Source organism: Mustela nigripes, chromosome 14 (assembly GCF_022355385.1).
Source record: "Mustela nigripes isolate SB6536 chromosome 14, MUSNIG.SB6536, whole genome shotgun sequence".
NCBI classification, from domain to species: Eukaryota; Metazoa; Chordata; class Mammalia; order Carnivora; family Mustelidae; genus Mustela; species Mustela nigripes.
Window position 1 is genome coordinate 47475607 of NC_081570.1, and position 63787 is coordinate 47539393.

Below are 63787 nucleotides of genomic sequence, written 5' to 3' on the forward strand. Positions count from 1 at the left end.
CTCTAGAGTGTGTCTGTGATGCTAGGTTCTTCTACTTCCCTGACTTCTGGAGATTATTTCCAAGTAATACAACATCCATTTACATCAGATTCAAAGGCCTCCCGCCCTTAGCTTTTTAGTGAAAAAAGAAGCAGAGCAAGGAGAAAGCTAACCCCTTACTTTTAGAAGTTTCCCGTTGTTAACAGAGTACAAAGTGTTTCTACCTCTGCTGCCTCATTCTCTCACCGGTACGTGACTTGGCAGGCAGGGAGCCCTTGTGGGGAAACCGAGGCTCAGAAAGTTTCAGCGGCTCTGGCAGGGCAACTAGCACCTGAGCAAGAGGGCCAGGACTTAAATCCAAGGCTTTCTGACTCTAAACACAGGCATTTACATCAGGCATTGCCCATCCCCTGCCCGCCGACTCCCATGTCCTCCCACTCTGGGATTGAGCTCCAGGAAGCACAAGAGGGACACTCAGACAGGCTGCCATCTTGAAGCCAAATCCTTGTATTGTTAGTGAGGACCAAGGAGGAAGAGAAATGAACCTTGATGTCTGCCAGGAGCCTGAGCTTCTATAGCTGGTCACCTCGTTTGGGTAAGACCCAGAAGCAAGCAAAGAACACCAACTGACTGGTAATTCTGTGCTAACACAGTGGCCACTAGGGACATGTGGTTCTTAAATGCTTGGGTGAAATTATCTGTTTTATAGCCCCACCCGGGAGCTTGCTTTCGTGGCACGGATGACAAGTCAGATCACCGGGAAATAGAACCCATCTCGTCTGTGCCTAAGCCAGCCCTTCACCGCCACACTAGCCTCTTGTCCTGCTCTCCAAGGAGCGTCTGTGCACCTTCTGAACCCAGACAGGTGATTGGGTCATGTCTGCCTGTGCACAAGGGCCTCCCTTCCTGCCTGCTCCACCTGGGCCCAGCTTTGGAAGCCACCTGTGTTGTTCTACTGATAACAGTGTTTGCCCTTCCAAAGCCAGCGCCATAAAAGGCAGCTTTCAAAGTCACTGCCGCAGAAATGTCAACATGAAGGGGAGGCCAGTCATGCTTTCTGAGGTGGAATGTCACCTCTGGGCTGCCTCAAAGGCTTTGCCAGAACGACCTTCAGAGTCCAGGAGCCTGGGGTCTAGACTTGTCTCTACCGCAAAGAGGCTGTGCTACCTTGGGCATGTTTCCTGATTTCTTGGAGCCTTGTTTTTCATCGTAAGGAGTAAGGAGAGGGCTGGACTTGAAGACCTTAAAGGCCTACTCTATCCCTAAAATGTTTAGCATCCTTCACTCTCCATCTTGGGGGGCAACGCCCAGACACTGCATGTGATGTCTGTGAAATAATCTATGTGGCAATCTTCAAAACAAAAACATCCCAAAAACCTGGATCTGGATTAAAAAAAAAAAAACAACTCCAACAATGTCGCCATTGAAACGGTACAGCTACTCATTAATATATTGTAAAAAAGTGATCTTATGATTTTTTTCTGTGCATGAAAAAAACACTCCCCACCCCTGATACTGGGCCCAGAGCCCCAGAATATAAAACCACAGTCAGACCACTAGGAATCTACAAAGTTCAGGTGTTTGAACAAATTGCCCACACTTGAGAACACAGGACAATTTTCTCAACTTTAAAAATTTTTCTCCCTCTCCCCGTTCCTCTTTTCTGGGGTTTTCGCCCTTGCTTGTAACTTAAACCACAAATAAAGCTTTAAGCCTCTGGCTGTGAGGAGTGGTGTAGTGGTTGCCAAGAACAGCATGGCTCACGTGGGCCCTTTTTCTGCTGCTCTGGAGAACAGCTCTAAGAGAATACCAGAACACTCGTTTTTCTTTCTTCTCTAATCACAGAAAATGCTGCCTTTTGTATGGGCTGGGGAAGGGGCAGATTGGTGCTGATTTTTGGTGGGTAGAGAGAGAGAGAATCTGTTTTAGGCAAATCAGAACCCAGCCATGGTAACCCCAAAGATTCACGTGTCTCTCTCAGAGGAGCCCCCTAGTACTGACTTCCATTTAAGTCCTATGGTCTAGAACCTGGTCCATCTAGGCGTTGGCTACATGTCTGTGGTCAAGTGAATGCACACCTACATTCTTTCTCACTGTCAACACTGGAATGAGTGTTCCTATCCTCATTTCAGAGCTGAGGACACCAAGACTCCAAGAGGCAAGCCAGCTCATTCAGGGTCATTCACTTGGTTACCCGATAGGGCTGGTGTGTTAACCCAGGCTGGCACCAGATGGGACTCCTAAGCCCATGCTCCTTCTGTGGCTGCCTCCTCGACATGGGCCAAAGAAACACTGTGTTCTCAGCTCACAAATGAAGCCAAGGCATGATGGACAAGGCGTGTGGAGCTAGACTTCTCTTCTCTAAGCACTGTCTCCCACGTCTTCCAAAATTATCCCCGTGGGGATGACGCTTACCACAGAAATGCCAACTCAACCCTCTTTCCAGCTGCCTGCTGGACATCACTGCCTAGATTTATGCTCAGTTCTGTGAAATGTGCCTAGTCCACAGGTGGTGCTTACTGTTAGTTGAAGAAATAAATCAATGATGGCCCACAGGTACTATCCAAATCAAAGTCACTGTATGACCTGTTGAATCCCCAGTGCCTTGAGAGGGCTTGGAAAATAGTTGTCCAATAAAAGAATGAATGAATGAATGAATGAATGAATGAATTTACCCTTCCTCACCCCAATAGTTTACCTTCTGGATTGCCTACTTCTGGTAAAGGCACCACCATCCTTCTCCAACCATTCAAGCCAAAGCCCAGGGACCTCTCCCTGGACACCGCTTCTCCTTCATGGCTCCTCAAATGGGTTACCACATTCTTTGGATTCAGCCTCTGATCTGTCTTTCATGCCTATTCCTTTTCTCTCCAAATTTGAACTCATGAATTTCTTGCTTTTATTGTTCAAAACTGTATTGAACTGAATTGGATAAAAGAAACAAAATCCCAACTTAAACTTAGTTGAGCAAAAAGAGGAGATTTAAATGAAGACTATAGGGAGAATCACAGAACTGAAGGCAAAACCAAACTACCAAAACCCAGGGAGGGTGGGGTTGGCTGGAACAGGGGGCTCTGATTCTGACAGCTCTCTCTCTTTCTCTCCTTCACTTCCTTTCTCTGAGTGCCTTGATGTACTGGCTTCATTGTGTCTCATCGGCTCCCTCTATATCAGAGGGACATAGGTATCTGTGGGCTCCTATCTATACAGCTCTAGGATCAGAGAGGAAAAAGTCTCTTTTCCATATACTCCAATAGGATAATTCATAGAGGAGTCCAATTTGCCTAGCATGGCATATTTCCCACCCCCTTGGCCTACCCCGCCACAGAGCAGTAAATGGGACTGGCAGCACCAAGAGTGCTTCTATGGGAATTAGAAGAAGGCATCTCATCCTCTGGGTGCTGTATCTCCATAAGTACAGCATAGCATAGGCTGGATTCTAGCCTCCACTTACCCTGCCTTCCAGACAACCTTATGCAGGGCATAACCTGCACAGGTATACATACATAGTAGACATGGCTGGCAGTGGAGGTGGGGCCAACCACTCTCTTTAGCCAAGTTTGGATCAGAAGTCCATACCTGGCCAGTCACTACTGCTAGAAAACAGTGTCATGCAAGGACTCTCACTTTCCATTTGGATCACATGGTCAAAGTGGAGGGAATGTTAGTGAAGGGACATCTTTTCCAACAAAGGAAGGTAGCACATTCATAAATTCCAGGGGAATGATATGATCTGGAATGTGTTCACAACTTCTAAGCCCAATCTTCCTATTGGTTGCCTTCACTGATACAGGGGACCATCTGCCCAGATGCTCTGGCCAAAAAACTGAGGCGGGGGTGGGGGGGGTTCTTTATTCTTCCCTCTCCCCTGCAAATAATCTGAATATGTTTCAAATATGCTCTAGTCATCTCTCCATTTCTTCTGCCATTTCCCAGGTTAAACAACTATTACTATTACATTAATTTACCCATTACAATGCCTCCTAACAAAAATGTCCCCAAATTCACCCCATACCTGTATCCACAGCACTTTGTTAGGTGATCTTGCTGTTCTTGCCACAAGAAAGTGGTGCCATTGTTCCACCCTTTGAAATCTATGTTGGTCAATGAGACATTAAGAAACCTGACATAAGCAGAGGCTTGAAAAATACTTGTGCATTGGGGCTTGCTTTTTCTTCATGTTCTTGGTCACCTTGTAACCACTGCCTTATAAAGAAGACTAAGATAATGACAAACATGTGGTCCAGTCACCCCCATTGCTCCACCCAATCTCCAGTGACCACCAGATATGTGAGCAGCCCATGAGCTGACTGCAGAACTGCCCACTTGGCTCACGGACTTGAAAGCAATAATGAAATGGTGGTTAGTTTAGGCCACTACATTATGGGACGGTTGATTATACGCAAAAGCTAAATGATCCACCTTCAGGCCTTCTTCTTCTGGAGTGTATCTTTGTACTCATCCTGTTAGCTCCTTGAAATGCAGTTCAGATTATATTACTTCCTTCCTCATAAAACTTTCATAGCTCATCTACTAAACAGTGAACAATTTCATTTAATGTAGTAGCTCAAATGCCCCAGGATCCACAATTCTCCTTTGAATTCCTCTGCCTTCAACCTATACCCTCTGTCCTCTAGACTACTAAGGGATTCGATGTTTATCTAACACTAAGTCTACATCTGTGCCTGAGGAGATGACACATAGGGTGCATGCGGTAGCCTTTTTATAGAGAATCAGTCACCTTTTCACCTTTCCTAGCTTCACAAAACCCAGCTGAAATGCCCTGGCTTCTGGAAACTTTCACTGTATCTCCTTTATTAATTGCATTGACTTCTTATCCATCCACTGTTCTAGATTGGTCACCTCTTGAAGGCAGAAACTTTTTAATTCTTCTTAATTTTAACTTAACTTTCCCCACAACACCTAGCCTAGTGTCTAGAACATAAAGATGCTGATAAAAATGCAAGAAGCCTCTCCAAGTCTCCTATACCTGGAGGAAGTGGGCATGGCCTGTTGAGGCAAAAGAAGAAATGGTTGAGTGTAGACTCTGAGGCCAATCTGCATGAGTTTGAATCTTGAACTTGTCCCTTGCTATCAGTGTAACCTAACAAACATATTTCACAGTGCCTCAGTTTTCTCATCTATAAATTGAGAACAACAATGGGACCTACATCATAAGGTGGTTATGAAGAATGAGTTAATAAATGTAGAGTCCTAGAAAGGTGCCTGGCATAGAGTGAACACTCATTAAAATTTAGCTGCTATAAAAATGATGATGATGTAGTAGGTGGTGATGTGGTGGTGGATGTTGATGTTGGGATGATGATCTGTCTTCTGGAATTAGTTCCCTCTTGCATGGTCTTCTAGGCCAGTGAAGAGAAGCCATATGTGGGTTCCTGACTGGGAGATCCAAGCTCAAGTCTTTGCTCTGCAAGCTGAGTGAGCTTTACCCAGCTGATTTCCCTTTACTGAGATTTGTTTCTTCACAAACGAGTGTGACCCCACTGAGTTGGGAGGAAGTCATGAAATGGGGAATGTTGGAAGAAGCATGGTTGGAACACAATGCTTCCTTCTGGAGGTCTTCTGTGGCCACCATCCCTGAACTGGGTTAGGCACCCTCTGTGCTTTCTCAAGCCATGCATTCATTCCCAGAGACTTCCTAGGTGAGCACCTACTATGTGCTGGGAGGAGAGTCATGAACATGACAAAATCCTTGCCTTCTTGGAACTTATGTTCTTGCGGGAAGACAGAGTAGAAATAATTAAATAATAGCCTAACTCAAGTTGGTAAGTATGGGAGGATTCAGGGGATACCTTCCTAGGCATAACCCCTCCATTCTTGACATACTGTATTATCACTGCCCATTCATGTATGGGTCTTCACCTCTGCTGTGAGCTCTTACAATGTAGCTCCCATACCCAGTATAGTACCCATTATACCGTAGGGGCTCAAAGCTCATGATTGAACTCTTTCTGTAATTAAACCCAATGATCACTATAGCATTTGCACTTTTCTAATTATGATTTTTTCCTCTAATAAATAGTCACTAAAAACCTATTATGTATTAGGCTCTGGCCTCTCAAAGCCAAAGAGAGAAGCCTTTGATATAGTTCTGGAACATTCTAGCCTAGCTGGGTAAGCCCTGTGGCAGAGGCTTGCATAAGAGCAATGGGGAATCCATGAGGATCCACTTGTTGTAGCTCCTGACTCCTTCAGGGGTCCTTTGAGAAGTCAGACCTCACAGGGTGAACAGAGTAGCAGGATTTTTATAAATCCAAACTGTGGATCCAACAGCAATGGCTTATGTCCCTGATGAGGCTCTGTCTTCTCCTCAGGCCTGTTCAGGGGTCATACCAGTTCTGCTGGGCTCTGTCATTTCTCCACCGAAAACATGCATGGGGCCTTAGGACTCAGTTTCCTAACCTGGGGTTCCAAGTGCAATCCAAACAAACCATGCTTTGTCCCACAACTTTTGTATCCATTCAGCTCTGTGATTCACTCTGTACATGGTCACGGGCCTCAAAGTCTCCTACCTCCAGCTCCCTCATCCACAGAATGGAGACTGATTTAATTGACTGGCCTTCACCATGTGCTTGCTTCCATCACCCATTCAACAAATATTGACTTAATGTCCATTATCTCTTAGATGCTCTTTCAGATGCCAGAGATACAGAAATAAGTCTGAAATGAAGGTCCTTGCTTTCACACACCTTATATTCAGATAGGTAATAAATTTAAAAAAATCATCAAAAGATAGTATATCCGATGGTGGTTAAATGTGAAGAAGACAAAGCAGGGAAGAAGGACAGAGCATGCCTGAGGCAGTGGTTCTAGAATCGGAATTTTAAATATGGCACCACGGAGGGCCTCCCTGAGACGATGGCGTGAGAGCGGAGATATAAAGGAGGTGGGCAGCAGGTCTTGGAGAGCTCCGGGACAATCTCCCAGAAGGAGGGAAGAACAGATGCTCAAATTTACCCTCTTCCTTTCCTTCTTTTCTTTTTGTCTTCATTTATTTCTTCATCCCAGATATTTTTAGGATTATGCTAGGTACCATGAGCTGAATCATACCTTGCAGATAGGACGAAGGTTGCATACTTCAGGGTCTCAAGACCTGTTCATAGAGACAGACAAGATAAACCGAGTTTTAGTGGAGGGTGTTAACAGGTTTCTGTCAGAGGAAGAATAACGGATTCATGACGAGAAGACTTTGGGCAGTCAGGTGAAGCCCATGGACCTCTTTTCAGAGTCACATTTTAAAATACATAAAGTAAAACATATAAAACAGCAAATGAAGCTGATTATTTTTAGAAAGAATTAATAACATATACAGAAACATCAAATTGGTAATATTTATGAGTTTTTATTTACATATGAAATGATCAGATCTATAGGTATATTAATGATGGAAGTTTCAAAATATTGATGAGGATAGACAGTTTGTGACATCTGCAGTAACTCCAAAGGGCTATGAAAACTTGTGTGATTCTATTGCTGATAAATCACACGTGTAGTAGCTATCAGTGTGATTTGAGCCTACATCCATAACCAAAGGAATGGTCACCTTTTAGGCAGAGGTTAGTGAATATAAAAATGCATTTTCTCACCCTTGCAAGTTCTCAAAGCTCCCGAATTCCACCTGAGGTTAAGAACCTGGGTGCTAGAGGTATATGTATGGTGGGCTCCAGGGGTCAGAACCTTTCTAGAGGTGGTAACTTCATAGCTGCGGTCCAAGGGAGGAGGAGTCAGAGTTAGTGAGGGAAGTAGGGGTGCAGGGGAATCCAGGTAAAGGGAAGAACACCAGGCAGTTTGAAACAGTCTGTCTCCTTGGGGGAGATGAAGTTTCGTGTTGCAGGAACTCAGGAGTTGTGTAGGACTGGGTGAGAAATGAGGCAGGAGAGGCAGACGATAGGATCAGATCATGGAAGGTCCTAGGTTCTAAGCTACAGAATTGATCTGGAAGGTGGAGGGTGGGGGAGCCCTTGATGGATTTAAGCAAAAGAGGGACATGTCACAATCAGAGCTACGTATGTCAGAAAGATCTTTTTGGCAGCTGTGAGGCTGATGGATTGGAGGGGAGGGGCAGGGAACGGGAGGAAAGCAGAGGTAGGAAGCTGTTTTAATTAGTCTGGCCCAGTGGGACTCTTATGTTCCAGGCAGTGTCCATAGGGCTAGAGAAGAGAGATTGGTACTTGGGACGTGTATAAGCCATGAGAACCTGCAGAACTTGTGATAGGACGGGGTGGGGCAGCAAGGGAGCGATCAAAGCAAGGTGTTAACAGGTGAGCCTCGACAGGCAGAGGAAGAGATGCCACGGACTGCAAACCACCTGCTCACTGGTACCTCTGGGCCTTTGCAGAAGCTTCTTCCTCTTCTGGGGATCCCCTCTCCTCCCATGCCACCCCCTTTCCTGGCTCAGATCACCTCCCCAGGTGCACCTCTTCGTTTTACTAGAAGCCCTTTGTAGAGGTGGCAGGTTATCTGTGAGCTGCTGCCTGAAGGTCAGAAGCCTTGCCTCAACCTGTCTGGACACCGACAAGGCCCCATCCGGGGCAGAGCCCCTTGGGCCCCTCTGGTCCTTGATGTCAGTCACAGAGCTTGCGCCCGTGGGACATCAGCCTGGTGACGAGACACGTCCCAGGGAGCCGCCCATCCGTCCACAAGCCAACAGCAGTTGGGCTGGAAGTCAACCCGAATGTGGAAAGGGAGAGATCTGGTGTCTGTTGGAGCCCCCCCGCCTCCCCCCCAGCCCCCATGCCAGTGTGCATAGCACTTTCCGGAAGAGGATTTCCCCTTGGGGAATGGGAATAGCGGCCCAGGCCAAGGGGAGATAGAGAACAGCCTGTGCTTTCCAAAGGACTTCCTTCCGTGGTCTTATTTATTTAAGCTTCATAACAACCCTTGGTGGGTGTATGTGCGCGTGCGTACGTGCGTCTGTGTGTGTGTGCTGAGACACGCACACACACACTCACACACACACTTTCTCTGATTTAAAGATGAGAAGAATCCAGCCACGGAAGCTAAGGGACTTGTCAAAGGCCACCCAGTGAGTAAGAAACAGGGTGGGTGGGGCAGAGAGTTGGGAATGAGCACCTCCCCACAGGTCTCTGAGGTCAGGGATTAGGGATTGAGGGGGTTCAGTGGGGCAAGAAGCGTGGCCACAGTTTCCCAGGAAGTCTCCCTGCTGCTGTTCTTTCTGTCCCTTTTCCAGCCCGGCCACACCCCGGCTGCAGTCAGGTCCTGACGCACCATGGTGGGGAACAATGGCTCCCAGCAGGGGCCACCGGCATGATTTGTCCCGTATCCATCTGCAGCCTCCTCTCCTGCCATCCACTCTTGCCTAAACCAAGTCCTACACTCAGGCTTTTGTTCAGTGAAACATGCCCTTTCTTTTGTCTAGGGAGCGGGGCATGGGGAGAGAAGGAGGGACGCCTCTTTCCGTAATGACGTTCTCTTTCCATAATGACATTCTCCAAGAGTGTCAGCTTCTCCTTAAGGTTAAGGTAATGCATTGTAGGACAGTAAAACCACACTGGAAAAAGTGTGAATGCAGGATCTTGAGACAGTAGAGAAGGTACATTTTAATATGCAACTTGCCCCAAACCAGGGGTGCTACCTGGCCCCCGGGGTTAGCACCGGCGCCTTGTTGGCACACCAGATGGCTCAGGGCATCTTTGTGGAAGGACTCGGAGAAGGAGAGGTATAAGGCTTCAGAGACAAGTCTGTGCCCCACCTCGTCACTGGTCCTTCCCCTTGGGAATACAGTAGGCTGTCACCTGGGCCAAAAGCACAACTGTGAGGGAGAGCAAGGAGGAGGAGGCTGGGTATGAGGAAGAGGAGGAGAGGAAGGGAAGGGTCTGGAGAGGGGAAGTGGGACACAGGAGGGGGAGCGGAGGAGGCGGGAGGAGGATTCATGGTAGGAACTTAATTGCCTCCAATCCCTGGATCTCTTGCACCTGCTGGAGAAGCCCAGCATGCCCTCAGGAGGAGAGCCTGGAGGCCTGGTAGTCTCCACACCCACCTCTGGGGAAGCCTGGGCAGAGACTGGGCTTCCGGGGTGGAGCTCCCCCTCCCAGCTCTGCTACCTTAGGGGCAGACCCTGAGAAGACACACTTCCTGGGCCAGGCCCAGGGTCTGAAGAGCCAGTGGGGTGAGGGGACAGGTGGGCAGCCTGCCCTGAAAGCCCTAGGATGGTGACTCAGAGAAGGAACTTCTGCTGGAAGACTCTTGAGCCGCAGCAGGTACAGGGGTGCCGGGTTGGGCAAGAGGACTGAAAACTTTAAAAAGGGCAGGGTTGGAGGAGCTGTTCTGTACAGACTTAGACGTGAGAGAACGCAGAGCTATGGGAATAAAAGGAAGCCTCCCTCGGTGGAGAACCGCCTTGTTGCCAGACACCGAGTGAAGTGCTGGAGAGATGGAGATTATTACCGAGGCCGCCGTGGCTCGCATGCCCACTGTGAGCGTGGGCTTTTCCACCATTCCCCTGTTTAACACCTGCCGCCACCTCCACAGGGCAGGCGCAAGGATTGGCGCCTAACAGCAGAGGAGGCTCAGCAGGCAGAGCCCCTCCTCGAGCCCTCCTTGCGCTCCAGCTGCACCGAGGGAGGCCAAGGAGGGTCAGCGACCTGTCACAGCAAAGAGCACCTGGCACACCGTAGTGCTGGCAGCAGGGCTGAACCCATTTATAGGATTTCCAGTCAGGCGCCAGCTGCCCAGGCCTTTTCTCAACCGGTGGCAGCTTCTTGTCTTTCTGCAGTGCCAGGTCACAGCTGGCCCTTCCAGAAGGCTGTCGGTGCCCAGGGCCGTGGCTTTGCTCAGTCATCTCCCGGGGTGGTCGTGACAGGGCACCCGTGTGCTGATGGAGCCCACACGCTGACAGAGATGGTGGGGAAGGAGCCTCCAGGAGGGAGGGAGGAAGGGCCCGGAGGAGCCCGTGGCGGGTGGGGCCTGGAGGGAGAGGGCAGGCTCAGGGGACTGGCTTCCTTGTAAACAGTGCAGCCTGAGCTAAAAATACCCCTGCCCTAGACAGGGCATGCTGAGCTCCTCAGGTCTCCTCCAGAGCCTTTCCAGGGGTCGCGGGCCCTTTCCTGAAAGGTCAAGGGGATGGGACGAAAGTTGACTTGTGAAGAGTAGGATTTCCTTAGCAAGGGAAGTATAACAGTATTTCCTTCCTCGGCCAAACAGGAGGAGGACACTCGGTGGGTTTTCGCAGCAGCAACAACAATAAAAGCAAAAAACTTTTGTAGTTGTTGTTGTTGTTGTTACCCTGGGCCCTTGTTCCCTCTGTCGCAGTCTGAGACCTGGGCCTCACTCAGGTCCATGGTCTGGGCCTGCGTTCCCAGCCTGGGTTCGGGAACCCGGAGAAGGCCCCTGGGCTGGAATTTCCAGCTGTTCCCTTTATTGGGTGTGGGACCTATGACTCAGCCGCTTGATGCCTCAGTTTCTGCAATTGTAAAAGGGGATCATGCTAGTGTTGAGTTCAGTCAGGTGTGAAGAGGATTAAATGAGATGCTATTTATAAGGCTCTTAGCACAGTGCCTGAGACATGAGAAATTTTCAAAAGATGCTTATTATGATGGTATCTGGGAGGATATGACTGTTTCCTGAACTCTACATTAAGACCTAGTTTCAAGGGAAATTTAGTATGTAGGCAAAGAGGGGTGTGGATAAGAAGAGGCAGAATGGGTCAGAATCATAGAAATCTGAACTTTGACAGACAGGGAAACTGAGGCCCAGGGAACAGAAAGGAGTAGCTCTGGGCCAGACACAGTATCAGCAGCTGCCTGTGGGATCAATTTAACATAACCATGTAATGAGACCACTAAAACTCCTGGGTGACTCTAAGGCTGTCCTCCTAGGAGTTAGGAGAACAAGGCCTTTTATTTGTAGAGCAGTTTGAAGTTTGGAAAGCCTTCTGAAAGGGGGAGACAGACCTGAGCAGACCACTGCCAGGGGATTAAGCTCCATGATGGGGATCCTTGAAACGCATGTACAAATAAGTAGCCAAAACAGACCTCATCTTGGTGGGGAGGGGGGTGGTGAAGTTCTGTATCCTTAGGCCAAGCCCTTGAATCTGAGGCCCAAGCAGGAAGAGTTTTGCTTGGCCTAAAAGAAGACTCTTTTAACCCTGTGCCATCCAACACGCTAGACACTAGCTAGACATGGCCTTCGAACCCCTGAAATGGGGCTAGTCTGGATTTCAAAGACTTCTTTTAACAAAGAAAAACATATCCCATTAACCACTTTCTTACTGACACCATGTTGAAATACTATTTTTAGATCCACTGGGTTAATCAATTAGATGTTATTAAAGTGAATTTTGCCTGTTCTTTTTTCACTTTTTTTTTTTCCCCTGTAGGTTCTGGGAAATCTTGAATTATGTACATAGCTTGCAATCTCCTTCTGTCTGTCAGTGCTGTTCGAACCACCGCATGGGTGCAAGAACAGAGCAATCTGTCTTTGCAGGTAGTAAGTCTCTCAAAGCTGGAGATGTTAATAAAAGGTGTTGTTCATGCACTCATTCGAGTAAGGTGGATAATCCCTGTAATCCCTTCCGGTTCTGACTCAGCTGTGATTCTCACACAAGGCTTTGAGGAGCACTTGTTCTGAGGAACTTGAAGAGATGTTTTATAGGAAAAAGATTGGTGATCAATTTAATATGGGAAATTTTTGGTGGGGAAAAAAAAAAAAACTAAGTTCCTTTGCCCTAAGATTTCTCAGAACCTTCTAGACACCAACCTCCACTGTAGGTCTTTATAACAGGGACACTTTCACAGAGCATGATCAGGAAATAATTTATTTAAGTTCATTCCTTGAGAATCGTCATCCTCAAATTCTCAAAAGAACATGGATTCTGTCGTCAGACATCACTGAGTTCAAATCCTGGCTCATGTCCTAGGTGGCCTTGGACCCATGATTTCACCTTCATCAGCTGTAAAATGAGAGGAAGCACCAACCCCCCCCCCCCCCCCCCCCCCCCCCCCGCCGTATGGCTTTGAAGGTTACCCTGTAAAGCATAGAGAAAATTTAATGCCTGACACAGAGAAGATATTCAGCAGAAGGTAGCTCTACTTGATGACAGCCCTGTGGCTTCCCTAAGCCAGGCTAGCTGAGTGGAGTCTCCATCCTGGCAGCCCTAGCAGCTGCCGGCGCCTCTCTTCCCTTAGCAGCAGCGAATAAGAAATTCAGTTCATGATGGCGGTATTGCAGGGGGAGGGGTGACATAGGAAGTGTCTTCAAATCTGGTGTGATTTTATAGGTCAAGTCAGCTTCCAACCTGAGACAACCATTTCCTTCTCTCCCTCCCCACCTCACCCCTCTCTGTCAGTCCTGGCCAAAGGAAGCTGCGGCCAGGCCTGGCAGGCTGCCCCCTGCTCCCCTCCTCTGCTCAGTTCCCGTTTCTTTAGGCCTCGGAACCCCCAGCAGATGGGCTGTCCTTATCTTCAGGCTCCAGGCCAAAGGAGGGACCCTCCGGTCATGGTCACGTGCAGCTCTCTGGAGGGAGGGCGACCTTGTCAATAAACACAGCCTTTGCAGAGGAAGCCAGGAGTGGGAGGGAAAAGAATCCTTGAGATTTTGGTGACTGGGCCAGGCTCAAAGTCCACCAGCCATAACCTTTACTGGCCATTTCTGTGAGGAATTGCCAGTCTGTGCAGCTTCCCCAGAAAGAAATCCACGCAGGCCTTTAAATAGCCCTGGGAGCGGGGGCGTTCCCAGTGTGCGGCTGGCTTGATTCAGGCCTAATCCTGGCCCAGGACTGACCTTTCACAGTTTACAGAGCACTTTATCTCTGGGCTCAGTGGAGTCTCACAGAGCTCTCCCTGGAGTGGAGAGGTTTAGCATCAGCCTGATTTACAAATAAGGAAACTGAGGCTCAGATTATAAGTGACTCGCTCCCGGCTACCCAGCTGGTCAAGTATGGGCATGACTCTAGGCATGAGATCTGTGCGTACTCTGATACCAAGTCCAGAGAGATCTGTCCATCACACCACAGTGTCTCCCACCATGGGTCTTCCTTTGTGCCCAGCATCGAGCTCTAGGCTCTGGCCTGTTTCTCCTCAGAGAAGCCCACATTTCAGAGAGGAGTGGAGATCACATAAATGCACATAAATGCATCTCAACATAATGATGCTCACGGAGTGAAACCACTCCAAAAAGTGTACATACTCTGTCCTTCCATTTGTATAAAACTATGGGACATGCAAACCAATCTACAGAGACAGAAAGCAGCTGGGTGTTGGTTTGGAGAAGGGAGCTGTGAGGAAACCTTTGGGGTGATGGACATGTTCACTATCTTGGTGATGCCAATGGTTCTCAGGTCCCTACCTGTGGAATGGTGCACCTCAAATATGTGCAGGTTATTGCAAGCCAATGGCACCACTTAAAGCTATTTAAAAAGAGGAAAATAAGAGGAAAAAAGAATGAAGGAGGGTGGCGGACATGTCATAAAGAACTGGAAGAAGTGTTAAAATGGAGACCCAAATTTCCTCAGGTGTATGGGGAAGAAGAGAGAGATTCTTTCTCTAATTGGAGAGATCAGGAGAGAGTTTTTGGAGCAGGTGCCTGACTTGGGCTCAAGGTCTGGAGACGTAGGCTTAGGTTAAGAGAGATCAGGGTAGAATATGCAGGTGGAGTGTGCTCAGGGAATAGGGAGTGGACTTGTCTCCTCTGTGACCCCTGTCCCCACTTTCTTCCCAATCCTTAGAGGCTGGAGGTTAAAACAGTTGTAATTCTCTCTTTTCTGCAGAATCGGACCCACACCCTACTTGGCAGGCAGTTGGCTTTGCTAGTAAGATTCCTGCCCTCCCCCACCCCACCGTGTAGCTCATCCCACAAGTCTGCTGAGACCCTATACTTCACGTGGGACTCCTGTCCTCTCCTCTTGCCTCTCTAAACTCAACGGCCAAGTCCTGGCTGACTGGACCACCGACAACCCCAGTTTCCGAGGGCCTGGCCGCCCTCACTCATGTCAGCCTCTTCTAAGTCCCACCAACCGAAGCAGCTTTGGGGCCATTGGTGTGGCCATGCAATGGGATTCTCTTCCACACCCTTTGGCTTAGTAGCAGGCATGTAACCACTGGAGAATTTTGAATAATGAGTTTATTCAAAAATGCTATGATAAAGCAGTAGGAAATTTGAGAATTGTGACAGTGTGGTACACTGCTTGCTCCCCAAACAGAGTGCCAGTCGTTGGTCTTACAGTTTGTCAAACACTAGCTTGGGTTTGGATGATCCCATTATTCCTGTCTTTACATAAGAGACCGTTCCCATGACATTTGAAACCCACATATGAAATTGTGGGCTAGCTCTTGCCTTTTAATTTCCTTGGCATGCTTGTTGATTTTAAATTGCTCCTTTCCCCCCAAGTTTCCTTATTAATTAAATAAATGGGACAGCCACATTCCCTGCATCTCATTCAGTGCTTGAATGTGAGCTTAGTTCTGGAGTCGGCTTTCCAACCTCGGCTTAAGGGACATTAGTCACTCAGAGCAAAATGTGGCATTTGAACAGCTGTCTCGGGCTTTCAGAGTCCAGGGCCTACAGGGTTGGAGAAAGTGGGGGTGGATGGAACCAGTATGTATGTACTGAAAACCTACTCCATGCCAGGCACCAGTGACTTTGTAAAGAATGTCTCCTTTAATTCTCTGAATGGCCCGTAATAACGATGTGTTCTTTTTGGTTTGAGATCTGTCTTCTCTGGTACAGCACAGTTAAAAACGTGTCAGACATCATGCAGCTTATGAGTCGTGGAGCTGGGACTTAAACAATCTGATTCTAGAGCTCATACTCAAATGTTGCCCTGTATGCACCTCGTTTAATCCCCCCAAACCCAAGACACAGGCATTGTTATTATCAGATCTGCTTTCCAGATGAGCAGCCAGAAGCTCAAGAAAGCACTTTTCCCAACAGAACCCCCCAAGTGCAGATTAGAATTCTCTGATCCTGGGCCTGTCCGTCCAGCCCTTGTCCATCCTTCGTTAGTTCAACAGATAGTGGCAAGTTTATTCTATCCCAGGGACCGTCTTGTCCCTAGAGATGAAAAGATGTGGCCTCAGTCAGTTAAGTGTCTGCCTTCTGGTCAGGTCATGATCCCAGGGTCCTGGGATTGGCTCCCTGCTCAGTGGGGAGCCTGCTTCTCCCTCTCCTCTGCCCCTCCCTGCTTGTAATCTCTCTCTTCCTCTCTCTCTCTCTCTGTCTCTCTCATTCTCGCTCTCTCTCAAATAAATAAATACAATCCTTAAGATACAAAATGGAGCCCCTGTTTTTCAAAACCCAGAATCCAGAGAGGAAGGGAAAAGACCTCAATGACAATGAGAAACACAGTTGCAGTGTGAGAGGTTGCTATAAAGAACTATAGGAACCCAAATGAAAAAGCATCACGCTGCCTGCTGAAGGAAGAAAGGAAGGCTCTAGAGAGGAGGGCCGTGGCACCCACAACTATGTGCTCCCCAGACGGAAAAAGGGAGGGGGGTACTTGAGGCAGAGAGACAGACCATCAAAGGCAAAAGGGAGCATAAAATAATAGCCGCTCATTAATCGATGCCCACCTACCACGGCTTTCAGTACCTGCTCTGTAATCCCCAGGACAGCTCTGTGAGCAGGTGTTATTCACAGGCACACAGAGGTCTCATCTCTGTGCCTGTGCTCTCACAGTACCTTGCCCACAATCGCACAGCACTAAGGAATCAAGCTGGGATTCAACCCTAGGCAGCCTGGCTTCAGAGCCCACGCTCTCAGCGACTCTGCTCAGAGTTTGGGGCCACTGGCCAGGAGTTCCTCATGTGTGGGCCAGGCCATGAGACTGGCCACATAAGCAGGAATTAAGTCCAAAGGGTCTTCCTTTCCTCAGAAGAACTTAGCCGTTCTGGAGTCAAGGACCCTGGACCTTTTGGGTTTCATAAAAATAATCATGCCATCTCTTGTGCAGGCGCATATGTGTGCACACAGCCGAGGACCGCCGTCCACCTTTCTCTATAATGACATGTCAACATTATTTGCTATTGATGGAACCACATCTATTTACTGTCGGAATATTGGTGTCTTCTACCCAGTGGGATTCTCCTGGCTTCAATGTCAGTATTTGAATCCATTTTCTGCATTCCCTTGCCAGACTGGGAAGCGCTGGGGATTGGGGGGTTGGGGGGGGGCATTGGAGGGTGCAGGGGGATGGACAGAGGTCTTGTCCACCTTCTCCTTCGTCATCCCCCCAGGACACAGCACTGGGCCTGGGACATGGTAGTTACACACTAAATATTTGTTGAGTGAATGACTATTTGTGGAATGAACTCTGGGCCTTTGGTCCATAACTTATGTAGTGACTAAATGAATTAATTATGACTTAACAAATCTAATTTACCCTCTTTAATTGATAGGATGGGAGGGAATAACATTAGGGTTTTTTTGTTTTGTTTTGTTTTTTAACATTAGGGTCTTTTGAAGGTGAGAAATGTAGACATAATTGGTCCAGATGAGTGGTTTATAAAATGAAACTGTACTTTTGGAAAATCTTGCCTTTGGGGGTTTTGATTCAGTGGGTCGGAGGTGGTGCTTGAGTTTCCCAGGGGATTCTGAAATGACCAGGTCAGTATGTGGGTATGCACACGTGAATCCCTTCCTGTCCTGTTTTTGTCTTTTTCCTCATCTCCCTCCACTTGTGCTGGACTTCCTTGCGCGATGGGAGTTTACGACCTCACAAAGTAGGCTGCCTGACCCACTGGCACAACAACGGCAGTAATAGTAACAGGGACAGCAACCGGGGGACATAAACCAAGCGTTTCTTGTGTGTTAGTTTACTGCACATGGGTTACTGAATCCAAAGGCCAGGCATTATTTACCCCCATTTCACAGCTAAAGAAACTGAAACTGAAGTTCAGTGGTTGACTCAGTGTCTCAGAGGTGGTGAGGGGCAGGCCTGGAATTCCAGCCACCCTGGCTTGTCTGCCCGTGTGCTTCTCTGGGGCCCTGGAGCGGGTCCCGACTGGTGGTGGAGGCGTGGGCGGGGGTTTTAGGGCCTCCTCAGGCCGAAGGCAGCCAGGCCTGCCACATCCGCAGGCGGCCCAGGCTCCAGACTCTGCTCCGCCCAGCCCTCTGATCCTTCCCCATAGAAGGTAAACCCAGGCAGGATCCCATGAGGGCTGGCTGGGCCTGGTGTCCCGCTGGTTTCAGTTTCTGAAGAGCCCAGCCTTGAGCAAACACAGGCGGGAAGGTTTCTGGAAGCCTTCCCAACAGATAGCAGATTAACTCCCTGCTGCCTGGGAGCCACCCACGGCGGGGGGAAGGGCTGGTTTACCAGCAGGCAGCCTCCTTGGCAGTCCTGGCGTCTCCACTGGTGGGCAGGACACCCCTAGCTTCCCAGAACCACCTGAAGCCTGAGAAGGCACACAGTGACCTGCCAAGATGCCAGGACTTCTGGGCGGCTCAAGGTTCCAGCTCAAGCTAGGCTCTCTTCAGGACCTCTGGGCTTGGGGAGAAGGGGTTGAGGCACCCCCCCAACCCCACCCTCCAAATATGATGCATCTCCCTGCCTCAGCGGGCCCCTTCTCTCTCTCACTAGGGCATTCTTGTTCCAACATGTTAGCAAACCTCTTTGAATGTTTGTTTTCTTTCTGAGAAAGAGGCTGAGGGACATTGCCAAGACCAACATGAACTCAAAACACAGGGCATTCTCTGTTTGCCGGGTATTTTTCTGGACAGACAGACCTGGGTCTGAAAACCAGTCCTGCTACTTCCTAGCCAGTGACCTTTGTGTAAATTTCTTAACCTCGCTGAAAAAATGGGGATAATGATACTTATCTTTAAGATAGGTTCGGAGTAGATTAGATAAATATAGATTATACATATTAAGTACTTAATGCCCTCCATCAATGGCAATTAACATTATCATTAATTATATTATTATTATGAATGACTAATAACCCACTCGGGATTATTACTAATGCCACTGTGAGCATAAGTGCAAAAAAATAAGCTCAATTAAAAATTTTTACGGAGGCAAATAGTTTTATAATAGGTAAATAAAGAAAGAGGAACAACACTGGGTTGAGAAGTATATACACATGATCTCATTTAATATTCAAACAGGTACACAAGGCAGGCATTATTATCCCCATTCTACAGAAGAGGAAGTTGAGGTTTCTGTAGGGTAAGTAACTTGTCCTTCTCACACACTGAGTTAATGTCTGGTGTCCTGGCCTCCTGCCTCCCTGGTGCCCCTGAAAACCTGCCGCTTCCCACCTGCCTATCTCAGCAAAGATGCTTCTATCTGTAGGGAATACCCCTACGCTCAGCAGCTTAGAGGAAAACAAGCCACTTTTGGAAACTGGCTAAAGGCCGCCTCCTCCAGGAAGCTTTCCTAGTTTTCTCACTCCTCACCTTGCAGAGTTAAACCCTCCCTCTCTCGCTCTCCTGGGGCCTGAAGCCTGTGACTACACACTCTTGGGGGTTTTGTCTCTCCTCTAGAAAGTAGGTTCCTCTGAAGGAGACACCATACACTTTTTTTTTTCACTTTAGGAAGGTTGGTATATGTGTGTGTGGTTAAGGACCCAGGCTTTCAAGCCCAAGCTCACATCTAGGCTTTACTGCTGGCTGGAAGTGAGGCTTGAGTAAGTAACTTAACTTCTCTCTCACTTCTTTTATCCATAAAATGGAGATTAACAATAAGATCAGCCTTCTGAGGTTGCTGTAAGGATTGAATGAGTTAGTATATGTAAGGAAGATAGGATCATTGAAGGTCCTGAATGTTGCTTCTTAACAGAAAACAGAGACATTAAAAGAACACTACTGAACATGGGAGGAAGCACCAGGAGACCTAAGGTCTCATCAGGAATCTCTCTATAGCTTACTGGACTTAGTGGATTTGGGCCTGTGATTCCTCTCTCTGAATTTACTTTTCCTTGTGCAAAATGGGAAGTTTGGCTCCTGCAGCTAGATGGTCTTTATTGGGTAATATTCATTGGTATTGATGACCAGTTCTTTGCCTATAGGACTTTTCCCATGTCATGTTCCCGGGGGGAGGTCTTATGCAGAAATAGATGACTGGTTCACCATTGGCAGCACAAAGCTCACCCACTGGCGGATGCCCGCGCTAACTGTGATGATTGCCAGCTTTTCCTGATCACATACTAGTACCTGGCATTGGGCCACATGACTTCATGATCTCGTTTTTTGTTTTGGTTTGGTTTTTTGTTTTTTTTCCTAAAAAACCCTCTAAAGAAGGAATTATTATAATCGTTATTTTACAGCTGAGATAACAGAGGCTCAGAGGTTGGAAATAGACGAGGAGGAGAATCCACATCTGTCAGACTCCAATTCCCTACAGCCTGAAAGAAACCGTTCCAGAGCATGGCTGTCCAAATACCTCTGGGGACAAGGAGACTTTTATCTTTCAAGTTGGTCCATTTATTAAGCATCCCAAGTAGCTGAAAAGTATACAGCTGCCATTTTCACGTGAGCTTCATGACTTTGGACTTGGTCTTCAGGCAGATATGATGGGGTGGAGAATGGAGGGAATTAAGAGTATAAATTCCCCCAAAGAAAATCACTGGGAGCAGTTTCCAAGAGGGTGGTCAGAAGACAGAAGCCCCCCACTCTCGCCTCTCTGGGTCTGGCCCAGAGCCTCATCCATAGAGTCCCATTTGGGAGTAGATCTGGGAGATGCTAAAATACTCTAGTCCAGCCTACGTTGTGATTGGGCTGAACTCAAAGCATCAGAAATTTGTGCCCATAATCACTAGTCGATTGAGATACCTTCCTTTGGGGGTGGTGTTTGAGGTACAGGGAGTCAGGGAATACATTAACAAAAAGTTTAAAGCAAATCAGGACTGCAAACCTGAAGAGAGAAATTTGATCCAGGATGGGTGACTTTTCCTGGATTTGTTTGGTTTGCTCTCTTTCCAGAAACAAATAGCCTGCTAGACTAGCTCCAGAGACTTATCAGTTATAGCAGGATGAAGTCTAAGCTCCTTGGGGCGGCATTCAAGGCCCTTCAGCTATCTAGTCTCAACCCACACTTAGTCTCTTCTCCCACCATATTCCCAGGCTCATTCCTAGCCAGAGAATTCTGCCCAGTTCTCTGGATACTCCATGCTTTGTTCCTGTCCCTGTGCCTTTGCATATGCTGTTCCTTTTGCCTCAGGGTACACCAGCAGCTATCACATCTAGTAGACACCGGTCTTGTTTTAAAAAGATTTTGACTTTCCTCTTCCACTCCCAAGACTTTTCCCAATAGTGTGTGCACAGAGAAAATCTTCATTGACTCTTTGGAATTATAACTAAATGCACAAATAAACAAATCAAGGAACATCAAGTGGAAACATTGAGAGTTAGGGCTCTGAGTGGCTCCCCAAAGTGCTGTGGAAAACCCAAACTCCCAAGGCTGAGTATCAATGTGGTTTGGAAAGTCTTACATTGCTTGGGCACTAATTTAAGGATGATACAAGAATGCGCTTTTTCAGTTTGAACAATTTGTTTGCTGTGTTGATGTTATGCTAGATTCTCACAGCAGGACTGAAAGGCATTGTTAGGGGAAGCTCTGCAAGTTGTTCAGGAAGTTGGCCAGGGTGGGGAAGCCTTCCCTGGGGCATTCTGAACATGCCATTTTCATCATAGTTTCAATGTGTAAAGAATGAGATTCAGAGCCCTATTTTTCTTCTATTCTTTTTTTTTTTAAATTTAAATTCAATTTAATTAACAGACAGTGTATTATTAGTTTCTAAGGTAGAATTTAGTGATTCCTCAGTTGCCTATCACACCCATTTCAGAGCCCCATTTTTCACAATAAAATGTTAGCGTGAAGTTGACCATCTGATCTCATTTGCCCAGGAAATTCTGGTTTTCACCCAGTATCCTGACATAACTGTCAGCACTGCCCTTCCATCATCAAGTACCCCAGTGTAGACAAGAAATCCTATGTCATTCTACCTGCCGGCTAACCAAGCTGGAGCTTGCCTATGTGGTTGCTTCTCTAAGGCTTGGCCATCTGTTGGATCTTTCCTTCTTTCAGACTCAGCCTCCCTTCCCTCCTCTGTGACAGAATTAATAGCTCACACGTGCACACTCAGGCCATTGTGTACTTACCTTCCTACACTTCTCCCTCTAGCCACTGGACCTGCTCACCCACGATCACGCGGCATTCTGGGTATCTCCCTGCACAAGTCCTAGACAGGGTAAGTTCTTAACAAGAGGTTGTGGAGTGCATTATTTTGGAAAAAGAAATACCCCCTACAAGGTTTTTGTTTTGTTTTATTTTAGCTAATCATCAAAAGAATAAAAAAGCCTTTATAAGAACTCTTTAAATCTTTGGATGAGAGCACTGAACCGTAGATATGAATACAGAACTCTTCAAAAGGAAAGTCGAGAAGTGTTTGGAAGTGACAAAAAGTATCCAAACGTGACTTTTTATTGCTATTGTTAAATATTAAAGCTGGAGGAAGCCTCTCTGATAGTCCTTTAAATTCAGAATTTGTATAGTGATCCCATTTGTGCTCAAAAGAATTGGAATTACTTTCACTCTTCTGCATCCTTCTGAAACAATTACGTATTACTTTTTTTTTTTTTTTTGAGGAGTATGTTTTTTCCTTAGTAAGCATGTATTATTATGTTTTTTAGAGGGGGGAGAGAGAGTGGGGTGGGGAGGGGCAGAGGGAGGGAGAGAAAGTGAATACCAAGCTGGCTCCTGGCCCAGCACGGAACCCAACCAGGGCCTGATCTCACAACCCTGAGATCACTACCTGAGCCAAAATCAAGAGTCCGATGCTTAACTCACTGAGCCACCCAGGCGAATTACTTTTTGATGTAATAAAGTTTATATTAGGAATGATACAAATATTGAAACAAACAAAAAATATCAGTTTCTCAAACCCTTCGAGAAATTATTTAGACAAACCCTTTTATTTTATATTCCAAAGTCAGGGGAAAGGGTGGGTTGGGTAAGAACTAAGAAACTAACAGAAGCCTAAAGAATTTACGGAATGCAGGGGAAGCCTCACAGTAAGTAAGTGGTAACGTCAGGATCTGGACCCAGTTCTCTGAACCCGTGTCTCTAGATCCTTGCACTGATTCTTTGGGACTGATGAAGGGCCTCTGAGTGGGGACACTCTTGTCTTGTCATACCTGCATTGGGAACGTAGGCTTCATGCTTGATGCTTCAATGAGATTCGCTTGGACAAAGTTAAACTGTACAGCCCCACCGCAAAGGAATCACAGAGAAAAACCGTGTGTCGTTAGGGTTGGGCTTTGGAGTCAGACAAGCTGGGCTTCAGATCCTGTGACCTCACTCGCACCTGACCTTGGTAAGGTTCTTTTACCTTCTCAAGGCTGGGTATCCCCATTTTTCAAATGGGGGTAGCGGCATGTTTCTTGCAGGAACTGATGAAATGAAATACATGAAAATAAATGAAATAGTGTTTGTAAAACACTTACCAGTTTCTGCAAGTAGTAAACATTCGATAAACTATAGGCATTCTTAGTATAATTATGATGACTACTCTACGACGCAACTTGTAGTGAGGGAGAGCATACCGATTCCAAGTAGGAACTTTTGCAGATGGTTCTTTCTGCTCTGCTGCTCAGCTGCGGGTCCCTCCAGTGGCTTCACTTAAGCTTGTGTCAAAGGGGTGGTGATTGAACTTGGAGTCATCCGTGGAGGAGCCTGTGTAACCTCTGGCCGCCCAGGACCCCCCGTCACCAGGCATTTTCCTATGTTCTTAGATTCCTTGATGTTGCTTTTTTTTTTTTGGCTTGGGCTTTGCAAAACTTCCTGGTGGGTAGTTTTAGTCATCCTGCCTAGCAGTTTGCAAGAGTATGTTGTGAAGCTAGAGAGAATAAAAAATGTCCTGATGTGTCAGAGGAAGGGAAAAAGAAGGAAGATGGCGCCCATTTCATTCACGTACAATATTGGTTACTAGGTTTTGATTTTAAATCTTACGGCGACTTTTGTTTCTTTCTTCCATTTTTTATTTTAACCTCCACACAGACATCTACTTATCATTGAAAAGAAAAGCAACCGTGCTCCCCTGGCATTCACCAAAGGCGTCCACTCATTCAAGCATTCACCGACTCATTCGATCTGCATTGTGGGGTCCCTGCGGCATTAGGTACTGTGCTCTGCATAGACGTGCAGGTTACAGAAACTGTTCATGGAATATGAACTCAGTAGACCTGAGTTCACACCTCAGCTTCTTTCTGTCCTATAGCTTTGGTCTTGCACGTGTTGGCCCTCTAACCCTCAGATTCAGCTCCTTCTTTCAAATTCCCTGTCTCAGCCGTGAAAACACCTCATCTTCCTGCCCTGTTCAGAACCTTAGTAATTATTCATTTTCTTCACTTAACCCTCTCCCTAATGTCTGATCAGTTCCCCGCAGTGATGCATGATTTAACTCTTAAATATCTCTTTGTCATTAGTATCACCGTTAATCCATTCGGCAGATATTCACTGAGAGTCTGCTGTGTCCCAGGCTCTCTGCTGGACTGAGGGTACCTGTCCCCAGGGGGCTCTCAGACTGGCCATGTGCACCCAGGAATATACACTTTCCCCTCCGTTGAATGGGTACAATGATTCTAAAACCTGACGCTTAACTTCCCATTTCCTCACTGCCAGACACTGTTTTATGTGGTTTACATGCATTAAATGATTTAAGCACAATAAGCCTAAGAGCTAGGTACTCTTATTATCATCACTTTATAGATAAAGAAACTAAGGCAACAGAGTGAATAAGCAGCTTGTCCAAGGTCACACAGCTAGTTAGCAGTGGAGGTATGGTGCAGTGTCCTAAAAGCTGGCTTCGTAGCCATTGCTATTAACCACCACCAAACTCTGCCTCTGCTCTAGGGGATGGGAGAAAATTTTCAGGGTGCCATAGGAAGAGCTTCTAGCCAGACTGAAGGTCCTTCCCTGAGCTGTTGTCTATGCTGACCCTTCCATGTGAGTAGGGGTGAGCCAGAGCAATTCACCCCATTCCCACTGCCACACCCCTGACCTCAGCCAGCCTCTTCACTGCTCCCTCCCCCGTTAGTCCATTCTTCCCACCTGTACCACAGTGAGCTTTCCAGCCAAAGCTGGTCCTATTACTACACTTCTTACATTTTAGACTGTCTTTCCACCCTCTGTAGGAGATGTCTAAACTCCTCTGCAGGAACAGCGAGTAGCTTTCAGCTTTGCTCCCAGCCTTCCCTGGACTTGGCCACACGGAATCACTTGTGGTCCTCTCAAAGAAACATGCTCACTTGTGCCTCCTTTGGTGGCAAATTCCACTTCTACAGCTCCTATGGATCCTTCCACACTCACCTCCTTTGAGGATGCCTCCTTAGACCCCATTCCCATTGATAGCACTTCCCATTGAAGTGCTTTTGGTGATAAGCCCATCACCCAAATACTCTTAATTTAACTTCTCCCACTGAACTGCAACAGTTGCATTTTGAATCTGTTTCTTTCATCATACAGTAAAACCCTTGAAGAGTTTTCCCCAACTCCTAAAAGAGCTTGGCATCCAGTGAACTTTTAGAATGAATGAATGAATAAATAAATGAGTACTGAGAACAAAGACCATTTTTATGTCTCTTTATCTGTTGCCACTCATAATACAGTGCTAAAGACTAGACAGATCCAGTTAAACTTTGATTCTCCCCTTACACATCTATGGTGCCTAGTCATACCCCCAGCAGAACTGTGAAAAGGTAAATGCTACCCATGAAGTCAAACGCATGTCATGAGAAAAGCACGGGACAAGTGTTGAGGAGATCTGAGATTGTCCTCTAAGCCCTATCACCAATTTAAATATGTGGCCTCGAGCAAAACGTTAACCTCTCTCAGCCTCCATTTCCTTGGCAATAAAACTTCTATGGAAAGTCCAAGAGGGCTTGGATGCTGAAGAACTCGGTCAAGTGCTAGACAAGCCAGCAGTTGTCAATAGCATGATTCCTCCAACTACTCTCCCAACCTCAGTCTAAGTTGGATTTACTCAGTGCTACTACAGGCCATGGGGCAAGCCTTTCCCACCCTTTCTTCTCTTCTTGGTCTGAATCCAGGAAGATTTCCATCTGTACCTTGTCTGCAAGCCAGACTCTGAACCTAGAGTTTGGAAAAACAGGCAAATTATATTCGCCCAGGTGTATCCTGTCTATATACTGAGCTGTGAGGCCAAGTTTGTTCTCAGAATAAAGTGAGTGCACACATGTTCGTGTGAATGTGTGTGCACACACTTTCATTAGCAGGGCAGAGCTCAGGATCATAAAGGTAGCTGTAGAGCAGTGGGGAGAGAAAGAGAGCTCTGGACATGGCATCAGAATTTTGAGTCTTAATTCTGCCACAGTCACTTATGCACTGAGTGGCTTTGGTTTATTCTTAACCTCTTATATAGTCTCCCCCTCATCTCTAATGAGGGCAATGTATTGACCACAGGTTCACTGTCAAGATTAAATGAAATACAGAATGTGAAATAGCTGGTGCAGTACCTGGTGTGTGGTTTGTACTCCATGGATGTTTTCTTATTGATTTTTCTTACCGAGGCTACTATTACTAACCAATATTTTATAGGTGTTTTATATGCCTTGGGTTTATGCAAAGCATCTCACATGTATTCTCTCGTTCTAGTCTCATCACAACCTCAAAAGATAGATATTAGTGTCCCATCTTAACTGGGGGATGGTGGTCTGACAGCTTAAGCAGCTATCTTAAGGTCACCATAGAGCTGGTGATTAGGGAGCCTGGGCACAGATACAAGTCTCTGTATCCTAATCTGATGCTTTGGGGACTTCTGATCCAAATATGTCTGTTCATGTTAACATTTCCTCCCTTATCCTACCAGGAAATTATACTGAAGATGTAAGAATGGGGGGAGGGGGCAAGGAGTTGAAGACTGAAGTAGTAGAAATATAAGCTTAATTGCATAAGTACTCATGCAAACATACACACCAAGAAAGATAATGTTGTGGACGGACACTGGTTTGTTAAGAAGAGGAGTAAGAGGAAGATAAGCACACTGTGTCGTGGCTTAGAGTAATGAACTAATTAATAGATACTGTCCAAAAAGTATAGAGAACAAAAATTATTATATAAAGACATAATTAAACTAGTAACCACTAGAATTGAAATACAAACCATCCTAAATAACAGAAAAGCTACACATAAAAACAATAAATCAAAATAGTTTACAGTAAATGGCATAAATAAATTAATAAAAATAAGCAAGTCAAAGCTCACTAGCCTTACTTCTGAATCCAACCACAGTGGGTAAGAAGGACTGGATTTCTTTTCCCAGCTGAAACAACGAAAAGACCAGACAAAATATATGAAATAATGGTTTTCAAAACACTAGACCTCAAGAAGTGAAGGGCAACGATCCTTGAAAGGCAGAAATAAATAAGAGGAGCCCTACAACTGCCCCAGATCACTGCCTTGAGGGAGTTTCTGGGCTGTGGCAGGAGGGAGGAACTCAGGCAGAGTCTAGAAGACTCCACGTTGAAGAGATGAAGCTGATTTAAGAGCAGCAAAGGCAGATCGAATGCATAGGACCAGCACTGGACAGGAAAGAGACACATGGAAACAGGATGTTGATGATCTGCACAGGATTTTGGTCAGTGCACACATGTGAGGAAGCCATTGGAGACTGGGGAAAGAATCATCCAGAAGAGCTAGAGGGAACAATACCCAACACATGCATTTCTAAGTAATTCATGCGTCAAAGAAGAAACCAAAGGGGAGTTATATAGTATTTTGAACTGAATGAAAATGAAAACGCTATATATTAAAACTTATAGAATGTTGCTAAAGAAGTACTTACAGGAAAATTTATGCTTACATTAGTAAAGAAGGATTTCAAATAAATTACTTCTGCTTCTATCTTAAGAAACTAGAAACAGGTTGCCTGGGTGGCTCAGTCAGTTGAGTGACTGCCTTTGGCTTAGGTCATGATCCTGGAGTCCCAGGACTGAGTCCGTACATTGGGTTCCCTGTTCAGTGAAGAGTCTGCTTCTCCCTTTGACCTTTACCTTCTCATGCTCTCTCTCTCTCTTTCTCAATAAATATTATCTTAAAAAAAAAAAAAAAAGAAACTAGAAACAGAAGAGCAAATCAAAACCAAATGAGAAGAAGAAAGGTATGATAAGGATCAGAGCAGTAATCAGTGGCATAGAAAATGGAAAAACAATGAACAAAATTAAAAAAAAAAAAGCTGGTTCTTTGAGAAAAAAAGAAATCAGTAAACCTTCAGTTGGACAGGGAAAAAGAGGAGAGAAATGTTCACAGTCAGAAACAAGAAAGGTGATCACTACAGTATTAAAAGGAATATTGAGGAATATCATTAAGTAACTCTATGCCCATAAGGTTGACAAGTAAGATGAAATAGATAAATTCCTTGAAAGATGAAAACTACTAAAGCTCACTTGAGAAGACACAGATAACATGAATTGCCCTATATCAAGGAAATTGAATTTATAATTGAAAACCTATCCACAAATATAATTTTAGGTCCAATTTGTTTCACTGGATGCCTTCAACCAAACACATAGATGAAATACCAATTCTACACAAACTATTCCAGAAAATTGAGGAGGAGTGAATACTTTCCAACTCATTTAGGATGCCAGAATTAACCTGATACCAAAATAAACATAGATGGGAATAAAAACAAATAAACAAACAAAAACTACAGACCAATATTGCTCATGAACATAGGTGTAAAAATTCTAATTGGATCCATTCATATAGAAAATTAATGATACCTATGATGAAATGGAGTTTAATCCCAGGAATGAAAAGTTGATTTATCAATGACATTTATCGTATTAACAAAATATGGAAAAAACCCATATGTTCATCTCAATAGTTAAAATATCCATTCCTGATAAAAATTTCCAGCAAACTAGGAATAGCTGAAGGTTTTTCGTATTTATGAAAAACCTTTAGCTAGCATTATACTTGGTGGTGAAAAACATAAACACTTTCCCCCTAATATTGGGAACAATGGTATGGTCTCTCATCATATTTTATCAACATTACAGTGGAGTTTCTCCCAGTGCAGTAAGGCCAGAAAAAGAAATAAAGGGAACCCAGATTGGAGAGGAAGAAATAAAACTCTCTTTATTCTTTGATACTATAACTGTCTATATAGAAAATCTGATGGAATGCAAAAAAAAAAAAAAACTACTAGAACTAATAAGTGATTTTTGCATGACTGCAAGTTTCAAGATCAGCATTAAAAATCCATTGTTTTTCTATGTAGCTCCTGTTGTAAGAGAAAGCATTTACAATACCATCAAATGATGTGAAATACTCAGGGACAAATCTGGCAAAATATGTGCAAAACCTATACACTGCAAACTACAAAACATGGCTGAGAGAAATTAAAGAAGACTTAAGTAAATAGGTATTTAAATTTAAATTAAGTAAAACTAATACAGTTCCTCAGTCTCAATAGCCACATGTCAAGAGTCCAAAAATTCCACATGGCTAGATGTAATCTTAAAAGGTAGTCTCACTAAAGAAGACTCACTATCACCACTACGCTATACTGAAGGTGTTAGTTAATGCAAAAAGATCAACTAATAATTTGAGGAATAAATAATAGAAGATAAAGCTATATTGGTTTGCAGACAATATGGTTGTATGCCTGGTTAAACGAAGAGAGCCAACTAAAAGCTACAATAAACAAATAGATTATTCAGAAGGGAAGTGATATACAAAATTAACAAATAGAAATCAATAGTTTTCATATATACAAGTTACAATTATTTAGAATAGCAGGTATAACACACACAAAAAATTCCACTTAAAACACTGACTAAAATCTAAAATACCTAAGTGTTGACTTTATAAGAAATACACAACTGGATATGAAAAAAACTTTAAAACACTCCTGAACATCATGCAAGAAAACCTAAATGAGAATATATACCATATTTCTGAATAAAAACCTGCAATATAAATACATCAATTTTTCCAATGTTATTTTATAAATTTAAAACAAGCACATAAAAAAAATTTTTAAATAAAAAAATATTCTTTTTTAAAATACTAGACAAGCTGATTCTAAAAGGGCGCCTGGGTGGCTCAGTGGGTTAAGCCTCTGCTTTTGGCTTGGGTCATGATCTCAGGGTCCTGGGATCGAGCCCCACATCGGGCTCTCTGCTTGGCAGGAAGCCTGCCTCCCCCTCTCTGCCTGCCTCTCTGCCTACTTGTGATATCTCTGTCAGATAAATAAATAAAATCGTTAAAAAAATAAAAAATAAATAAAATTCTCATGATATAAGGAGCCATAATATCCAGGCAAATTAGGGAAAAGCAGACCAGTGTTAGAGGGTGGCTACCTTTAACAGCTAGTAACACAGATGATAAAACATCAGTGACTTAAACTATCTGGTATTAGTGCTTGAATTACTCTGGTCCAATGGAACAGAATGAGTCCAATAGGCCCACATGATACAACAATTTCACTTATAATAAAAGTGACATCTTGTATCTGGAAGGAAAAGATAACTATTCAGTAAGTAGTGTTGGGAGAAAAATGAGTAGTGTTCCTGTTATTATGGCTGCATAACAAACCACCCTAAAACTTAGTGCCTTCAAACTATGACATTTATTAGAAACAGTAACAACAACAAGAACAAAACAAAAACCATGACATTTATAGTACTCACAGATTCTGAGTGTCAGGATTTCTGGAAAAGCTCAGATGGACAGGTCTTTTAGATGAGGTGTCTCATGACATTGTAATCTGATGCTAGCTGGGTATGCAGTTATCTGAAGGCTTGATTGGGGCTATTGAATCCACTTCCGAGGTGGCTCATTCACATGATTGGCAAAATGCCGTTGGCTCTTTGCTGAGATCACTCCTCTCCATGTCAGGGTCCTTTCTTTTTCTTTCTTTTTTTCTTTTTTTAAGATTTTATTTATTTATTTCTCAGAGTGAGCACAGACAGAGAGGCAGGCAGAGGCAGAGGGAGAAGCAGGCTCCCTGCTGAGCAAGAAGCCAGATGTGGGACTCCATCCCAGGACGCTGGAATTGTGACCTGAGCCGAAGGCAGCCGCTTAATCAACTGAGCCACCCAGGCGTCCCCATGTCAGGGTCCTTACAGCGTGGTGGCTTGTGACTTTAGGAGTGAGTAATCCTGAGCCTAGGGTGAAAGATACAGTACCTTCTATGACCTAACCTTAGAAGACACATGCTACCTCTGCCATCATCTTTTCTTCGTCAGATACAAAGTTCCACCCAGTTCTATCTCTATGACACTGTCAGTGTCACATTGTAAGAGAATATGGGATGGAATATATATTTCACTGTGGCTGTCTTCGGAAAATACAAAGTGTCAGGGGGACACATTTGGATACACAACTTTCATCTATCAGTAGCTCATATTACAATTATGCCACAGGTATTCTTTTTGTTGTTGTTGTTGTTTTTAAAGATTTTATTTATTTATTTGGCAGACAGAAATCACAAGTAGGCAGAAAGGCAGGCAGAGAGAGAGGGGGAAGCAGGCTCCCTGCTGAGCAGAGAGCCCGATGTGGGCTTGATCCCAGGACCTGGGATTATGACCTGAGCCGAAGGCAGAGGCTTTAACCCACTGAGCCACCCAGGCGCCCCAGCCACGGGTATTCTAATATAGAAAGTGAATCCATAAAGTACGGGAAGAAAATGTGGAAAAGAAAATTCCTTTGCAACGTGAGACGCTAAAGTTATTTTAAACTAATTAAAATGCATAAAATTAAAATTATAATTCTTCAGTTTCAATAGCCACATTTCAAGGATGCAATAGCCACAAGTGGCAGAGATGCAGATATATATGTGGGGGGGATGGGCAGGCAGGGGGAAGAGCCTGTGCAAAGCCACAAGGAACCAAAAGAAAGCTAATGTTGCTGAAGCTCCGGGAACAAGCAGAAGAGCACTGCAAACTGGGGTGCAGAGGTTAGAGCATGCAGGACCAGAGGCCGGGGAGGCATAGGGAATTTGGAGTGACATGCTCAGACTTCCTAATTAGCAGGATTGCTACAGTTGCAGGGCAGGGAAATGGAGGGCAGGGAGTGAAGGAGGCAGAAGACCAGGCAAAAACTATGGAAAAGGAAGTTTGTGACTGGCCTGGAGCCATTAGCAGAAACCCTTCCCCAATGTGCACATGTCAAACCACCCTTTATGGACTAGGTTCCGTTCCAGAGGGCACTTCCAGAAAGCCAACAACAAACTTGAGACTCTTGATGAACAAGATAGTGTAACAGTTCAAGACCAAGTGAAAGGATGACCCAAAACACATGTGCTATTTAGCTTAGAGCCTTAGAAACCAGAAATCAGTGCATCTACCCTCACTCCGTGGGAGGGAGCTGCCAGGTCACAGAGGCCACACTGTCCCTAGAGAAGCCCACATCTCCCAAGGCCAAAGAGCGGAGGCTGAAGTTTTCTGGGCTTTCCCGAGGAGTTAGCAAGACTTACTTATTTTGAAGAAGCATAGACTTCCACCACGGCCCCCTCCCCCATTCTTTTTATAAAGGCATCAATCGTTTGAGTCACTTGGGAATAAAACTGTTTTGGTCGAGAAAATTTCTGTGGGCGCCCGAGGAGGAGTTGGTGCGGCTGCTGTCAGGGAACGGGAGAACATATGGTGGTCTGTTGTGAATGCGATCTGTTTTTTGTGTTGTTGTTAAACTTCCCCTCGTTAGCATTGGGGCTGTTATGTAAGAGCTCGAGGGTCCATATGGTTTGTTGCGTAAGATGCCAAGGAGGAACATGGCTCTCGGTTGCTCGGCTCCTCGTCCAGTTGTAGGTTTAGGGAAACATGTGATCCGCAGCATCACGTTTGCCTGATGGAGACAGTGGTTCTGGATTTGAATATCCGTTCTACCCCTGGTTAGCTGGGCGATCTTGGGCAAGTGACGTAGCCTCTCTGAGATCTGGAAGTCTCTGAGGCTTGATTCCCTTCCATGTAAAATGGAGAAAATAGTTACCAACTTCATGGAGTTGCTAAGCGGATACAGAACAGTTAATGTGAACTACAGTGTATTGTGTTTAGTTTTCAAGATTGCATGCTTTAGAAGTAATAGTTCTTCTTCTTCTTCTTTTTTTTTTAAAAGATTTTATTTATTTATTTGACAGAGAGGGAGATCACAAGTAGGAAGAGAGGAAGGCAGAGAGAGGGGGGAAGTAGGCTCCCCGCTGAGCAGAGAGCCCAATGTAGGTCTTGATCCCAGGACCCCGAGATCATGACCTGAGCTGAAGGCAGAGGCTTAACCCTCTGAGCCACCCAGGCGCCCTGAAATAATAGTTCTTTTAGGGGTGCCTGGGTGCCTCAGTTGGTTAGACATATGACTCTTGATTTTTAGCTTATGTCATGATCTGAGAGTTGTGAAAGCGACCTCCATTTCAGGCTCCATGCTGAGTGTGGATCCTGCTTAAGATTCTCTTTCTCCCTCTCCCTCTCCTGCTCACCCATTGCTTGGTGATAGAAAGAAAGAAAAGGAGGGAGGGAGGAAGAGAAATATTATTTCTTTTAAACCTCATAGAAATCCCTGGAGGTGGCTATTATTATCTTATAAATCTTATATATTATATATCTTACATATTTTTGAATTGTAATCAAACTATAGGAATTCATACTGAAAGGGGCTCAGTAGAAACCAAGTTCATGATCAGCTGGGGATATCTGTGTAAGGGTGAAGGGGGGCTTGTGGGGACTTGAGGGCTATTCTGGACTAAACTGATCTTCCCATGCTTCACAGCTGGGGAAACTGAGGCCCTGGCAAGGAAAAGTGATTTGTTTAAAATCAAATAATGAATATTGGAAGCAGCATCTGATTCCTGGTCAGTCTGATTCAGAGTCCTGGGCTCTTGCCCTGATTTTCTGACCTACAGATTCAAGACCAAGCTTCTGCAAAAGAACAAAAAAGGCAAAGAGAACTAACAATTATAGAGAGCACCTTCCCTGGGCTGGACGCTGTCTGCAAAACACTTTATAAACATTTCCTTTTGTCCTCATTTATAGCCCTATGATGTGGGCCACACTGGCCCCATTTTACAGAAGAGGAAATAGAGTCTCAGAGCCATCATCCAATTACCGAAGATCCCAGACCTGGAGAGGAAGGCTGACCTTTAGCTTCATCCCCGCCCTTGCCTGGTGATGCGAACCCACCCCCCAGGGCTAGCTAGTCATCTGCTCAGATTCTAGAGTTCAGCATCCCTGCTCTTTCACCCATAGAGCAAGCTGAGAAGCTTGAGGCAAGGAGCCTCACCTCTCTGGGCCTTCGTTTTTTCATCCTTAAGCAAGAACAGTCAGCATGCATTCCTCCAAGAACACTGTGGGGATTAAATAAGTCCAAGTATGTAAAATGATGACTAGAGAGTCTGGCCCATAGTAAGTGCTCTTTATACGTTAGTTAAAAACCCACAAATCCAGCACACGCGGCCTTCCCCCAGGCCCCAGAGAAGGAGCGGAGATGGTATGGCCCACGCCGAGCCCTGGGAGGCGGCAGCCAGACCCGGCCTCTCTGAGTCTTCCGCCTTGGCGCCGTGTCTGGCACCCGGCCCAGGACTGAGGAGTCCCCATTCCTCCCTCCTGTCAACTCAGCAGAACAAGCTGTTTCAAGGGAAGGTGGTTCCCCTTGAGAAAATGTTCTCACACGCCCTAGAGGCTCTTGCCCTGCACGTCTCAGCGATCAGCCTGGACAGGGCCTGGGCCCCACCCTGCGCAACCATTCTTTGCAAAGTCTGTGTCCCGCCAAGCCATAAAAGGTAGTGTGTGGTCAAAACAGCTGTTGTCTTGGGACACAGCCCCCTAGGGCTGTGGGATTGCTTTGAACTAGCTTTACTCCCGTGCCTCAGTTTCACCGCCCTTGAATATGGGCTGGTCATTTCTGGTGGTCTATTGGAATGAGGGTTGGGAGAGGCCAGTGGAGACCCTGCCTCTCCTACCTCATCTCTCCTGTCTTCCTCAAGCATCTGCAGTCCAGTCTCTGGCCCCCACCTAACCCCCATCACAACTGTGCCGGTCAAGGTCATTATTGTAACTGTAAATAACCTCCCAGCAGTAGTGGGAACACTCCCTCCCCGCTTAACCCTTGCCACTGTGTTCTCTTGGTTTGCCTTCTCTCTCTCTCTCTCTCTCTCTCTTTCTCTCTCTCTCAGTCCCCCCCATCCATACCCCCCACTTCTTATTCTCCTCTCAGGGGTCCTTTCTCTGCTGCAGTCCTTGAAAGGTGTGATTTCTCCAGGATTCGTTTCCTGACCTCCCTTCCCCTCACTTGGCTCGCTCTCAGAAGCACTGGCCCCTGGCTTCAGGTGCCACGCCCACACTCAGGACGCAGTCTATCTTGGAGTGCTCTCCTGCAGCCAGACCGTCTCTCCAGCTCCCTTTGGACCTCTCCTCCTGGCTGTCTGACAGCACCACCAAGCTCAACATGCCCCGACCTGCCCTTGACGCTCCTCGTCCTGCCCACCTCAGAGAACTGCATTCATTCAGTGATTGTGCAGTGGCATCTTCTGGCTGCCCAGTCCTGTCCTCCATGCGAAGCAGGGGACAGAACAGAGGCCCTGCTCTCCTTGCATTTACAATTCATCTGCCAAGATGTCCAATGACCAGGGACTCATTGTAGCTCCCTTCCTCCTTACCCTACACTTGCAATTGGACCCTGAGTCTTCTCCATTCTACTGTCATCATATCCTTGCCTTGGTCTCCCTCTTTCCAGGCCATTCTTGCTGCCATGGTTCAGGCAACTGCTTCTGGTTGACTTGGTTTACCAACCTTCAGTCTTGCCCCTTCTGATCTACCCTAGACTGCAGCCAGAGCCATGGTTTTTACAAACACGAGTCTGGTTATGCTACTCCTCTGCTTAAAGACTCCTGTGGCTTCTTCTCATGACCTTAAGGATGAGGTCTATTTAGCGGCTGAGTGTCAGTCAGTCAGGGGTCTACCAGAGAAAGAGAACCAGTCTGAGGTTAGGAGTCTATCCCTATCATCCATCTATCTATCTATCAAGAGATTTATTTCAAGGACTTGGTTCCTATGACTGTGGGGTTTTGCCCACATTATGGAAACTCATGGCCAGAAGCAGACACTGTAATTCCCAGGCAGACTTTCTTCCTCCTCAGGGAATCCTCAGTTTTGCTCTTAAGGGACATCAATGGATTAGATGTGACCTACCCAGATTAGTGAAGATAATCTTAAAGTCAACTGACCATGGTTGTTAACCATATCTACAAAACATCTTTAGGGTGTTTGATTAAATAACTGAGAACAATAGCCTAGCCAAGCTGACACAGAAAACTCACCATCACAACATGATACTTTTGGACCTGCTCCACACTTGTCTCCTTCACCTCTTTTCTTCTTTCTCTCCCCACCCTACAATCGAGGCTCAGTCACCCCTTGCACTGTGCCAGCTGGCCCCCTGCCACCTGTCCTTGCACAGGCCTGGAATCTTCCCCACCCCTTTCCTCGATAACTCCTATCTGTCTTTGAAACTACTCAGGTGCTGCCTCCTCAGGCAGCCTCCCCTGCCTTCACCCCTGCCCAGCCCTGGCACTTCAAGGCAGAACGTACTGCCTTCGAGTTTGCAGACCACCACCATTGCCATGAGATGGAGACTTCTCATTGGATGTGTGATCTGCCCCACTAGCTTGTGGACAGCTCCAGGACAAGAACTCAGTGGCTGTCCCTTTTCTTCTCAACCCTCTTCAGCCCCCCAATTCCAATCAACAATTATTTATTTACTACTATGTAAGACCCCGTCCACGCCAGTTAGACTGTAAGCTCCAGGGAAGTGGGAAATCATGACTGTCTTGCTCTGTGTAGGATCCCTAGGACCCACCTGTGCACCTGGCACATAGTAGATGCTTAGTGAATATTTTCTGAGTGGATAAACTGAAATTTATTTGAATGAATTGAAAGATAAATACTTAAGTTCTGGCCATTATTTGGGTGGGGGCTGTAAATCATCCTATCATATAGAACCATTAATAAGGACAAGGGCTTGCCTTCATGGAGCTTACATTCCAAGGAGGTGAGAGAGACAGCAACTAAATAAACATAAGTAATCAGGATAGAGAAAATAAAAATACAAGATGACTGTGTAAATAAATGAGGGGCTACAAATGAATGAACAAATGGCTGGAAAAATACATCTATCTTGCTTCCTCAGGTGGAAGCAACACATGGGGTAGGAGAGTAGTAGAATGAGCACTGGATTCAGAGCATGGATTAGAAAGGTCTGACTCTGTTCTTTGCTGCTGACCTGTGACTGGGTGAATAGGCTAGTCCATTAGCACCTAGGTTGCAGATGTGTGATAATGGGATGACTGCAACTGCTCTGTTTCTCTCACAGGTCTATCACACAGCAAGAGAAAACCAGCATAGAAGAACTTAGCCACTGTGAAACTCCGTACAGATGTTAAGGGTCATCATTGATACTCTAATTGTTGGAAACAGAGGAGGTTAGTTAATTGCATTGTTTAGTTGTTGAGAGGCAGAAAGGAATTTTGGCTGGAGACAGATCTGAGTTTCTGTTCCATTTTGGCCACTTAGTGGTGAGCTGAGTGACCCTGAACATGCCTCAGTTTCCTAATCTATAAAAATGGGGAGAAGATTTGTACCCACTTCATAAAGTTATTGCCAGCTTTAAATAAGAAAGTCCCTTCCAAGTGCTTGGCCTCGAGTTGAGCCCCTACGAAGGGGCTCAGTTAATATTAGCTATTAATAGTCATTCTGTCAGTCATTGGTGGCTGTTCATAAATGGAGCCATTCATGGTTCAGTTTCTCAAGTCTCACATTTCTACCAGGAAACTTCCCGAGTCTTTATGCACCAACACCTGCGATTATGCAAAACTTCATTGAAAACCACCATCAGCGTTCATATCCAGAACATAAACAAATGAAGAATTTGCTGTTCGATACCATCCCTCCCAGCTTTCCAAAAAATCATTTTCTGGAATACAGAGAGAGATGCACTCTTTATTTTTATAGAAAACAAGTGTTCTTGGTTTTATGATCATATAACCCTGGACCTGTTATGTTTTTTCATGTAATGCATTTACATTAGAAACTCCATAAAGGAGTACTTGTCAAGAGAAAACACAGCTGGTGCCCAATTACAGAGGTGACTGGGACTAATCGGCCAGTGGAGCTCTTAATTAAGCTGGACCCCAAACTGCAGGAGAGACAGCTGCTGAGGAACCATCGGGGCGCCACATACTTCCCTAAAGGCAGTGAATGAGAAGGGCAGAAGGTTTTCTTCAAGGGGCAGAGTTGGTGATTTCAGTGACCTCTGAATTTAAGATTTAAAGGCTGGCTTTGTAAAAGCTGATGCCTTATTTTGGCTCAGTCCTTTCCCTAAGAGGAAGCTCGACTCGACTCAGGTTTCAGCTCTTGTGTTATTTGTCATCACTAGACCCTGGAAATTTCCAGAAGGGGAAGGGAGATGGTCAACTTCAGGAAGTCCTTCAGTGATGAACTGTCTGCACTTCTCCCCTGCATGGCCATCTTCAGATAACTGCTTCTTCTTTACCAGCCTGCCATCGACAACACCTCGCTCTCGCCCACTCTGGCCCATCTCTGCTGCCTTCTCTGCTCCTCCTCCCACACTGCCCTCTAGACCCCATTTGCACCAGATACCCTTTACTGAAAGCCTGGATGCTTTGTGTACCTATCTCCAGACCTTAAGTGGAACCTATATCCCTTGCTCTCTCTGTGGAGATGGCCCATTTTTCTATATCCCCCAACCTCAGGGTCAAGAAGCAAGATCAATTTCTTCTTTGTCCCCGAGTTCTACTTAACCTTAATCCTTTGCCCTCTGTGACACACACGCACACACAACCTACCAGGCAATTGTTAGCCACGTTTGGGAGGAGACGTTGTACCTGCTATGCGCTGAGTAGTTGCTGTGTATGTGTATTTGTAAGGTAGGATGAAGTGTGGTCTAGGGGCCTGTGGCCTGAGGATCTCCTGGGGACTTCTCAGAAATGCAAATTCTCAGGCCACCCCAAGCCTCTAGGGGAGGGGGCCCCACAACTTGCTTTAAGAAGCCCCCCAAGGGGTTCTAATGTGCTCATCCATGTTGGAGAACCGCTGGTTAGCATGTAAGAGAATGGGCTCTAAAGCCCATCTACCTGAATTCAAATCCCACTTCCAACACACACTGGCATGTTACCTTGGCCAACTGCTGTGCTAGATGCTTCTTTTCCTCATCTGTATGGTGGGAATAAAAATGGTCCTACTCTGTAGTGTGTCCCAAGAGAAGCGAAGCAGCTGTAGATCTACAATGTTTAGAACAGTGTCTAGCATGTAATAAGCTCTCATGAATGGTGAACTATTTTAGGACTATTGGAAATTTTATCAGACCCCTGGTCCTAGGTTGTTTGCATCTGGTTGTGTTCATCTATGTCTTTTCGGTGGCTCTTCTCCATCGGGTGCTTCTCCAGCTTTCCAGTGCAGAGGAAGTTGGGTTTCCACACACATCTTTCTTAGAGGTCTTATACTTCATGTTTCCATGTTTGACTATTTGAAAATAGCTTCTAAACCTCATCTCCTGGTAAAGTGGACAGCCGAGGAATCCTCCCATAGATCCCCATTCTTCCCCAGGAATGGAAGCTGGCTCCATGTGCCAGAGCCTTTGACCTCAGTCCCAGGGACCCTCATCCTCACTCCACTCCAGCCATCCCCATTCAGAGTCACACCTGGCTCTTATCTGGATTGGCTGCTGCTCCACCCCTGAAATTTCAAATTGCAGGGTCCCATTCTCCAACACTTTCCTCCCTCTCATCACTCCAGAGCTCTCCTCATCCTGGTTCTTGGATCTCCTCCTGAATATCAGGCTCTAGACCTTCCTCCCTCCTTTTATTCCTAGCCTTTCAGACTTTTCTGGCTTCTTATCCTTGCCATGACTCTTCTCCAGCCACACTGGACAGATAGTATGAGCAAGAAATCAACTTTTCTGTTTGTCAACCACTTAAAATGGTTTTTGTTTTTGTTTTAGATTCCTGCAGCATGGCATGTCTCATCCTTACTGCGGCAACTGCACTCCAGGTGGGTGTGAAAATGAAAGGAGTTCATGTGAGCAGAGGGCACCAGGCCCAGTGCCTGCCCTGTGATTATTGCTCTGGGAATATTAGCTATTACTCTGACCACCAGCAACCATATGGCCCATGTCATTACTTTGTGATGTGTCTGCAAATCCCCAATTGAACTGCTATACACTAGTGATTCTAAACTGTATCCTTTATCTTCCCACCAAAACCCTGGCCTTTGTTGGGAAAATAGAAGCAATCAGGTAGAACTTTTCCAATCACTGTTCTCTAAATCTACAAGTTTCAACCTCCTCCTGTTGTAGAGGTAGTTGGTTTCTGGGGTTGTGCTCCTGACCACTGAAATTGGAGGACAGTAGGAGTGGTTTCTAAGACTGGGAAAGGCTGAGCATCCATCCAACCATCCAACCGCCCATCCATCCATCCATCCATCCATCATAAATACCTAGCAGGAAGGGGCCTGGAGCCTGGAGAAATGTGATTTGAAGATGAAGAGAAGATTGAGGTCTCAAGGGATAACCAGTCTGGACTTCTTTTCTTTCTAAATCAGCACTTCCTATGCCATCTCCTGCCCGCCCACCCAGGTACATGGAGTGGTCAAAGGTGGGCAGTGGGAGGACTGGACTGAAGGTCCCACTCTAGGCATCCTGTCACCACCTGGGTATGTGACGAAAGGCAAAAAGGCCAGTGAGGAGGCCGTGAAGAAAGCCTGAGGAAGGTGGTGGAGTGGGGGATACCCCTTCGAGCTTCTGTTACTCTCCTGGGTTATGTGAGCAACTGACAGAACAAGAAAGGCCCGTGCACTTCCCCCATCTCCAGGCAGGCTTCTTTACAACCCCAGGCAGACAGACAAACAGATGGTGATGTTTTCCTTTCCAGACAGCATCCTCAGCAGCTGCCACTGACTCAGCCTCTCCACCTCTGTCTGGGTGCGGTAGGCAGGCAGCTTGATCCCCAGGGTTGACAGTGTACGTGGCACGAGGTGTCAAGTCACAGACATCTGCAGACGTGGAGACCTTTGATTTTTGCCCAAGGCCCAGGACGTTTGCTTCAAGGCCAGGACTCTCCTTCACCTGTCACTCAGCCTCACCAGCCAGCTCTGGACCCCAACAACCATCAGCCCCCTTCGTGGACATGCAGATGGAGAGTCCTTGGAGGCACAGCAGGTCTCAGCTGAAAGGGTGCTAGAGATTGGCCAGCATTCCCCCTTGAGGAGAAAAAAAAACCATGTGTCCCTTCTGGAGAAACCTGGTAGTCCCAGGTGCAGCCCCTGCTGAACTAAGTAGGCAGAAAACCCCAGATGCCCCATATTTCTGGTCAAAGAAAATGCTTTAGTATGTAGTATTAATACATTTGCCTTTATACCCATGCCATTGCAAAGTGTAATTGTGCACATACACACGCACACACACACACACACACACACACGTGTGTGTATGTATACATGTATATGTGTATTTATGTCGATATTTATATATGGGGACAGGGGCCCATGAAGCCACAGGTGCCTAAAAAGCCTACGTAAGTCCCATTGCAGCCCTGCCCTGCACCTCTTGGGGGCTGTTCCCTCATCTGGAAAGCGCAGGTCACGGCAGCATCGACACCGTGGACCATGGCTGTGCCCCGGCTCTCCCTGAGCTAGCTCTCACCTCTGCCCTTCCAGGTTCACCGAGGTGGGAAGGCTCCCACGGAACATAACATCCAGTCCCTTCACGTCGCATCAAGGCCTCTCTCTGCTGATCCCCCCGAACTCCTACTGCTTTCCCCCAACACAGCTCTCCGGCTAGATGCCCCGAGCCTGGCGCTGACTGTTTCTGGACCAAGCTGAGTGTCCAGGGCAGCATGCCTGTGTACACTCAGGGTGCCCTTTCCTTCGAAAGTACCCCCTCTTCTCTGCCTGGTGGTCTCCGACTCATAGCACCACTGCGTGATTTGTGGGATCCCAGGCAAAATGAAAATGTGGGGCCTCTTGTTCAAAAATTTTAAGAACTTCAAGATGGCAATGCAGAGCCTAAAACCAAGTTCTGAGCCCTTCTGAGCATGGGGCTAGGTGTGACTGCACTAGCTGCCTGCCCAGGGAGCTGGGTCTGCCTCCCTCTCTTCTGAGGTCGACTGGCGTATCACCTGCTCTTTGCAGCTGCCCTTGCTCCCCCAGACAAACAATAGGAAGTCAGTAAATGAAGCATTTCTTATATTCCAGGCCCCATGCCAAGCACTTTACAGCGAAGGTCTTGTTGAACCCCCATCACTGCCCCATGAAGTAGGGAGAAATTTGGTCCCCATTTTGCAGATGGGGAAATAGAGTTTCAGTGAGCAGGTGGCTGAAGTGGCCTTTAAATCAAGGGCTGCCCAAGTCCAGAGCTCATGCTTTCACCGGCTGGACTGTACCAGCCCTTCTGACCCCATGGCCTCTTGAGCTTACCTCTGCCTTCTAATTTCTAAAAGCTCCAGGCCCAGGCCCTGCTCCCTCAGTCCCTGGGTACCCATCGTCCCAGCACCTCTGGCCCCGCAAACATCCCAAGAGGCCAATGCCCCTTCTTCCCAGTCCAGAGTAGCTTCCTGTTTCCTAGGAGACAGACACCTGGGAATTATCTGTCAGCTTTCTCACACTGCCTGTGACCCCAAGACTGGGCTGTGTGGTCTCTGTAGGGTTTCATGAGCCCCATGCCTCACCCCCAGTGCCCGTCTTATTTCAAACGCTCCTTCTCCTTTGCCAGGCCTCAAAGTCCTCCTCACTTACCTGTCTTTTTCTCTAATCTGTCTGACCTGAGGCCATCTTGCCTTATATCTTATCTTATTTTATTTGTTTATTTATTCTTAGAGAGAGAGAGAATCTTAAGCAGCCTCCGCACTTAGTGCAAAACTGACACAAGACTTGATTTCAGGACCCTGAGATCATGACCTGAGCTAAAATCAGGAGTCAGATGCCTAGCCAACCGGGCTAAAGACACGTGCCCTACCATCCTGACTCTTTAAAAATGCAAACCTGATCATGTCTTTCCTCTCATAGATCCTTCTGTGGCTCCCTGTGTTCCGCTGGTCCCATAGCCTGCTACGTGAGACCCTGCCTCTCCTTGACTAGACTCCTCCCACATGATCATGGCTGATTACTTATTTGAAATTCTCGGAGCGAGTCATGCTTTCTCATGCTCCCATGACTGTGCTCTGATGCTCTCCACCTGAAATGGTCTTCCCAGAACTCTTAGAAAACTCCTTCCAACAAGCTGAGACTGATTCAGCCTCACCTCCTCCAGGCAGGCTTCCACACAGGTCCTTCCAAAGGCTGCATAAGGGCTTCTCCTCCTGCACCTGCCGTCCTTGCCCGCCCCATGACTCTCAGAGCCCTCCTTTGGCCCAGCACTAATTTTTGTCTATCTCGGGGTTCGACCCTTTGGAAAGGAGGGACCACATCTAATTCATTTTGTCTTGCTGACCTCTGGCACTTGACTTCCTTTGCGATCTAGAAAGGACTCCGCAGTATTTTCTGAATAAAATCTACAGACGAATGACAGGTGGGCCAAAATGTATCTGACCCTGTTCACCTGCATGGATGACACCAGGGACCCCATTAAAGCGCAAGTGGCCACAGCTCAGCTCTTCACCCAGCAGAAGACAGGTATGCAGGTTAGACTAGGAGCACTGATGACTCTGGAAGGAAGACGGACCACTGGATCGATTGTGCTTGTAGCTTCTGAGGGGAGACTTCCATTCTCATGGAGAGGAGACAGGTAAGTGTACTTAGAGAATGAAGCCAATTGGTTTAAAAACTGAGACCCTAATTTCAGCAAAAAGCAAAAAGTTGTATAAAGACTTAATGTGATATGGTTCAGCTGTCATTCACATGGTCACCTGACTATAAACACTACATTCTAACCAGATAATATGCTGGAACTAGACGGGGAAGCTAGGGGAGGAGGGTGGCTTTGTGGGGAAAGGTATTCAATGCTCTTCCTCCATTGTAGCAGGTCAGTAGGACCCATGTCAGACAGAAAACGAAGAAAGAGATGTTTAAACCCATGATTTAGAAATACAAAGTTAAGGGGTGCCCGGGTGGCTCAGTGGGTTAAGTCTCTGCCTTCAGCTCAGGTCATGATCTCAGGGTCCTGGGATTGAGCCCCACATCGGGCTCTCTGCTCAGCAGGGAGCCTGCTTCCCCCTCTCTCTCTGCCTCTCTGCCTACTTGTGATCTCTCTCTTACTCTGTCAAATAAATAAATTTTTAAAAATTAAAAAAAAAAAAAAAAGAAGAAATACAAAGTTAAATACTTGAAGCAGTCTTGGCCGGTGGCTGCCTTTGGGCGGTAAGATTGGAGTGTGTAGGGACTCCGGGTTAGGGAAAGGGCCTTTTAGAACTATCCATCCTTTTGCACTCAGCCCATGCTCTTGGTAAAACACTCATCATTTTGTTAAACATTGTGATTTGAAGGTAGCGATCTGTTGGGAAGCAGGCATCCCTAGCCTATCAGTCTGACTAATCTGAAACAGCACTGTGGGCAGTTCACCCAAGCCCTCCAGCCCTGGAACCGGACTGGGCTGGGTCACCGCGCCTGCCCTTAGTGACCTGACCCCACCCTCCCATGCACCACACCTTGGGCTCTCCCGAGACCGGTCTCCTCCCCTATCTGTAGGCACGACATCTTCCTTGTCTGGGCTTTTGCTCGGGCCCTGCCCTCAGTGTCTGCCAACAGCTCTCCTCCCTTCTGCTCCCTGGCGCCTCCCCCACCACGCTAAGACGACTCGAGACAAGTGCGTTGTTCCCTTCTCCCAGGCCTGCTCTGTAGACATTACGGAGCTTTGATAAGGCTACACCTGCCTTCCCCTGAGCCTTTACTAGATTCAGGTAGGAAGGCTTGAGGAACCAAAGTCCAGATCTACCGGTACTATTCCTAGTCTCACTGAGTCTGCTTCTTCATCTGGAAACTTGAGATCTTTGGGCCTACTACCCGCCAGGATGTTCGTGAGAGTCGTCTGATGGGCCAGTGTGGGAGAGCGCCTGCCGGCCACCTAGTTCCAGTCCCCTCTTCTCTAGACACTTTCCCCGGACAGCAGCCTCAGGAGCAGCAGGCTAACAGCTCTCAGGTGTGGACAGTGGGACGGCCCTGCCCCGAGTCATGTATCATCTCATTTAATTCCTGCACCAGGGAGCATTATCCCCATTTCACAGATGAGGAGACGAAGGGCTCACGCTGATGAATATACGTATCGCCCCCCCCCCCCCACATCAGACCACAAGCAGCTCAGAGGCAGGGAGAACTGCCACCCACGTTCAAAGCCGTGTCATTCACAACAGCCAAAATCTAGAAGCATTCCGTGTCCACCCATGGGTGGATGGATAAACCAGTGTCATACGACGTACGATGGAATATTACCCAGCTTCAGAGAACGGAGAAGTTCTGACACGTGCTACGACACGGAGGAAGCTTCGGGAAACAATGCTAAGTGGAATGAGCCAAACATCGTGTGACTCTGCTGATAGGAAAATGAGTTTCACATTCGTAGACACAAAGTAGCGATGGTGGTTGCCAGGGGCCGGAGGGCTGGAAGAATGGGGACTTGGCGTTTAATGGGTATAGAGTTTCAGTTTGGAAGAGTGAAAAAGCTGTGGGCGTGGATGGTGGAGCTGGCTGTCCTACAGTGGCAACCTACTTGAACTGTGTACCTACGAATGTTAAGATGGTAAGCTGGGTGTTATAGGCTTCACCACAAGAAAATTAAAAAAAAAAAAAGATAAAGTTAAGACAGAAGTTAGGATAGGGGTTACCAAGCGCTGGGATGAGAGGGGAAGGATGAATCCTTTTTTAATAGCTACAGAGTTTGCTGTGGAGAGGAAAATGGGTATAGATAGCAGTCATGGTCACACCACACTGCGAATAGTTAAAATGATGCATAATATATTGTGAATATCTCCCCCCCAACACACACACACAGACGAGGCATTGAGCCCCTGTGTCACAATAACTTTTCTACCCCCAGAGTCTCCAGCAGGGCCTGGCACAGAGTGGGCGCTCAGAAGTGTTTCTCAATTCGTAAAAGCTTCTGTTGCGAGTGCCACGGATGTGTGGGACCCCCCAGGCCACGGATGTGTGGGACCCCCCAGGACACAGAGGGTCAGCGTTACCGACACTGCAATGACACACTGAGAGAGCTGCTATTCATTCCTGGGCATTTTAGATACACATCCTAAGAACTAGCAATTACAAAGTACTTATTCTATGCTAGATACTGTTCCACAAGGTTCCCTGCCTTACAACAATACCTCTGAGATTGTTAGGATTATAATCACTATTTTGTGCCTGAGAAAGCAGAGATACAGGGCAGTGAAATTGCTTGCCAGTGGTCACACAGTCAAACCCGAGTGGAAACACGGACCTGCCCCCAGGGAAGTCTGGTTTGCTCAAGGATCCTGGTCTGGGCTTCTGCAGGGTGCTGTGCTGTCCCTGACTTGTCTGCATTCTCCCCAGCGCTCCCCAGGAGGGCAGACAGCGCACCTTCCAGAGGAGGAGGGAAGTAAGGAGTGGGCTTTGGCCGGGAACCAGCCCAGGCCTGGTTCAAGACCTGGCCTGGGTTTTGTTGATTATGTGACCCTGGACCAGCGACCGCACCTCTAATCCTCTGGACTCTCACCTGTGCCATCGCTGTAGCAACAGTATCCATCTCACAAGGTTTTTGTGGGGATTAAATAAATTAGTAAGTATACACCTCTTAGTGAGGGTGGTGTTAAGGCGTGGGAAGCACCCACGAGGTGGGAAGCAGGATCGCACTCCCCGACTTCCTGGAATGATCTTGGGCAACTTTGCTTCCTCTCTGCGCCCTGCTGATCTCAGTTATGAAACCGAACTGCTAAAACCAACCCCACAGGTTTGTGGTGAGGATTAAGCCAACACCATGTTTTGTATTTATATCTATTTATAACTCTAGCTCATTCTGCAAAAGTATTCAAGGCAGCTAACGACAATACAGGATTATTTTTAACTTGAAAATGCAGAATTTGGGGCAAAGAGAGAGGGATGGCAAGGGGGGAAAAAGAGGACATGAGGTGATTTTTTTAAAGGGCCCAGCGGCCCTGGCACAGATGAGGCACTCGATGTGTATCTAGCATTATCTTCCGGTGGTAACGTCTGGTCTTGCTGAGTCTGGGGACTCGAGATGCAGGAAGTGACAGCCTTGACTTGGCATGAGAGGTGAGAGGGACTTCACTGGGCTCAGGGAAAGGAAAGTAGAGGGGGGCTTTGTCGGTTGGGGTCCTCCATCTCCATTCAGAGAAGCTCAGACTTTGTTTGCTTTACACACTGGCCTTCTTCGTAAGATTTCACTTAAAGTGTTCTACGACTTATAGAGAGAGAAGACAAAGGGAAACTATTAAAAAAGGAAAGAAAGGGAAGCAGGAAAGGAAGGAAGGAAGGGGAAGGGGGTGAGCAAGGAAAGGGAAGAAGGAACAAATGGAGAAAAGCACTGGTAAATTTCTTTCGATTTAAAGAGACATACGGAGGCTCAGAGGAAGGCCGCGAAGGCAATTGGCTTCTTCTATCTTTTTGTAGGACTTTTCATACGGAGAAACCCACCCAACACAAAACAAATCCTTTATTAATGGATCTCCAGGCAGCAAACATTCCTGGGGCCCCTCCTACGCTCACACCATCATGCTAGGAACAGGGCTGTGAAAAGACACATTCGTGCCCCAGGAGTTCACAGTCTCGAAGCAGGGTCAGAGGTCCAGAGACCAGAATGAAAGGTGCCACCACAGGCTGAGCCTGTCCATGGGAGAGTCGGCCCCAGTGGAGGGCCCAGGACAGCTTCACAGAGGAGCGTGTGCTGAGCTCAGTCTCCAGAAAAGAGTCGGGTTTTGTTAAGGAGCCTGCGTGAGGAGAAGTTCACCCTGTTTTCCTGATCTCAGCATGCCCTGCATTTTCTGTCACTACTTGTTATTACCTGTTTAACTGTCTTCGTTGCCAGGCTCTCGGTAATCTGTGGGCAGGAACCCTGTGCATTCCCCATGCTGCATCCAATACCCCCAGCACAGGAGAAGGAAAGAATGAGGGAAGGAGGAAGGTAGAATCCAGCGGTGGGAAGCAATAGGGTTCCAAGAATTGGGGGTTGTTCTGGATGGTTCTAGGCGTCCACAGATGACTTGAGTCCAATCAGACATTGACAGGATTTTATCCGGTGATGATGATGTCCTGATTTTGGATTCAGAGAATAGGGAACTCTTCATGGTAAAGGTATGGTAGCAGATCTAATGTTGGAGGAATCTGGAATCTCGGGTTTGAATGACCTTCAGGGCCCTTCGGTAACCCCAGGCTCCACTCATCCAACAGATCACGGACCATGTACAATGAACAGGAAAAGTGGTCCCTGTGCCCCAGAGACTTGTCCGTCCTGGCGTCGTAGTTAGCGGCCTTCACTGTCCTGTGGGGCGAGCTATGGAATACATCTTCTGGCCTTACTAGACCACAGCTGTCCATAGTTTTGAGTGTTCACTTTGTAGGATGAGTTTAACTTACTATTAATTTCGTGGACTCTAAAATGTGATAGATCACGGGGCACACTCCAATTTTAGAGATGCCTGAATCAGTATCTTAGAATGTAAGAGCACTGGTACAGGGATCCTTAATTTTTTATAATAAGTTACGTGATACTGTATGTACTTTTGAGAACCCGAAGCTCAGAAGGCTACCCACTTTGTCCTCAAACCCCCGACTCGCACTTAGCAGAGCCATGTGGTTTCAAGGGCTCCTTCTCTCCCCCACTCCCTCCCACCTTTCTGTTGCCACCCAGAGCATCAAGAGGTCCGTTCCATCATCTTTCAAGGCCTTTCTAAGATTTCGGTCAATTTTGCTCTGCCCCCTTTCGGCAAAGCTCTGCCCCCTTCTCCTGGCCGCCGAGCCTGGAACTATTTGGCAGAGTTATCTTGCTGCCTGTTCCTTACATTCTCTGAGCGGGCAGACCAGTCTCCCCCCATCATCTCATAAATTGCCTAATGAGCCCAGAGCTCCTCTGTGGCCCACGTCCTCTAGTCTGTCGCTTGCGTAGAGCACTCCTGTTTTCCTCATAGACTCGGGCACCCCTCCAAGAACTGGGGTGTGATGGGTGCCTCTTCCTTGCTCCTCCCCCTCTTCTTCTTCTTCTTCTTCTTCTTCTTCTTCTTCTCTCTCTCTCTCTTTTTTTTTTTCCCCCTGTTGTTTTTGTATTAACAAAAGATGAGCCTGCTCACACCCCCGGCAAAATTCTCCGCCGTCACCCATGTACCTCTGATGCGCATGTGGCAAACCAGGGCAAGGCAGACTAGTCGGTGGGAGAAACCCTGGTTTCCGATGGCCCGGGGCCTTGTCTCCTGCTCGTGCTAGAACTTTAGAAGGAAGATGGGCCCATGCCGATCAGACCCAAACTAGCAAGATAATGGATACAAGGAACAGGTGGGGTCTGGCTTGTTCCTAAATATAGTCGTTGATTTCCACAGATCCGCCGGTAGGTAGATGGAAGAGCTGGTACGGGTTTTGGGGTCCGCAAGGGTGGTCCCTCATGGAGCAGAGGAAGATGGGATGCCCAGAGTCATGAAGGGGCAGGACTGAGGTCACACCGCAGTCATGGCAAGAACTGTTACTTACACAGATTGAGTATTAAGACATATCCCATTGCTGGAGGCAAGTGCAGATGCCAGGAAGGGTGACTGGCCTGGGTGACTGATGGTGGGTGCAGATCGCCCTCCTGGACCCGAATCCACAGCCTCTGCTGGAGCTTCTCATCTTCCTTCCCCAGAAGCCGCCCCAGCTGTCTGCTTTGAGCTTCCGGTCAGAGGTTTGCATCAGGTTCTCCCTGTTCCTGCTCCCCTCTGACCTTGTGCTCTAGACATTTAGACTGCACTTGAGCCTCATGAAGGAGACCTTGCCTTATATCTGTGCCAGAGCCCTGGCTCCTGCCTTGTCCTTCGGCCAGTTTCCCAGAAGGCCAAGTATGGTCCCTGCTTCCTTCATCCCTGCTGGCAGGCTGTTTTTCCTACAGCTGGAAATACCCCTGGCAGCTTGGCCCAACTGTCTGGAGTGGCACTGACCCCTCCAGGCCTGAATTCCACATTGACATGACAACCAGGGTATCTGGGGGTCACTGGGTCTGCCCCAGCCCAGGGTCTGCCTCTCTCTGATGGTCAGACCCTGATCCTGGCATACAAGATGGTTTTTCAAGCTTGCCATCTGTTTGACTTTAGCTTTTGGAAAACTGTCTTCCCTCTTTCATGCAACCAGTGCTTATGGGATGACTGACTCCCAAAGGCAGTGGTTCTCAGCCTTGAGTGTGGTTTAGAATCAGCCCAGGAGCTTGGTAAATGGGCCCATACCCTTAGCGATTCTGGTCCCATGGCTCTGGGGCTTGGCCCTTGGGAGCTGCATTTTTGATGAGACTGCTTGGTGATTCTGAGACAGATGCTAAGAGAAAACATGTTGGAGAAATCTTGTTCTTCTCAAAGAAGGGTAGAGGTTCATGAAGATAATAGGAATCCCACATATGCACGTTCGATGGCACAACGTACAAGGCAATGTTAGTTCAGCTTCACCACCCTTGGATTAAAACAAAACCCAAAGGAAACCAAATGTATCTCTGAACTAGTACAGAAAACAAAGACTCTGGAGTCAGAGAGTTATGGTCCCCTGGACAAGTCACCTAAACTTTCTAACACTGTGTTTGCTTGTCTGCTTACTGGGGATCTTAATCCTACCTTAGAGCATTGAGTGACATATTGTAAGTGACATGACCATTTTAACACCCGGAAAGTGTTTGGAGAACCAAGGAAGAAACAAAGGTAAGGTTTGCCAAGAACTGGGCACGGGACCTCCTATGCACTGTATCTTCGGCTTCTCAAGGCAACCTGCAAGGGAGGGGTACTGATTCCTCCACTTGGGAGTCCCCAGAGTGGCTTGTCCGTGGCTCGTCACTAAGCTAGCCACGAGGGTGGAATTCAGATTCAGGTCACTCTCACTTTAGAAACAGAACTGTGGCCTGCTACAGTGCTGTGCTGCTCAGAGACGCAGCAGAGAGTCCTTTAAACAGCTCCTTTGGGATTCGCTCTCTAGCCCCTAACATCGCACTGTAGAGAGATCACAGGTCTGGGAATGAGGATGGTGGCTATTCTGGCTCCTGTGGTGATGGTTGTCTGACCCGGGGTCAGCTTCTCCACTCTCTGGACTGAGAAGCCCTGATTCTGTGTTAGATCTGGACTATGCAGTAGGCTATTGGGGATACCCACTGTGTTACCCTAACAGAAGTATCTGATGAGTTGGGGGGCAGAGGAGCAATGTGACCCTCCCCATTCCCCACTGGGGGCCCTACCTCTTCCCCCCTTCCACTCTGGGGGCCAGCACATATTTCCCAGGAGGTGGGGATGCGTAGGAACCCCTGTGCCTCTCAGAAGAGGGTAACATCCGCTTCCAGAGTCGGTGGGCACTGCCAAGGACAGGGTGACCATTGATGGGTGATGGTCTCCCTTTGCAATGCCAGTGTCTGCCACGATGGGGGTGGGGGAGACACTGAAACACAACAATCGCCCCAAAACCACAACACAGGCTTGCCACGTAAATCATTTACCCCGGCTTCTATAGAGAGAAGATTTACTCTTCCTGCTAGGAACATTAGAAACAACCAGACCGCCAGGAACTCAACGAGGTCAGAGCAGGGGAAACCTCCAGGAAGACCTCTTCCTGGCAGCACAGGGCAGAGGGTAAGAGCGTGGGCTCAGGAGTGAGATGCTCTTGGGTTCCGGTGAGCACTCTGGCATCCGCTGGTTGGGTGAACTTGGGCAAGTCATTTGACTGTGGAGGATCCTTTTCCTAATTTTTTAAATGTGGATAACAATAATACCTGCCTTGTATGTTTGGATGAGTGAACACATGAAGACTGAGGTTTGCCCCACAGCAAGTGTGCAGTGAACACCTGTTCTTGCCCAAGCCTCAGCTAACCACACCGAGAGGGTTAGGCTGTTTCCTCCTTCATCTGTTCTAGTTCTCCAAACTTTTATTAGCAGCTGTTAACTGCTGGGTTGAGTTTTAGGCATTGGGTATACAAAGATACAGAAAACATAATTCTTGCCTCGAGGTTTGTGGTCTAAAATTCCTAAAATCGTTGTTGACCCGACCACCCAGATATGAGTGCCAGTAGTGATGGTGCTAATAATAATAATATTAATAATAATAATAACAAACACTATGCCATTTACTGAACAAGTCTCACTGCAGGCTCACTGTTGGACACTATATATGCATTGTTTCTAATACTCAGTGCAATCCTTTGGGAAACTGAGGAGGAAGACTGAGGTGGGAAAAGCCGGGGGTGGGGGTGTTTACTAAGTAACTTGTCCAAGGTCCTGCAGCTCTAGATGGTAGAGCTGAGATTCCTGTCCAGGTGCTACAGCTTCTGAAGAAGACCTCTCCTGCCCCAGGCTGCCTCCAGTGCCCTCACTCCCCAGTCTTCCCCCATGGCTTTCCAGAAAGCTTTCCAGAAAGGCTGGCATTTTCACAGGACCTCGTTCAATCCACCCCATTACTGGACCCATTTTCCAAGCGAGGGGACCAAGAGCAGGTGAAACAACTTTCCACTGTCTCTCAGCTAGTGAGTTACAAAGACACTGCATGTCTTAAGATCAAAGAAAAGGCAGCTCCTAGGCTGCTGCTTGGTGAGAAGCCTTTTGCAGAGGCGAAAAATATGTGCAAACAAAACCAACAGCTTTCTTTATGTTCCCCAAAGTTGCTAAAAATGCCTGCGGGTTTGCACACAAGCAGACGCTGTGTTCACAATGCGGTGTGGCTTCTGTCGTTGGCTCTGGCAAGAAGAGACCTGGCAGGTATTTCTCACGTCTTTGTTAAACACAGGCAGCAGACAAGGGAAGGAGTTCCAAGGTAGTCCCTGGGTGTGGATTTCTGCCAAGACTCCTTTCATTTGTTAAGTTGGGAGGGGGGAGACAGCTCACAGATAAGTCCATGATCCTGCGATCCTGTGGGGGAACTGTGGTATGGTGGAAAATGCATTCCTTGTAGTCAGTCCTATGTCCTGATCCAGATTGTTTTGCCTGTGGGCTGCGTGACCTTGGCCATGTTGCTTAGCGTCTTTGAGCTAACCCCCACCCCCACCCCCCCGCTCTGCCCATCTGTAAATCAGGTAGCCCCTTCTGCAGGAGTGCAAGCTCCATGAAGGCAGCGGTGTTTGTCTGTTCCACTTCTGTCTTCCGGTGTCTAAGACAGTACCTGGCAGAGTGAGTTCTCCTACTTAGTTGAATGAATGAATGAATGAATGAATGAATGAGTTGCTCTCTTGGACGATGGTTGTCAGATTGAAAGAAGATCCTGGATATGAAATTGCTTTATAAACTGCAAATTACTATACGAATGTGGGGACTCGTTACTATACAGAAGGTGGTCTGGGTTCTATCGAATACTTGTATTCAGTCAGTCAGCGATTGCACAGCGAGCTTCTCCTCGGGCCTGGCATTGGGGTTCACTAAGAAATGTGAGACTGGTTTCCTTCCTCTGAGTGCTCACAGTCCAGGAGGAAGATATACAATGAAATCAAGCACTAAAATGCAGTACAGGTGAGCATAGGGTGCTGTGGGAGCAGAGAGGAGACAGCGACCCATCCCACACTGGAAAGGGGTAGGTCGAGGAACTTTCTGGAAAAGGCGTTCTGGGACAGTCCCAATTTCAAATCCACTGTCAGAGTTTTCCCAGCAAACTTAGGCCTTTGGGCCACTGGGTGTCTTTATGACACACTGTCACGTCTCATATTGTCGTTTTCATTATAGTCACTCCCTGACATACAATTTCTCTTGTTCCACTTGACTCATTATACTGTTGGGCAAAAACCCAACTCTGGTCAAAGGTGACTCTCACCTACTCACCTGTGCATTAACTAGTGCCTGAGAAAAACATCCAAACATTCTCATTACTGCCTGACAAGCTCTAGTTCTCCTCTCCAGGCACTCTCGTGCTCTCAGCTGTTTCAAACTTTCTCCTCTATCCTGTGAACTCTGCACCTCCTTCCCCATCATCACTTTCAGCTGAAGAGCTTGCTTCCCGCCTCCTTCTCCTTTTGAGAAGCCCACAGAAGAGAAGTTCCTGGTGCTCCCAGCCATGTCCATCATGGTGCAGCCCCGGGTGGGTTGGTCTCCACCCATGGGCAGAAGCCAAGAGAGACTTCTGGAGACATAGGACTCTCCTCACCCAGGGAACAGCCTCCACCCCGTCTGGAGGTATGTGAGAAAGTCTTCCTGTTGACTCACTGGGCACCTGGCAGGGTAAGCTTGGGAGTGGAAAGGTTACTGAGAGGCGGAGAGAGCCTGGTGGGCTAGGGTGTCAGCATTGGCCTCATGGAGGTGGGTGAGGAACCTAGGTGGACACAGAAAGACAGCAGGGCCTGGTATTGTAAGCAGGCAGCCCCCAGGTGGGAGAAGAGCAGGCGCCATGTCTTCCAAAGTCAGAGCCCACACACATGGCCTGACTTAGAAGGGAGTCACTGAGAAGCACATTGGGAAGGAAGGATGCCGGTTTCTGAAGAACGTGACAGATGCTGCCCAGCGTGACCTCTGCTATGTCAGAATTCTTCATATTTCCTTGTCCATTCTTCTGAGAAATCCTCATGAGAGGCCATAGCGAGGGTCTCCCATGGGCACCAGGGGGGTTGTATGCAAGCAGAAGGGGAAGCTCCTTCCCTCACAATGAGCAGAAAAAAACAAAGCCAGGAGAACATCCGTTCACTTATTAAACGCTGACTGCACACTGACTCTCTGTGCCTGGCAGTGAACAAAACTGTCTTAACCCCCCACTGGCATGGAGCTCACAATCCAGTGGACCGCCCAGGAAGCAAATGAGGGGAGCACCCCATGCATCAGGAGGGCATAGAGCCAGAGAGAAAACTAGGGCAGAGCAGGGCGGAGAGTGTGGTGGGATAAGGGGTTCACACAGTGAAGTGGGAGCCAAGGAAGGCCTCACTGAGAAGGTGGCCTGGAACAAGGGTGTGAAGGGGGAGCCGGTGAGCCCGTGAACAAGCCCCAAGAGGGGAGCGTGCCAGGCCCAGATGGGTCTCCGAAGCAGCAAAGAGCAGAGCGGAGGGCATGGAATGGGAGAGCAGCAGGGAAACGGGGGGCTGCATGGTGCCCGGGAGGGACATAGGTCCTACATGACCTTAGGGGCTATTACGCTGACTCTGGCTTTTATTCTGTGAGTGACATGACATGACTTCCGTTTTAACAGGAGTTCTCAGGGGACGGTGTTGGAAACACCGAAGGAGGCTGAGGATGGCAGCAGAAGGATCATCAATGATGACTTGGTGACAATCCAGGTGAGGTGGTGGCATCAGACTGGGTTGGCAGGGGTGCTAAGACATGGTCAGACTCTGACCACCCTCTGCGGGGGAGAACCAGCAATCTCTGCTGACAGACAGGAAAGCAGTGTGAATGGGAGAGAGGATTTCAGAATGACTGCGGGGATTTGGGACCTAAGCAAATGGAAAGATGGAACTGTCATTAACGGAGATGGAAAGATGGCAGGAGAAGCAATTTGGGGGCCTTTGCTTAAGTAGGAACTTCATGTTTGATGCGAGATGCCACATCCCTGTGGAGGTGTGGAGTGGGAGAGGCTGGGCTGGAGAAAGACCCTGGGGAGCCCCCAGTGTACAGTGTACAGACAGCATTTGAGCCCAGGAGGCTGCAGGAGATCACAGAGGAGAAGAGGGCCAAGCACTGAGCCCCGGGCCTCCTGTGTAGTGTTTGGGGACGTAGGAAGGCAGAGAAGAACCAGCAAAGGAGACTGGGGAGAAGCCACCAAGTTGGTCTTAAAAGGCAAGCTTAGAGAGAGAGCCTCACGGAGAAGGAAGTGGTGTGTGTTGCACCACTTGCCTGGCTCATGAAGATCCAGACGGGGCTCAGCCTTCAGACCAATGGCGAGGGCTCACTGCTGACTTTGGCAAGAGCCCCTTTGGAGGAGGGCTGGGGTGCAAGCCTGACCAGAGGGACTCCCAGAGCAGGAGGGAGGCAAGGATCTGGAGGTAGGGCTTGTCTTCAGCTCTTTTTGAGGAGCTTTGCTATGAAGAGGAGCAAAGATGCAAGGTGGAGGCTGGGGGAGGATGTGGGCTCAAGAGAAAGAGTGTGTGTGGGGGGGGGTGGAGAAAGAGAGAGGGAGCTTGTTTTCATGCCGATGAGAATCATTAAGCCTAGAGGCAAAAAGTGGTGATTCAGACCAAAAGGGAACACATCGCTAGAGCAATGGCTTTGAGGAGATGAGAAGGGATGAGATTTGCTGCCCAGGGAGGAGCAGGTGTTTGCCATGTGCACAGACCTCATCCATCCTCACAAAGGAGAGGTCAAAGTAGAAGGGCAAAAGAGGCAGGGCAGTGTCTGCTCAGCACCTAACACAGAGGAATAGAGACCCACACTGGCATGGCACGCATGTGTCCTGGGCGCTGCTCTGAGCTGTTTACGTGTATTCACTTCAAACTCTCATTACACCCCCAGGAGGTAAATACTGTTGTTGTGCCCATTTTACCTGAAGAGTACGGAGGCAAAGCGATGTTAGGAACACTGGTCTAAGTCGCGCAAGTAGTAAGTGGCATGGCTGACGACCGCCACTTGCTGTCGAGCATCATCCCAGCAGAGGGACGATGGAGGAGCGGGCAGGCGAAGAGAGGCTGTGTGGTTTTGGTGAGCCGGGAGCTGGCCCGTAGCCATTGGTTTCTCCCACAGAGGTGCCTGTTCCTTTATGAAACACTGTTCAGTCATTATCTGGTGAGACAGGGTAGGCAGCAGGCGGGGGCTGTTCAAGTTCCCAGGTTCACCTTGGTGTAGTCTGGAAGGACAGATTCCTCCCAGTGTCATACAGCTTCCACGGACTCCTGCAGGGAAGTATTGAGACGTTTACTTTTCTTTCTCTTAGAGACACCCTTGGGGTTTTGAGCACCTGTGGTGCCACCAACCTCAGGATTCCTGGTGAAGGGAAAGGAGGGAGAAAGAAAATGGAGGTGGCAATAGACCTGGTTCTGATGGCAACTGGCTGAGAGACTGTTGCAGGTCGCCTTCATCCTCTGGGCCTCAGCTATAAAAGGCAGGAGAAGCTAGGATAATATCTTGCTTTATGGACTCATATGTTTCCTCAGCATATAAGTTGTGGGTGCTAGACAAGGACAGGGCACTAGGAATATGACAATGAGCAGAAAGGACCCATCCTGACTTTATGGAGATTGTCCCCTTCGGTGGGGGGAGGGGACTGACAATCATGTGATTATAAACCATAATACAAGCCTGGAAGGAACATTCTAGGGTGCTGCAAGAGTGCCTTTTCCTAAGCTCTTTTGTAATTTTGGGAAATCTGACTTAAAAAAGGCCTGACCCATAAAACGGAAACTGTCTTTGGTCCTAGTTCTTTCCTACATTTATTTATTCCTTCAACAAATTGTAGTGAGCATCTATGTTTTGTAGCAGTAGCTTTGTATTTTGCATTCCCAAGAAAGTAGAAACTAAGGTGAACAGAAAGATATAGCCCAAAATGGGACTGGAAACCAGTTATATATTCCACAACATTGAAGAGAAATTGGACACACGCTGCTGTGTGGCTGGTACTAGGGACACAAGTGTGGAAGGGCAGAAAAGCACTAGGAATATTCTGAGGTTCCACAGGAGTCACACATTGGGGGAAGGGGAGTGAGGTGGACTAGGGTGAGACCCCTGGGGTTTTGAATTTGGCCTTCACTACACAGGAGCTTAAGACCTAAGGGGAATTTTGGAAGATTCTGTAACCTTAGTTTTCTCATCTGTATATGAAAATCACATTTCTGAATGTTATTCTACACTGTGCTAAGATTGTGCATGCATTATTTTTTTGGCCCATGCAACAGCCCTGTGAGGTGGGCTCCTTCCTATCTTTATTTAACTGATGGGGAAACTGAAGCCCAGAAAGGAATAGTGTCCTAGACATCACAGTATTGGAAGAGGCTCTCTTTGTTCTCATAGAACTTAGGATAGGTACCTGACAGAAAACTTGGGACCATCTAGTAGCATGGTCTCCAAACGTTTCTGATTGCTCCTCTCTCTGTAAGTAATATTAGACATGTCCTCACTCATCATATTTATTTAGAAACATAGCTGTGTTCTACCAGCAATATAAATAGCAAACACTGGTGAAGACCAAATTCTTGGATCTTGGATAAAATGAAATATACATAGATTAAAGATTAAAACACATATGAATCAAATTGCTACTTGCCCCTTATTGAGTTGTTGAGCCCTTGGAGACCACTCATTTGAACTGGGGAGGGCAGTGGTGGCCAAGGCCATGAATCTTGTCCACGTTGCTCAGTTTGGAGCAGATCAGTGGGGAGATTTTTGCCGCCAGGCAACACTGGACAATGTTTGGAGACTTTGTTGGTTGTCACAACTGGTGTGTGTATAGGAGGAAGGAGGTGATTTCTGGCATCTGGTGGGTAGAGGTCAGGGATGGTGTTAAATACCCTACAATGCCCAGAACAGTTGCTCAAATGTCAGCAGTGCTGAGGGTGGGAAATCTGGTGGAGCCCCTGAAACTTGGATTGAAATGAGGTGAGTGAGTTGTCTCTGCAGCCAGATGACCTGAGCGTGCACCTGGGCTCTCCCATCAGCTGGCAATTGTGGGCACATTACTTAACCTCTGACCTCTACTGTTTCAGCTGAAAAGGGGGTTGATCATACCACTGTGGAGAGACTGTGGCAGAAACAAGGTCTTACTCTTGTGAAAGGCCAAGGGCTAATTCTCCTCTTGTCCTCCCACGTCCTCCTCCTCAGCCATCTCAGCTTTGCTGTCAGACTGACTGATTGCCAAGGACATCAAGGAAGGGTGGGCTGAAAGCCGCCAAGAGGGTTGGGAGCCCCAGAAGCACTCCAGATGCAAAAGATCCTGTCTAGTAGGGTTGAAAACTTCCAGCATTGGCGTGGCGGTCACTTCAAAAGCTGCAGCAGCATCCAGGGTTGGGTGTGAGCTTGGTGTGCTTATGGAAGGGGTAAATCCTGTCTGTCTACAGCAGGGGTCTGCAGCCTCCCTGCCTCTCTCAGCCCCACTACCTGTCTGCAAGTTGCTGTTCCACTGCTTGGGAACCTTGCCTTTCCTTCCTTCCAGACTGTGAACAAACTTCAGACACCATAATGCAGAAACCATAGTCCTGGCCATCTGACTGATAGACATGTAACTAGATTGTTATAATCATATCCCAGTACAGACAGGCACCAGGAGGGAGCTCAGTGGTATCTGAGAACAGAGGGAGGTATGGGGAGAGGGATCTTGGAGGGGGTTCCTGGAGTTGCAGGACCCCCTCTCCCCACTCCATCTCTAACCAGATGAGAGGCCTCCACTGCCAGACTATCCATAGACTAGAGGTGTTCTGTGGTCAAGGACTTCTATTTTGTTCCTGGATGTAGCCTCAGAGTCTAGAATGGTGCCTGACACATCGTGGGCACTCAGTACATATTTGTGGAGTGAGTAGTGTTTTAAAAGATGACTATAAATTTACCAGGTGGGTCTGGGAGGGATAGGAAAGGTATTCTAAGCCCAGGGGATAGAATGAAAAAAGAGAGACTAATGATGAGAATTTTGAAGGACACAGCAGGAAACACTGAAGGTCCTTAGTCAGTGGGGCCCATGAGATGACACCAAGGCTGTGTGGAGAGGCTCTGTATGTGCATAGCAAGACGTTCAAAGTTATCTCCAGATTAAGAATTTGGGGCAAAGTGGACAATGAGAAGTACAGTGTCTGGAGAGAGCACGACAGCATTCACTCAACATTTATTGAGGACAGAGAAAGTACTGGACACTGTGCTGGGCTCTCTTCTCAAATAAGTTATTGAGCTAGCCCAGAGGAGAGGCAGAGGGGCCAGAGATAGGGGCAGGAGACAAGGACACAGACACACACATCACAGAGCACTTCCATGTGTCCTGACGGAGTGAGCCATGAGGGAGAAGGACGGGTCAAAGAGGACTCTGTGGTTTTAAATCACAGGAACTGCCTGAGTGCTGGAGTCCTGGGAAGCTAGAAAGGAAGAGCGTGAGTAGACCGGATGCTGGGTGACCTTGGGCCTGCACTTCTGCAAGCTTCAGTTTTTATTGCTATTATTAACATCATTGTGATTACATCCCAGGCAGGTACTGGCGACTCTGCACACCCATTTCATTGATTCCCGGAACAGTTCTGCAAAGGAGAAGTTATTTTACCAATGGGGAAATTAAGGCACAGAAGTTTCAGTGATTTGCCTAAGGTCATAAAACTAGTAAGAGGCTGGGAAAAGTGGCAATAATATTGATCCTGGGACAACTGACCCCAAGCCCAACTTTCTCCTTCCACGCAGCACACAGCTCAGGGGCTGGCCTCCCAACCACCTGCCTTAATCCCAACATGGCCAGACTGCCTTTTGGCAACCATCCAGGGTCCTTGGGCCTGAGAGGGCACCATAGAGCAGAAGCCCATTACAAATGGAAACCCCCAATGTTGGTTGGACTAGTTTATTCCCCGTGGATTATTTCTTCAGTTGAGCCTTAAAAGAAAGAAGGTAAAGTCAACCTTTGTGTTTTGGTTAGGAAGCTCCTTCTTGTAAGGGTGGAATCTTACCCTAAATGGGCTGTACCAACCTCTAAAACAAGGGTGATATTAGTACATCCCAGTATCATGAGGAAGATTAAATAAGTATTGTGTGCAGAACACTGGTGTCATGCCTCGTACCCAGTAAGTGCTTAATAAATAAATGTACAGGGCAGTGGAGTGGGGTGGGGGATGGAGTATGTGGCTCCCTGGAGGTGATCGGCCTGCATATGGACCCCAGCTACATCTCAAATTCTGCCACCCAGATGATGAGCTAAGAGATTTGGGGCAGGTCCTAAGCTCTTAGTGCCTTGGATTCTGTATCTTTAAAAGGCGTATAATACCAGAATCTACTCAGGAGGACAGCTGTAGGGACTAAATACGTAGAGGCTAAAGACATGCAGAGCACTTAGAAGGCTCTCTCTTACCTCCTTCCCCACTACAGTGTTGGATCCGGATCAAGCAGAATCCCAAAAGAATCCTGCCTCATGTTCTTGGAAACCAGCACCTGCGTGGAGAGCAGTTGCCAAACAGAGGCTTGGATAAAGAGGAGGTGAATAGCTTGAGAGGGGGCTTGGATTCATTCTCTTTTCCAGCATTTCCCTGGGCATTGAATTTGTATCATGTCTGGCACTTAGTGCTCGGATGCTTCTATTGAGTAAGAGATCACCATCCCCAAGGAACCCAAGGTGAAAAACAGGCGAGAGGAAGTGGAGAGCAGTTGTGGAGGCCAGAGGTCATTCCACGGTGGCCCGGAGGAGGGCAAGTTTAATCCAGCCCGGAGGGGTGGGTGGGCTTGTGTTTCCCACCCCCCTCGCCTCCCCCACTCCCAAGCCTGGTCTATTAGGTAACAGGTGGGAGAGAGTCCTGAATTCTAGCTGGGAAAAGAGCATTTGCAAAGATAACTGAATGTTAGCACATTCCCGTGGCAGTTATTTGCATTCAGTAAGAGGAAGCTGTGGGTTTTATTACCAAAATGACTGATGATGAAAATGATGAAGATAATGATGTCCTTGGAAGGCCTCAGCTTGTGGAGGTGGGGGAGGGGAGAGCCATGGGAGAGGAAGCAGAGAATGGGGTAGGCAGAATCTGGGTCAAAAGGGCCCCAGTGAGCCAGACCCGGGAGCTTGGATTTCATCCTAGAGGCAGCAGGGAACCCAGGGAAGATTTCAAGCAGGAGAGGCAGATGATGGGATCTGTTTTAACAAGATGGTTCTGGAGGCTGGGTCAGGGTTGGGCTGGAGAAAGGAAAGCCAGGGGGACACATCAGGAAGCTAACTGGCAACACTGGAGCTGACCTTGGCAGAGGGGAGGCCCTGGTTTACCTGGGGCCTGACCTGAGCTATGCCACATCCAGGTCTCGGGGCTACGGAATGAGAAATGCACATGGTGGCATTGGCCAAAGTGTCTATGCGTCGGAAAGGGAATGGTGTCCACTGACTTCTCAGCTGTGTCCAGGGATGAAGGCCAGCAACCTCTCTCTTTCCCAATAAAGTCTCTCTCTTTCCCAAGGCCCTGAGGAAGCCAGAGGGCCAGGATCCTCGGCGTGGGTGTGGTGGGCAGAAGACCCGCCCCTCCAAACACATCTACATTCAAATCCCTAGAACCTGTGAATACGTTAGTGGGCCTGATAAAAATGACTTTGCGGATATGATTAAGATAAAGGTCTTGAGATGGGGAAATTATCTTAGAGTTTCCAGGGTCTCATAAAGTGGGGGTGGCACAAGGGTCAGAGTCAACAGGAGAAGATGTAAGAACAGAAGCAGAAATCAGACCATAGTACCTTGTTGCCCTGATGACAGAGAAAGGAACCTTGAGCTGGGCTGGTAGGCACCTCTAGAGAGTAGAAAATGCAAAGAAAGGGACTCGCCCCTTGAGCCTCCAGAGGGGACCAGCCCTGTGACCATTTGGCTGCAGCCCAGTGAGACTGATGGGGATTTCTGACCTCCAGAACTCTAACAGGCGAAAGCTGTGTTCTTCAAAGCCACTGAGCTCTGGGTAATTTGTTACCACATTTGAGCTCATACAAGAATCCAGAAGAGGATGGTCTCCTTCTCCTCTTAGGTCCCTCCCAGGGCTAGGACTGGGTGGAGGGAGGTCACTGAGGAAGGCTCCAAACCAGGTTTGTTGACATAGTCTGGAGCAGGGGGTGAATCGGTGAGTGAAGGCCAGCGTGAATGCACAGCTGGACTGTAAGCAACAGCCGGTGTGGACAGAAGGCTTGCTCCGAGCCGGCCTCTGGGCCAAGAGTTCTGGTGTGTGATCTCATTTCATTCTCTCAATAATCAGGAGGCAGTTGAGGGATAGAGAGTTTCAGTAACTTGCCCAAGGTCACACAGCAGGCAGTAAGAGGCAGAGAGCTGAGACCTGCACCAGGGTGATCCCAGAGCCCATGCTCCTTACCTTGCCCTGGCCCCTTGGAGGGACAAATGGGTGGAGGGTGTACATTGTCGGGGTGTCTCTTGAGTGGGAAACTGTGTTGCCAGCAACCCAAACGTCTGCTTCCCCAAGGTATGTCACATGTTCCCCTTTCAGGATGGTGAGAAAAGAAGGGGAATTTATCTGGCCTGTAGTTTTCTAAGCAGTGCCTGTGTGTGTGTGTGTGTGTGTGTGTGTGTGTGTGTGTGTGTGTAAAATCCCTTGGCTGGAGCTTTCCATACAAGGGAAATGACCCAAGATGAGACACCAGGAAACCAGGTGTGTTTCGGCAGGTCTTGACCCTCACTAGTTCTGTAGCCTTGATTTCTTCCTAAGTGATCAGAGTGGGAGAGGATGTTTTCTAGATGGGGGAGCTGAGTCCAAGAGTCATTGCTTGTCTTGTCCAGAATGGCTTCTGTTTGGGGCGGTTTTTTTCCACCCACAGGACGCCTCTTCACTGGAGACTTGAGAGCTGACCAAAGAGAGCCAGTGCTTTTGTGTGATCACATTCCGCGATGGTGTCTGGGGCACCTCTCCCGGTCTGCCTCATTCAGAGATTGTGGTAAGAACTCCCAGTTTAGCCACTTACCTGGCTGAGTGACCCCGGCAAGCTCTGCAACCTCTCCGTGTCTCAGTTTCCTCATGTGGAAAATGGGGATCACTTACACAAAGAGCGCTTACAACAAAGTTTGGCCAAAAAAAAAAAAAATTGGCACAGAGTGGGTAGGTATCTGGGCAGAATCTGAAGTCACCAGATTATGGAAAGGTTAGGTTGCTCCTCCAGAGACTAACAGAGAGACCAGATGGCAGCCTGAGAAGACTGGATCGGGA

The 63787-nt window shown here is 47.4% G+C and overlaps 1 long non-coding RNA gene across 3 annotated transcripts; it reads left to right on the forward strand.

Moving 5' to 3' along the window:
* Positions 1 to 8920: 8920 nt before the first annotated feature.
* On the forward strand, positions 8921 to 41329 carry LOC132001809 (uncharacterized). Of its 3 annotated transcripts, none has more exons than XR_009399682.1 (5): positions 8921 to 9025; positions 19060 to 19120; positions 22076 to 22142; positions 23951 to 24071; positions 25087 to 25508. It is a non-coding gene; the product is annotated as an uncharacterized LOC132001809 (long non-coding RNA). The 3 variants fall into 3 exon arrangements; XR_009399683.1 differs by lacking the exons at positions 8921 to 9025; positions 25087 to 25508 and adding exons at positions 9937 to 10220; positions 39923 to 41329; XR_009399681.1 differs by lacking the exon at positions 8921 to 9025 and adding an exon at positions 9937 to 10220.
* Positions 41330 to 63787: the final 22458 nt, after the last annotated feature.